Source organism: Triticum urartu, chromosome 5A (assembly GCF_056163025.1).
Source record: "Triticum urartu cultivar PI428250 chromosome 5A, HENAU_Tu73, whole genome shotgun sequence".
Lineage (NCBI taxonomy): Eukaryota > Viridiplantae > Streptophyta > Magnoliopsida > Poales > Poaceae > Triticum > Triticum urartu.
In genome coordinates, this window is record NC_141877.1 from 550,928,338 (window position 1) to 551,000,426 (window position 72,089).

Here is a 72,089-nt window from a genome sequence, read left to right on the forward strand (position 1 = left end):
CAGTTTTTTTCAAATCCGAAAACATATTTAAATTCATCATCATTTTTCAAAATTTGTGAATATTTTTTATTTTCGAAACATTTGAAATATCTTGACTACATTTTTTTTGTTTTTTCCTCTGCTTCTTTGGGTGGGTTGAGGCCTAATATGGGGACTGGTAGCCAGCTGAAGCGAACATCCTGGTCGTCCTTCGAAGCGTTGCATGTTGAATAGTACCTCCTGTGCGTGCGGGTTATTTAGCTGTCGGTGGAGGGACAAACTAGTTTTCTGCTTTGTGCGTTTGTGAGGGGGTGATGCCAGCTTGTTGGTTCTGCGACGAGCAAGCTTTCTCCGTCTTCCCCGTTGGGCTCTTCAAGCGGTGGATTCATGGTGAAAGACCGACATTGTGCTAACACTAGGGAGAGCTAGAACGGAAAAATCAAACATTGAAGAGCCAACACAACATGGGAGGCCTCATGGCACTAAACCTAACCTCATTACCTCAAGTTTGGGAGGCAACTAAGTTGCGAGATTAGAGTCCTTTTGGGGATGAAAACCTGTGTAACGGAAGTGATTCTGAGAGCAGAGGCACGAGTGAACTGGGATGCATGGGGCGTGCGACGTACATGGGTCTAGGCCTCTAGGGCTATGCCTGCACGTGCGCAAAGTAGGGAAGTTAGAGAAAAGAGAGGTCTATTTCTGTATAAATGGTTCGATAATCAATTTAATTTATGTAGATGAAAATTGGCAATATACCAAGACACAAACAACTAACATCGAAACATCAATCCGAACACCATAAGCCAAGTAAACCAGAATCACACTCAAATCAGCTCAGTTTGTTCTTCATTTTTTGGTGTCAAAGTGCTCATCTTTAACCATAATAGTCACAAAAAATTAACTCATGACCGAGAAACGGCGCGGCAAAGCGCGCGTCACCATCTAGTCATGTTTTACCTACCAAAAATTTGCAACGGGGAAGAGAAACGTAGACGGACACTTAGCACACGTCACACACTAAACCTTGGCATTGTCATGGCCGGGCTTGCCAAATGCCAACCCTGGCCTGGCCCAAGGCCCGAAATAATGGCTAATTGTTTTAGCGAAAAAAATTAAATAAATAATGGTTAATTATGTGGGTGTGCCCGGTGCTAAAAGCTTACACAGAAGGGGGGGGGGGTATGGAAAAAGGGATTTTCTAGACAACCTTACTCTTACTCTTACATAATACTCCATCCGTCCCATAATATAAGAGTGTTTTTTACACTAGTGCAGTGTCAAAAACACTCTTATATTATGAGACAGAGGGAGTAACTATGTAAGAGGCTGGTTCGAAATAAATGACTACTTTCATAGTTGAACAAAATAAATGAATCAACTTTGGAATTAAATCGGGTAATGATATACGCATTTTCATATAAAATCCCAAAAATATGCCCCCCGAGGGCTTTCATCTAAGCCATGGGCTTAAAAGTGAGGCCCGAGCCTTTGGCCTGAATACCGGGCTTTCTGGCTGAACATAGTGCTCTCTAGACACACACCTATGATTGGTTACCCCTCAAGAAAAAAAACCTATGATTAGTTGGGCCAAGGTCGAACACGGATCTCAACTCCAATCATACAATGGTCCATTCATGTTTGTGCTCGCAGATAAGCATCTTAGACAAGGAGATGTTGGCTTCAATTTTTGATTAGTTTCCATCCAAAAGACCTGAAATGATGTGCATGAGCACAATGATTATTTCGTCTATTCTTCTCAGTAAATGTGTTGACAACTAATTCAAGGAGGAGAGGGCACAAGAAAAAAATGAACCTAAGAGACAACATAATACGAGAGGAAAATTACAAGGTCTAACACGATAAATTAACAAGCACTTCACTCTTGCACATTGCACACTGGTTGAGTGAATGGTCGTCGCCGTTGTTTCTCTCTTACTTCACGTCGCGGCCTCGCAGGTGTCCAATACTCATCGTCGATATTAATATCATAGTATTATCAAATTGTTAGAAAATCATAGTATCCAACTACCTAGCTAGTAGTGCCTCGAGTTGTTGTCAAAGGAAAAAGTATGAGATCATCCATATAACCTTTTCTCTCTTTCTATTTGGGGCATGGAGTTGCGTGAGCGTTTGGTACGAATCATGAGATGGGCCAACATTCTGCGGCGGTTTCTTTTGACTCGAGAAGTTAAAGGCTACTTTAACGCAAGCGGCTTTACCATTATGAAACTAATGTGGTATGTGGTTGTCAAACGAAATCAAGGGATCCTACTGCATATGCCTTATAATTAAAGTCTTTTCATTTCTTATTGAGACCCTAGAGTTGTCTAAATAATTTGGGGCCAAATGAGATGACCCGGCGTTTGAGAACCCGATGCCATTTGATTTAGAGGCTTTTTAATTCACGAGATCCTGAAAATCAGGAACAAAGCTACAAAAAAAATACCGCCTTCCACTATGAGTAGTGGTAACCGAACATTTTGTTAATTGGGTTCAAGTCAAACTGACCCTGGTTTTTTTATGTGCGTGTATGTAAGGATCTGCGATCCAATTGACCGTAGTAGATTCTAATACCAGCTTTGTCCAAAGGGCTAGAATGCCAACGCGACAAATGCAAGTGTAAAAAAGACGTAGAATGACAACATGACAAATATAATAATTAGAAAAAGGCCTGTGTTGGAGTATTTTGGAATTATGATTAATGGTTTCCTATGTTGTCATCCTTTTCTTATCCTTGAATCTAGCCACATGTGGGTCTAGATACGTATAGACAATGCATTGCTATCCAGGAGAGATATTTATGACATTTATTTTCTTACCAAAAAGAAGAAGAAAAACGTGCCAGAAAAAAAGAAGAAGAAAAACGCATGTGCTTTTTCACCACGGTCGGAGCACCCTCCACGACGGACGGCGAGCCCCCACCAACCCCTCCTTCCCCATAAAAACGGCGCCTTTTTTCTCTCTCACACCAGCCAGCCGGTCAGCTTGGAGGCCAGCATCACCGCCTGCCCCACCCACGAGCGCCACCTACCACCCACCCTCCACCACCACCGGCCAGAGAAAGCAGATCGACGGCCGGAGGCGAGCTCGGTAGGTAGCGTAGGTAGCGGCCATGGAGGCCGCCGCGGCCATCCGGAGCACGGCCGCGCCGCGGATGCGCCTCGCGGGGAGGAGCAGCAGGGGATCCGGCGCCGCGGCGGCGCGCGCGACCCCGGCCAGCCACAGCGACTGGCAGACGGCCTGCGCCATCCTCTCCAGCACCAACGACACCCCCTCCCCGCCGGCGCCGAAGGTGAACGGCCAGAACAACAACAACAAGCTGGCCGCGCCGGCCATCCCCGGCTCCGAGGACGCCGTCTCCGGCCTGGATCTGGTGCCGGCCGCGGGCGCGGGGAACCTGCCGCGCCCGCTCAGCATCAGCGACCTGTCCCCGGCGCCGCTGCACGGCGCGCAGCTCCGGGTGGCGTACCAGGGCGTGCCGGGCGCCTACAGCGAGGCGGCGGCCGGGAAGGCGTACCCGGGGTGCGAGGCCATCCCGTGCGACCAGTTCGAGGTGGCGTTCCAGGCGGTGGAGCTGTGGATCGCCGACCGCGCGGTGCTCCCCGTGGAGAACTCCCTGGGCGGCAGCATCCACCGCAACTACGACCTGCTCCTCCGGCACCGGCTCCACATCGTGGGCGAGGTGCAGCTCCCCGTCCACCACTGCCTGCTGGCGCTCCCGGGGGTCCGGCGGGAGCTGTTGGCGCGGGTGATCTCGCACCCGCAGGCGCTGGCGCAGTGCGAGCACACGCTGACCCGCATGGGCCTCAACGTGGCCCGCGAGGCCTTCGACGACACGGCGGGCGCGGCGGAGCACATCGCGGCGCACGCGCTCCGCGACACGGCGGCCATCGCGTCGGCGCGCGCGGCGGAGCTGTACGGCCTCCAGGTGCTGGCGGACGGCGTGCAGGACGACGCCGGGAACGTGACCCGGTTCGTGATGCTGGCGCGGGAGCCCATCATCCCGCGGACGGACCGGCCGTTCAAGACGAGCATCGTGCTGGCCCACGACCGGGAGGGCACCTCGGTGCTGTTCAAGGTGCTGTCGGCGTTCGCGTTCCGGGACATCAGCCTGACCAAGATCGAGAGCCGGCCGCACCGGCACCGGCCCATCCGGCTGGTGGACGACGCCAACGTCGGCACCGCCAAGCACTTCGAGTACATGTTCTACATCGACTTCCAGGCGTCCATGGCCGACGTGCGCGCCCAGAACGCGCTCGCCGAGATCCAGGAGTTCACGTCCTTCCTCAGGGTGCTCGGCAGCTACCCCATGGACATGACGCCATGGGACGCCGCGCCGTCGCCGTCGTCCTCCTCCTCCGATCAACAGCAGCGCGGCTAGATGATGATAGCTAGCTCGGTGTTACTACATTACAGTCAATTGAATCAATGTGCAAGAGATTCGTTGTTAATTTATCCCCGTTTTGATGCTCTGGTTGCTGCTAGCTGCGATTTTCCTCTGTTAATTTTGCTCTCCCACCCATTGGGCCAAATTCTTTGTGAATAAAGTCGTTGAGAAAAATGAATGAATCAATCATTGGTAACATGCCAGAGTGAGGGTCTTGGAGTTGGGCAGCTCGAAATGGGTGGCATGCGTTTGGATTGTTCTTGCATCTGCAGCAATTCCTTGTTGGTGAAATGAATGAAACCAACCACAAACGAAGAACAGCATCTTGCTCCATGATGTCGGAGGTCAGAAGCATGATTGGGTTGGTGCGATGAGCACGTGGATGGGTGGATGATTTGTCCAGGAGAAGAGAAAGGGAGAAGCCCAAATCCAAGTGTCCATGCGATGCGATGCAAGTACTGTTCTTTCATTTCTGCTGCAACTTTGGCAGGTACTGAGAAGAAGTGCGTCCGTCCCTGTGAATGATGAAGGACACAGATTGCCACTCAAACGCTGTAGTGATAATCATGCAGTAAAGATTTCGACAAAAGCACAACGGAATGTTATCTGGCGGAAGTCAGCTGCGAAGGGGTGGTAAGCGAACGCATTTCCCTGGCAGCCTTGCGCTGCGAGATCAAACGGTGGCATTTTTAGAAAAAAAATGTTTTTTTTCTCTGAGAGAAACTGTCATGTTGTTCTGAAAAAACTGTCAACCCTCCTACACCTAAACCGCCATCTATACGTTTGCAAATGCCAACCCCTTCAGCGAGCGAACGTTCGCCAGTTAAGAGGGCCCAAAACGGAAACCGAGGATGGGGACCACCTGTCAGCTCACCATCTTATTCCCATCTCTTCTCCCTACTCCCCACCTTGTCCACGCGAGCAAATTATCCATATAGGCATGTCATGTCGTCTAGACAACTGGATCCCAGCGGTCAAAACGATGCTAAATCGAGCAAAACGCGAGATCAATGTTATGTGGCACATACCTGCTCCAATTGTGGTGGCTTTTTAGGCCTTCTTTGTTTTGTAAGAATTCTATGGGATAAGATTTTCAAAGAAAATTTTTCTTTAGAGCCTTTTGGTTTTTAGGGACGATTCATTCTCATTTCAAGGGGAAAAATATATTAGCTTAGACTCAATGAAAAATTCCTATCATATGCATCAAATGGCATCTCTTTCTCTACAGGGATTGAGATACATGTCATATCATTTTTTATGATTTTCCTATTCCTATGAAACAAAGATGGCCTTATGGTTTTAGCGATGGGTGATGGTTTTATAATAACCTTGCTCCTGTTGTGGTGGTTTTGTGTCAGTTACTCGACGTGGGACAACAGTTATGCATCATGTTTTGTAGTATGAGAAATCTGTGGACCGCGCATGTCCTCACAGTAGGCTTGTTTCATTATCGGTGTTTTATTTATTTTCTGTTATGGCATCTCTGTTCGTGGCTATAATCTTAGCCTAGTTTTTGCACTATGTTTTTTTCGCACTATGTTGTGAAGGAAAAGTTCCTCCTCACAAACTTCTGGTGACATGAATCATTCTTCTCTCACAAACTTCTGGGAGACACTGGACTAGCTTTTATTCCCTAGTTTTTTTAATGGCATTTCAAATATTTGTATGTGTTTTAGGAAATGCAAAACGACTCCCAAGAGGATATGGAACTGGTATAAATAATTTTGTGTAAATGTAAAAAAAAATGGGGAAATATATCTGACATGTGTTTTATCCGTTCCCTTTTGGATGTCCCAACATTCCTAGAATGTCTAGAAGGAGTCAAACCATGAGGCATCTTGAAGGGGGGAAACATACCAACCAATCTAGTACATGGCGTTCATGCGGTCCACACCGCCACGGAAGTCGTTTGGCATGTGTACCTGGAAGTGATGATATGTATATCACGAGGTTTATTCATGAGATTGGATGAGGTAACCAACCAATCAATCGATTCGTTATGTAGCTTACATGAAACTGACACCAGGGTTTATGTTAGTTAGGATGTGAGGCCTGAGGGCATGCTAGTGACCAATCAATGTGAAATGCTTGTTGATTTATCCCCTTCCCTCTCCCATTTATTAATGATGATTTGTTCAATTACGAGAAACATCCGGTTGGTTGGTTGCTTCGTGATCGATGATGTGCTTCTACCTCTTATCCATTTCTCCTTGGTGGTCCTCTTGAGTGTTTTGTGGACAAAACCATTGAGAAGGACGCTGAATAAGTGGTGTGTGTGGAGATAATTGATTCCTCCCTTGAGGGGCGGATCTAGGGAGTGTCGTGGGTGCCATGGCACCCCTTATAAAAACAAAAAAAATAGTTTATAGAAGTATATTAACCTTAATTTTGGACTATTCGTTAGATTTACTATGATGCTTAGGCACAACCATAATACTTTTGTGTAATTTCACTAAAACTTTTACCTACGTATCGATGTTTGGCACCTCCAATAATTTGATCCTAGGTCCGCCACTTCTCCCTTATGAGGAACTTGCCATGCATGTTAGATTTTAGACTGTACTTCCACGCTCATTTTTTTTTACGAAATTCATCCGAAAAGAAGACAACATCTAGGGCTAGATTAACGAGTCGATCAGCTCATTGAGGCAAGGCTCATTAAGCTCATTAATGATAATGAGATAAAACTCGTGATTGACTCGATCCGTTTAATAGTTGTTAAGCTCATGAGTGCTTGTGAGTACTCATTATAGTGGTAAACAGCATAAAAGTATTGTATTGTGTATTCATAATTTTAACATGTAGAACTGCAACAACCTCTGCATAATTTAAACTTTTAAAATAGTAGCACTAGCACATGGTCAGTGGGCTACTACCGAGCCTTGATAATTATTAACAGTAGTGGGTTCAGCAGCCACACCCCCCAAAATAATAACAAGCCAAACGCGCTGCTCATGAAATTGGTAGGCTCTCTCATTAAATCTTAATGAGCTAAAATTGTTGTTCGGCTCAGTTCATTTACTAATGAGCATGAGCCATAACGACCCGAGCTTTCGAGTGTTCGTTAAGCTCACGAGCAACGAGCTTTTCGGCCAGCCTAACACCTTCTTGCTTCATGATCGATAATTGGACTTTTTTGCTAAATCGTATCATTGGAATTGAGATTAGTATTCAAGCCTTGCCAAACCAACACACACACACACACAAGCGGTAGGTAGGTGGGTGACGTATCCAAGTGCTTTTCTTTCTTTCTTTCTTTCTTTTCTGCTGCGATATTTTGGTAGGTAGGTAGTTGGGGCAGTCGTCGTCACTACAATATCCGGTCAAGGATTTTGCCTTCCCGCTGGACTGCCGCGTACCATCGCCGTCAATGAGAGAAATCGGCAGAAATGGTCTAACAATTTCTCATATGCACCACATGGAAAAAGTCACTGTTTTTTTTTACATTTTCATGTACGTCGTCAGCTAGGCTTCGAGCATGTCAATTTGTGTAAAACTATTGATAGTGTATACATTTTTCTTCATTTCTCCATGGGGAATGAAATGGTCCGATTTGTTTGTCTATACACGGGCAAGCAGAGAATTCCGAATGTTTCAAATCAGCGAAAACCATGTAAAAAAAAACGGAGCAGTCAACCTATGTGGATCCGCCCTGCCCTTGTGGTGTGGTGAAAGGAGAAATTTGTAGATGTTGAACGCACGAGATGAGATAAAGAATACCACTCCCTTCGTCCGAAAATACTTGTCATTAAAATAAACAAAAGGGAATATATTTAGACATATTTTAATTCTAAATACATCCCTTTTTAGGCCTCTTTTGGTTTGGAGGAATTTTGTAGGAATTTCATAGGGTAGGATTAGGAAAAATTCCTATAGAGCTCTTTGGTTTGTACGAATGGAATTCTATTCCTATGAAGGAAATCTTCCTATCCTCCACATTTCATAGTAAAATAAACATTAGACTAGACTGAATGAAAAAAATCCTATGATGTGAAACAAAGGACATCTTCTTTCCTATTCCTACTCATAGGATTTGAGATGCATGTCATCTCATTTCCTATGACTTTTCTATTCCTACAATTTTCCTACCCTATGAACCAAAGGAAGCCTTATCCATTTTGATGACAAGTATTTTCGAATGAAAAGAGTACTAGCTTACACGACAAGATGGACGAGCGGTGCCTATCCTGGAATATCTGGAATATCTGGAAGAAGCGAAACCACGAGGTTCCATCGAAAAAGAGGGACAATTACATTTCAGCCAACCTACGTGGATCATTGCCTGCGGTCCAGCCACAGTGAGAAAGCGTTTGTACTTTGAAGTAGTGATCTACTATCATGACGTTAACACATGAGATGAGAGGGGGATAACCAGTCAACTCATGCAGGTTACAAGACACTGGCAACAGTGCTTATATTAATTGGGACGTGAGGTCCAGGATATGCTGGTGGTTACCATGCTCGCGGGATCAATACTTCCCACTAAAAATACACAAAAAGGTGGAGGGTACTAGCAAATATCATTAATTAACCAGAAAGAAAGTTCAAAAGAGAGACATGCGTGATGGAAAGGAACAAGTCCATGTCTGGTTAGTTGGCTATAGTTAGCAGCAGCACAACACGGCTGTGGAAGACAAAGTAGTCCATATCTGCAAAAGATATCTCATGCCTCACAATCATACATACACCATGCACCCGTTTACATCAATCTGCACTAACCAAATGTCTAAACACAACTGCCTCCATACAAGATGAGATAATGTAATGCCATAAGAAAAAAGTACTAACAAAGCTGTTTTCGGAGGAGAATAATGCCTTGCAAACAACACATTTTTTCAAATAAAGGACACTTTTTATTGATCATAATGTAGCATCAAGAGATACAATCATATGGACATAACTAGGATGCGCGCGCGCGCACACACACACACACAAAGGATCACACCGACAAAGAGTAAAGCCATACATGCCACCGGGCCAACCACGCAAAGCCAGAATCTAGATTTCACCTGAAGAATCAGTCTGAGCATATTCGAGCACTGCCTTCAACAAGGTAACGACGTGAAAACATCATCATTGTCAGGTATAACCAACACATGTCAGACCTAGCCTTTCACCCTTGAGCTTGAGAGCGGGTGTTTGAGTAGCACGCATTGAAGTCACTTATGTGTTGTTGCCACCACTTTACCGTCATCCCAGCAGCTACATGCGATGTGCGACCACCGTCGTTGCACAACCATCCCTCTGCATCAAGCCATCGTCATAGTTTGCATATCCCACCAAAGTCAACTACCAGATGTGGAAAAAGAAACCACCTTTAGGAAGACATCGGTGGCCACCTGAAGGAGCTTTCAGGATGATATGCACGTTCTCTATTCTCTGATGATATCCATAGTTTGTGCGGTCCAGGATCCCTACATAGGTCCAATTTTTCAATGTTCCAAACATATATATGAAACTCCGAACTCTTGTGAATCTTTTTCTCAATGTGCCTCTGTCCATATATTTATAATCTACTATATAAAAGAAGATTAACCCTCCCTCGGAGATTGCTTTAACATGTATTTTCACATTAGAGTTAAACATTCATTATGGGATAGTTTGCAAGTATGTTCAAAGTCTCTTCAATATTGGCTTCATGACAAGTTATTGGACCATCATTTGAGAACATGATACTAAACACATGTATTATGTCTTCTTTAGTTTACTATCAAGTTTGCAACCTGCTTTTTGTTAGTCTAGACGCGCATTGCGCGTGCAAGATTACTAATACTTTAAAACGCGCAATTGCAGACCTACCAACAGGAAGATTGGTCGCCCATTTTGCTAAACATGACCCTAAACTTGGATTGTTGCCTGCTTCGTAGTGTTGTGTATCTATGGGCTTAGTATAATCTTCTTTTTAGAAAATTTGAGCGGGCCATGACCTGGTTGGGCCCCAGTGTAGCTCTGCCGGTGATCAAACACCCCAACATAGGTGCGACTATGCCTTGCTTTATGTGAGACAGCAGCTCCGCTTGCCTAAGGGGAGCTGGTAGAGGGTCGACCCAGTAACCATGCGGGGGCTCGTCATACTGACATCACACACATATTTTTTATAAAAAAATCTAAATACATATATTTTAAAATTAATTTAGTTAATTTTTTATAAGTGTTCATCGCACACATAAAAAATGATCATGCAATGTAAAAAATGTTTGTACCTTGAAAAAAATGTATGTGACATTGAAAAAAATGTTAACATATTTGTAGAAAAATGTTCAGATATTTTTGGAAAATTTTATACAATGTAAAAAAGATATTTGTGTAATTTAAAACAATGTTTCATACCATTGAAAAAATGTACATTACATTTTAAAAATGTTATTTGGTTTGAAAATATGTTTGTGACATTTTATAAAAAAATGATTATACTATGTAAAATTGCTTGCATAGTTAAAATAATGTTTCTATCATTCAGAAAAACAGGTTTGAACATATTTTTGCAAACAAACTAGCAGGCATTAAAAAAATTAAAAAAATATATATTTAGATAAGTATCAATCATGCATTTAATTTATTTTAAATGTGTATAAAATATTTTTAATGTATATAAGACAAATACGCAATGTGTATGAGATGTATAATTATATCTAAACATAAATTTTAATTGTTTTAAAATATTAATCATACATTTGAGAAATGTTATATAGGTATAAGTATGTCTGACCAATAAGAAAAATATACAATGTTTATGAAAAATAAAGGAAACGAAAAAACCCAGCGAAAACTGAAGAAATAAACAAGGAGAACCAAAGAAAGAATAATTAATACTAGAATGATAAAAACCCAAAGATAACCAGTCAAGCAGTTAAACCTGGAAAAGAAAAAACAAACTCGGGCAGAGTCAGCTACAGTGCTGGACTGGCTCAGTAGCACCGAAATGAGACGGGGTTAAGTCACACGAATGGGCGAGAAATAGCTCCCACGCCACAGCACGTGCTCAGGATGACGTGTAAGCCCGAGGTCCAAAACCCGACGGCGACCCGTCACCCTGTACTCCACCAAGTCATCGCTCGCCTCGCCATCACAACTACTAGGGCGCACGGCCGCGACGGAAGAGCACAGAACCCCAGTGACCCCACCGCGTCAGAGACCCAGACCACTCGCTCCCCACGCACCCCACTCCCCACGCCACGCCTCCGCAAATCAACCCAACCCAAAGCAGAAAAAAAAGGAGGGTAGTGGAACCACTTCTCCTCCCCCGTCCAAGCAGAGCAAGCGGAAAAGCGCGGCCGCTGGCGAAAGCGAAAGCGAGAGCAAAGCCAAGCCCAAAGCCGAAGCGCATGATTATCACTACTACCACCTGACCAAAGCCACTCACGGCGGATTAGAGAGAGAGAGAGGGAGTCGGGCACGGCAGTCGGCAGGGCGATGGCGGCGAGGCAGGGAGGAACCGCCGTCGGCGTCGGCGAAATCACGGCGGCCGGCGGCGGCATTACCCCCGGGCACGGCGGCGCGGCGCACACGCCGGCGGCCAGCCCTTACCAGGTGACCGGCGCGCCCCTCCCCTCCTCTCTCTTCCCCTCCCCATCGGGCTGTCGCTCGCGCTCGGCGTGCCTGCGTTTGACCGCGACTGGGGGGATAGCTCCCTGCTGCTCTTGCTTGCCGCGATTTGGTTCGCGTGCCACAGAGGGAGAGGAGTGCTGGCAGATTAGGATCTCTGGCGAACCAGGCCCGCCCAATCGGGGGGCTGCTCTGATTGTGCCACATCTGCTTGGACCACTGAATCATATCCTACTGTAATTCGGATGAACCGTGTACGTGTGTTCGGAATCGCTTTGCCCGTGTCGATGTTGCTCCAATCAGTTTCGTGCGCGCAAGGCCGTGTTTTCGAACTGGATGTTTCCATGCCGCCCCGCCCATGTGTAGAATTGGTTGAACAAATCCTGTGACGGGTGGTTGTGGATTGGGGTTGGTATAAGACTACAACAATTGCTCGTGTTTTTAGATGTGCAGACCGAAATGAGGCAGTAGGGTGCTCAAGTGGTTGGGGTATGGCGGACTACTTGCGTGCCAGCATCACTTTGTTGGCCCTAGAGTTTTTGTGATTGCACAAATTTTGATTGATCCATAGTTTTATATTTTGGCATTCTCAATTCTCTGATGATATGCACATTCAGTATGGCTACTATGCAGCTATAATAGAAGAAAATACCAAGTGTTTCTGTGATCATATTTGAAATGTACTGTACAACTCTATCTGCATCTTGAACTGATTTCCTTTCAAGTTCTGGTACAATTATTGTGATTGCCAATGTCTGTTTATGTGCTTGTATAGAATGGGATATCTGAAAAAACAACGTAGTACTATATGCTAGTTTAGCAAAAAAAATGCGGGGATATGCTAGTTTAGCATTAAACTGTAGCCTACAGGATAGCTTAAAACACGTATTGCAGCTTAATGTTGGGGTTAAAGAAAAAAAAACTCGTTGCAAGTTTCTAGAAGAAAATTAACACCGAAATACCTACTAGAAGTCGGTTTCATTTTAGGAGGAACTAGTTGTTGCTTATATTTATCAAATACTCCTTCTGTTCCGAAGTAAGTGTCGTGGTTTTAGTTCAAATTTGAACTAAAACCATGATACTTATTTTCGAACGGAGGGAGTATATTCAGTTACATATAGGATTATCTTCACAAACTCCCCCCTCCATCTGACTTATAGACAGATAGTGAAAACATTCATCTTATTCTGACAAGATCACAATCTGACCACATTTTCGTATTCTAGCATCATAAGTGAATTTGCTATTATCAGACAAGATGGCAAGAACAATCCTGACTGCCCACTTGCATTAGTCCCTATATTTGCTATCTAAGCTAGATATGAAGTACTTATAACATTAGCTTTCTTCTTCATTATTTTAAAACATCTATTACAGATATGGGTTACTGGAATAACTTTTGGGGAATCATTTCCAAGGTATCACTATAAGGATGAGTTTATTTCTTCATAGCCTGTACGATTACTGCACCATGTTTGCTCCAACATAATTAATTACTAATGATCCATATACTAGTTTTCATAACATTTAAATGATACCAAACTTTTACCATCTCGAGCTTTGAACACAAACACATACAAAATACAAAATCTCGTTATGGACTTCGCTGTTTTGGTTTTAAGATTCCACTTCACTAATGTTCCAACCACTATTTCTTCAGGTGCCACTTGAAATAGAAGAGCAAGTTTACTCTCCAGTCTATGGGAACATTGCAGTCCGTGACAGTCGTGGTTGCTGCAGTGGTTTCACAGCCAGTTTCACAAAGATTCTGTTCATCATGCACCTCATTGCTTTCATCGCCCTCACAATCTTTCTTGGAGTCCAGGCTTCTTCCCACCCGAATCCTACCTACAAGCCCTTCGCCCACTTCATTCCGCTCGCCTCTTCTGTGATATTATCTATTATCGCTGCCTGCTTTTGGACTATCCTTGCTGTCACTAATCCTGCAAAAGCCATCAAAACATCTCTCTGGACAGCTCCTGTTTCCGCACTTGGCTGCGATGTAGTCATACTCCTTGTCGGTGACGGCGAAGCCCTTGGCATCGGAGTGCTCATAGTTGTGATCGCCATTGCAGCGGCGCTGTACAGTTGTTGGGCCACTGGTCCGCGCCTCCAGCATGCCGCCGCAGTACTTTCCACCTCTGTCAATGGAGCACATTTGCCCTTCAGTGCCTCTTGCCTGGTTCTTTTTGTTGTCCTTGCCGCGTTTGGCTACATGGCCTTCTGGACAGTTGCCATCAGCTGCATTTCAGCTGCAGAAGGGCACTTCATGGATTTCCATATTGTCTATGTGGCCGCGCTCCTGGTGAGCATATCATGGACAATGCAGGTGCTGCGTTACTTCGTCTATGTGGCCGTGGCAAGGCTGGCACATGCGGCGCTTGCCTACGGAGTCCGTATGCCAGGTGGTGCCGTCGAAGCATTCTGTGGCACGATGTCGGGGCCAGCTTTTGGTGACATATGCATGGGGGCTGTGCTTGTCCCGGTGATTGCAGCGGTGAGGAGCTTCGCTCGAGCGATCAACGCCCTGTCAGGGGGCAACGACGAGTTCCTTTTCTCATGCTGCCAGGGCTGCTGCCTGACTGTATCGGAGAAATTGATGGGACGGGTGAACCGGTGGGGCTTTGTCCATGTCGGAGCGCGGGGGAAGGCGTTCTGTGTGGCTTCGCGGGATGTGTGGTCCCTTTTCGTTCTCCGCGGGATGGCGAAGCTTGTCGATTCAGACCTCACCGGTTCCTTCTGCTTCCTTTCGGCTGTCACTGGAGGCGCCTTGGCCTCATTGGTTGCTGGTTCATGGGCACTGGCCATGGATAGGGATCGTAAGGAGCTTGCTCTGCCAATATCGTTCTACTCATTTCTCATCGGTTATTACATGGTATTCTTCTTAATTCCTCCCCGGCTGTTTTTCCCTGTGTTTATTTATCAGCATTAGTGACAACTTAAGTCTGCATTGGTCTTTTGCTAGCAAACAGCAAAAAAGAAAAAAAAAAAAAAAGCAGACTGTCTATTGGTGAACCTGGTTGAATTTGTTATAATCTTCTGTTGACAAGACGACGGTAGCACACTGTCTGCACTAGTAAAACTGATAGACTATGTATTGGTGTTTGTTTACAAAGAAGTAGTGTAAACCTGTTTAGTTCAACATTTTGCTTGCATACCTATGCCACTTGACATTTTAGGTAGTTGCGTCCATAAGCCTCAAAAGCTAGTTGGTACAGAGATATATAAAATATGGATTTGACTTTACATAGCCTTGGTGAAATTGCACCTTTCCACTTTTGTAGTTCTAGATGCTTCTTTTATCAGAATTATGTGAAAATGGCATCCATTTATATATTTATATCCAAAAGAAGAGAGATGCTTGTCCACTGAAAACTGAAAAGGGAGAGATACTGTTATATACCCACCGAAAAGGGTAGCGGTCCAGCATCAGTTATGAAGTGTAGATGTCCCTTACTGCTCTATGCTTCCGGTTTATGATTCCCTTTTCTTCCGTGTTGCAATGTTGCAGTGCCGGATGATGATTGCGTGGCCACAGGCTTGCGTTGCGGCATACCATGTTGCATATGCAGAGAACCCCCAGAATCCTCACCTGGGAACACTGATACCAGACCACCTGCGGGAGCTCCAAGCACTAGCGGCAGACTGACCTCTTGCTCGTCGTCCCAGTGCGATCCCCCGCGGAGCTATAGATTCTTCAGATCACATTCATGATTCATAGATTCTTCAATTGATTTAGTCAGCTTTGTGATACCTGATATACTTAGAAGCAAGACATGAGTCAGAGTCGAGGTGCTGTGCATATGATTCAGAGACTCTGCTGCTGCGTCGCCTGACATAGGAATGTTGCTCGTGTAGAGCGAGATGTCGCATAGTCACCTGTGCAGATATTGGGGTCAGTGAAGGAGATTAGATTATCTGAGACAGTAGCGTGCTGTGTGCATATATGTGCAGCTGTACCTGTAAAGGAATTCTTGTGCATGGAACACATTTACAGAATGGAAGATGTTCCCTTTCCTGGGTGAATTGCTGCCTCCTATGGACAGGTGCAGTCGATGCTTGTGCTGTCAAAATTCAGCCCTTTTCTTGTCTTTAAAAATGTAGACTGTACGCATATAGCTTAAAGAGGATTCCTGGAATTGAACGGTGAAGGTGACTGTTCATGGTCCAACTGAACTGCATCAGTTGCGACAAATTACGATTGCCACAATAATGAGGGGTCATGGGGTTCTGCTCTGGCGGCAGTGGGGAGGGAGGGGAACCCTGTGACCTTATTCCGGGTGCATCCAGCGGTCTACTCCCTCCGTTCGGAATTACTTGTCGTAGAAATGGATGTATCTAAACGTATTTTAATTCTAGATACATCCATTTCCGAGACAAGTAATTCCGATCGGAGGAAGTAGGTTTGTTCAATTAGGATTTTTGGCTATCGTGGCTTCGGCTCTGACGGTCGAATAAGGTTTCTCTAGATCATCCTTCGACGCGAAATAGTTTGATCGGGGGTCGACCAGGTCAGGCCTCTGCTCTTGGTGTTGGTTCTAGGAGGTAGTGTCTGCATCGTATGGACTCTTTCAAATCTAGGTGAGCGCGTCGTGCGTCATGGCGTCAAGGTCCATGTTGACGAAGGTGGTAGTCGTCTTCGTCATTCTTAGCCCTTCTCCTTGTCCTCCTTTCTAGGGCGACGATCCATTTTTTGGATAATGGCCACTAGCTTCTTCCGGCATATCTCGACGGCTTTCCGGCCGCGGACTCAAAGTCTTGCTAGCTTCGGCTCAGTCGTGACATCAGGCATGGATCACGGACATCAAGCATGAATCATGGAGTGCCACCGACGTGTGCGGACATCGAGCATGGATCATGGCGCACCACCAGCGTGTGCAGGAGGAAGATGGCGTTATTTTGTTCAAGGAACCGGTTGGAATTTCTAATTTTTTGAGGGTTGCCTTGTAAGGGTTTATTGTTTTTAAATCATGGCATTTTGCATTAAGAACAACAACTACTTACTTTGCTGTTTTGGGGTATTAATTTGAAAGAAATTCCAACTCATTTTTCGGGTGACAGTTACAAAATAACTTCCTTTTTTCGTACAGTTTGTTAAAAAAAGTGAGAGTTACAAAATAAATAATAAATGTACATGATTTACGTGGGCCGATCGCATGGACATTGTTGTTGCGGGCTGCAGATCGACAAGTAACCTTTTAATCCTCCTACTACGTACGCAACCTGAGTTGAGTCGGTTTCTCTAAAAAAAAAGGCTGAGTTGGAGTCGGCGGCGGCCCGAGTACACCGACCCAAAGTCCTCGATCGTCTCCCTGTCCTCGCATATAAATACGCAGCGGCCGCCGATCGCAGAACCGAAGTCAGAGAGATCGAAGATGACGACGAAGATGGTCCGCCTGCGCAGCTCCGACGGCCAGGAGCTCGAGGTGATGGAGGAGGCGATCGCCGCCGCGTCTAAGACGATCAAGGACACGCTGGAGAAGGGCGGCGCCGCCGACGGTGCCATCCCGGTCCCCGGCGTCACCGGCCGGGTCCTCTCCTGCGTCCTTGAGTACGTCAACAGGCACTTCTCCGACCTGGGCGCGGCGGCGGACCCCTTCGACCACATCCCCAACTTCGACGACCCGCTCAAGGTGTTCGACGCACTAGTGCAGAACCGGGCAATAGCATCGGTTCGTAAGGCCCTTTAGTGCCGGTTACGGCACTAAAGTGTGGGCACTAAAGGCCCCTCCCTTTAGTACCGGTTCAGCACGAACCGGTGCTAAAGGGCAACCACGTGGCACGAGCCAGCTCCGGGGGCTGGGAGCCCTTTAGTACCGCTTGGTAACACCGACCGGTACTAAAATGTTTGGGGGTTTTTTGGTTTTATGATTTTTTTAATTTAATTTTGTGTTTTCCATTTTAATTTTTTTTCGTTTGCTGGTATTTCACGATACTACACATTGTACACGTTAATTTCTAGTAGAACCAATCATATATATATATCATCAATGTCTCACAAACCATCATATTAATTCACACATACACACATGTATAGCTATATACAATTCTCCTACATATGCATGTTGCCTTCGGAGCCAGTGGCATTAGCCTAATTAGTGCCTTCGGAGCACGATGACAATTGGAAGTGGTTCATGACCTGGTCGATGGGGACGGTAGCGGGTAATAGTATTCTCCCTTCGGATTTATGACCTGGTCGAGCAAAAATCCCGCTATTTCCTCTTGAAGTGCTTCTACGCGCTCCGTTTCTAGGAGCTTGTCCCGCACCTCTGTGAACTGTTAAGAAGGAGATCAATATGCATGTGTATTAGTTGTGTGACTAGATATCGATAATGATGTAAAAATTGTGAATAGTGTTCTGACAAGCGTACCCATTCTTGTCTTTGAGATCTGCTCCTTTTGGACGCCATCATGCGAATGTTCTCGCAAACGCAGAATGCACACAGATCAGTCCCCTGCGCCTGCTTCAAGGCCTTTATTACGAGAATGGAATTTAATTTGATCAGATAATAATTAATCAAGCATGATAATTAAAGAGATGGCAGCTAGCTAGCTAGTTAGTACTACTTAATTATTTATCTTGGGTCAAAACCATTTCAGTTGTCGTTTCCATTCGCCTTCCGTGACGTTGATGAACCTTGCCCAAGCCCTGCCCGCCGACAAAGAAAATGAATAAAGGGGTTATTAAATAGTTCATATCATGAAATGACGAACTAAATAGGCCGAGATATATAGTTAATAATGATTGAAATTACCTGTTGACTATCCCAAACAAGATGTTATAGTCATTTGCTTTGAGTAGTGAGTCCAGTATTTCAACTGTTCCAGCGTCAACTTTAATGATACACAAGATCCAGTGAAATCTGCATGCACACACGTTTGCATGTCTTAATTAAGCGGGCATATGTAAGCAAAAACATGTAGCTAGCTAGTAGGCAAAAACAGAGAATTTGTAGTACAAGAAAGTGTGACTCACTGGAAGTTGTAAGGAAGTAGTATATCTTCATTGTATTTGAGGCGCTTCAAGAACTCTAGCATGCTGTCCTCTACCTGCTTTTCATGATGCTTGTTTATTTTCCATGTGTATTCATTAACGGTGTTTAGGTCAATGAACCCAATGCCATAGCGTCCACCTTTTCTCATTTCATACATCTTCATCCTGCATAATACCACAGAAAAGAATATAGTGAGGATAATTACAGGTAATGATTGATCAAAAGGATCATTACAGCTAGCTTGAGACTTAAATTATAGAAAGAAATCACTTACAGACAATAGCAACTGACGATAGATTTGTCGAGTGCGTCTTGATTGTATAACTGAAACAGTTCAGAATACTCAACGGTCACAGGTTTCTGATGGTAGTAATGATCCTTCTTGACTTGCACCATGAGGGACTCTCGATCGGATCTCTTGGTAATGTCCATGTACCATTGATGCAATTCATACATTCTCGTGGGGAGCTTCTTGACCTCTTCTGGCTTGACCAAAGGTTGGCCCCGGGCATATTTCCGTTTTATTTCCTCCTCTGTAAGCACAAGCATGTCCTCGATCTCGAGGAGTTGTCCAACAGTGATTTTGAGAGTTTCAGCCTGCATTATATGCTCCTGGGTTATTACCACATCACCCACCTCGGGAACGTAAACTGTTTGCCCACAATAATATTGGACGCGCGTACTGTCACGTGTTGTTGGCGGCACAACAAGCGGGGGGATCGATTGCGCCGCCTGTTCTCCCAGCTGGGCAACGGTTTTCCCGCATTTTTTGACAGCTGCTTGTTGTTTGCTCGAGCTCGAGCTCGCCTCCTTCTATAGACGTTGTCGATGTAACTTCCTGATGTGGCGCTCATAGTCTGTGTCAACAGACTTAGGAGCTGGTGGTTGAGCCATACAAATGAAGTGGTCAACTACTTCCACAGGCACTTTCTCCCTTGGCGGCGGTGGCGGTTTCGGTCCAAAATGGGCGTCGACTTCTGCCTGCACTATGGCATTGGTTTGCTCCTCGGTCCTGTCGTAAGCCCTCTCAGGAAGAGGAGTAGTGAGGTTTGGACCATATTTATATCGCTTGCCTCCGCCTGTACTTCCTGTACTATGACCTCGACTCGTACCGCTACGCACCATAGCTGTGGGGTGTCTCTTCTGCGATTGCTGAGGCGGCGGAGACGGCTGACGGGGCTGAGTTGGACGAGGAGGAGTGGCCTGAAGCTGTGCCGGACTTGGAGGAGGAGTGGCATGAGGTTGTGCCGGACTTGGAGGAGGAGTGGACGTCTGACGCTGTGTCGGACTTGGAGGAGGAGTGGCCTGACACTTTGCCGGACTTGGAGGAGGAGGAGTGGCCTCACGCGTTGGTGGACTTGAAGGAGCGGGAGTCTACTGACTCGGTGGCGGACTTCGACGAGGAGTCGGGTGACGCGGTGTCGGTGGCCTTCGAAAGATGATGCAATCCTTTCTCCATAGGATGATACGATGTTTGGCATCTCCGAGTGTGTGCTCCTCGTCACCTCCAGGAATGTCAAGCTCTAGCCCCGAATATTGGTCCACCACCTCATCAACCACGACACGAGCATAGCCTGCTAGAATCGGGTTGCAATGGAAGATTGCATCGGGGGAATTTGTATAAGAAACGCCGTCCGCCACCTTCAAGGATATGTTCTTAATTTTGAAGTGTAGCTCGCAGTTAGTGTTCTCCGCGATGTCATCCACGGGGTATCTATCCAGCATTGCGTCAAACGGGGCGGAACCCATGCTGCTTCTCGGCATGGATGGGGCGGTGGTATCCAATGCTGGATCATCCGCTAGCTGCTGCAGCTGCTGAGACCCCCTTTGCTGGCTAAGTGAGTCGATCTGCTCCTGTTGCCGCTGGAATTTGACTACCAAGTCCGCGTGCGCTGATTCTAGGCCTTGAAGGCGTTCATAGTCCAACTTCCTCTTCTCCTCCTCCATCTTCCTCTGCTTCTCCTCCGCAATCTTCCTTCTCGCACGGGTTCTGTAGTCGGCGTTCCAGTCCGAAAACCCCTCATACCACGGAATAGCGCCCTTGCCTCGTGTTCTTCCCGGGTGTTCAGGATTTCCCAGGGCACGCGTAAGCTCGTCGTTCTCTCTGTTGGGCTGGAACACCCCCGTTCGAGCCTCTTCTATTGCAACAAGTATATTATCGTCGGCTCCGTTCAGACATGCCTTCATTGAAACTTTGCCTGTCTTCGGGTCCAACTCCCCCCCATGCGCATAGAACCAAGTCCTGCACCTGGGGGACCAGCTCTTAGTAAACGGAGTGACACCTACATCCTCCATCTCTTTCTCAGACTTATCCCACTTAGGCATTGCCACCGCGTAGCCACCTGGCCCCAGCTTATGGAACTTATCCTCTTTTTCGGCATTCTTCTTGTTTATTCTCGACCATTCCTTAGCTAATTCTGAATCCTTGAATTTCATGAAATCGTCCCAATGAGCACTTTGATTCTCTAGTGTTCCCTCGAATACTGGAGTCTTCCTTCCTCCCTTGACGTACTTGTCCCATTCACGATTCTTGTGGTTCTTGAATGCAACCGCCATCTTCCTAAGAGCAGCGTCCTTGACTTTCTGCACATCTGCTTCTGTGAAATGATCTGGTAGGGTGAAATGTTCCATGAGAGTATCCCAAAGCAGACTTTTTTGTCTGTCATCGACAAAAGTAAGATCTGGACGTGGCTTTGCTGGCTCTCTCCATTCCTGAAGGGAGATCGGGAGTTGGTCCTTCACAAGAACTCCGCACTGACGAACGAACTTGTCCGCAATCTTCTTAGGCGCTAATGGTTCGCCATTAGGTTTGATTGCCTCGATATTATACTTTACGCCCTGCTTCAACTTTTTGTTCGGGCCTCGTTTCGTCCTGTTGCCTGAAGATTTGCTCGATCCGGATGGCTGAAAGAAGAAAGATCGATTCGTTAATATATCTTCAACTCATTTAAAACATGTGATGATCACCAGATGCCTGCTTATATAAATATATATACCTCGCCGGTCTTTGTTGTTTCAAGATCAACATGTTCTTCGTCATTGTCATAATCCTAGTTCACGACTTCATCAATTCGGTCGTCGCGATCGAATATCATATCACCCTCTCCGGTGTTGTTTAGAAATTCGGAGCCGTCATAATCTTCTTCATTTTGATCATCATCTGGCCCGCGTATTATATCGAACATGGTCTGTTCTCCCACTCTGTCGGTATTGTCCGCCATAGCTTTTATTTAACTATGCCAAAAGAAATATAAAACAATTTAGTATTCAAATTACATCGTCTCGAATAATAGATATAATCTCAAATACATCGTCTCGAATAATAGATATAATCTCGAATACATCGTCTCGAATAATAGATATAATCTCGAATACATCGTCTCGAATAATATATAATATTGAATAGTACATCACTGGCTAGGTAGCTAATTAAAGATCGAATACTACAGAAGAATCTAGGACACTCGCGGTTCCTGCGGCGCGGGCGGTGGACACCCAAAGAGAAGGAACCCTCACAGGATCATAGCTGAAGTGAGATCCCTGAAGAAACTGCCAGGTATTGGAGAACATGCCGCCCTCTAACGCAACCATGTAGCGATCGACGTGCTCGTCCTCCTCCCTGACACGGCGACGTACCACCTCCGGCGGGGCCGGCTCCCTCCGCACCAAAACTGGCCCACGCGAACGCCACCAAACGAGATCAAGGTCGACGACGGGACCCGAGGCTGGGTTCCTCATCAAGCGGCGCGCCCCTCCAGGCAACACCTCCCAGTGCCAGCCCGGTGGAGCCCAGTCCTGGACATGGGTCAGTCGGACGTCGTCGCGGACGGGTCGACGGCGAGGATGCGGGCCGGGCATCGTCGAGAACAAATACTAGCTATATGCTCGCAAAAAGTAACATTTTTTTAATGATTGGATTTTGATAACTAAAATTTCTAACATTTCTATATAACACTAATTATGCTATCATTGCATATGTCAAAATTCTATATGCTATTTCATACTAATTAAGCATCTAACACTAAAAACAGAAAACACAACTTTTATACATCCATTAAAAAACTGAAAAACAACATTATATAAAAAAATTCCATACTAACTAAACACTAATTATATCCATCTAACATGCATTCATACATATATACTAGTGAAAAAAATAATAATCTAAATAATCTAAACTAATTAATGTTGGGGAACGTAGTAATTTCAAAAAAATTCCTACGCACACGCAAGATCATGGTGATGCATAGCAACGAGAGGGGAGAGTGTGATCTACATACCCTTGTAGATCGACAACGGAAGCGTTTGGTTGATGTAGTCGTACGTCTCCACGGCCCGACCGATCAAGCACCGAAACTACGGCACCTCAGAATTCTAGCACACGTTCAGCTCGATGACGATCCCCGGACTCCGATCCAGCAAAGTGTCGGGGAAGAGTTCTGTTAGCACGACGGCGTGGTGACGATCTTGATGTACTACCGTCGCAGGGCTTCGCCTAAGCACCGCTACAATATTATCGAGGACTATGGTGGAAGGGGGCACCGCACACGGCTAAGAATATGATCACGTGGATCAACTTGTGTGTCTAGGGGCGCCCCCTGCCCTCGTATATAAAGGATCAAGGGGAGGAGGCCGGCCGGCCCTCTATGGCGCGCCAAGGAGGAGTCCTCCTCCTAGTAGGAGTAGGACTCCTACTAGGAGGGGGAAAGAAGTGGGGAGGGAGAGGGAAAGGGGGGCGCCGCCCCCCTCTCCTAGTCCAATTCGGACCAGGGGGGAGGAGGCGCGCGGCCCACCTTTAGCTGCCCCTCTCTCTCTCCACTAAGGCCCATATGGCCCATTACTTCTCCCGGGGGGTTCCGGTAACCCTCCGGCTCTCCGGTTTTCTCCGAAATCACCCGGAACACTTCCGATGTCCGAATATAGCCGTCCAATTTATCAATCTTTATGTCTCGACCATTTCGAGACTCCTCGTCATGTCCGTGATCACATCCGGGACTCCGAACTAACTTTGGTACATCAAAACTCATAAACTCATAATATAACTGTCATCGAAACCTTAAGCGTGCGGACCCTACGGGTTCGAGAATAATGTAGACATGACCGAGACACGTCTCCGGTCAATAACCAATAGCGGAACCTGGATGCTCATATTAGCTCCTACATATTCTACGAAGATCTTTATCGGTCAGACCGCATAACAACATACGTCGTTCCCTTTGTCATCGGTATGTTACTTGCCCGAGATTCGATCGTCGGTATCTCAATACCTAGTTCAATCTCGTTACCGGCAAGTCTCTTTACTCGTTCTGTAATACATCATCCCGCAACTAACTCATTAGTTGCAATGCTTGCAAGGCTTAAGTGATGTGCATTACCGAGAGGGCCCAGAGATACCTCTCCGACAATCGGAGTGACAAATCCTAATCTTGAAATACGCCAACCCAACATGTACCTTTGGAGACACCTGTAGAGCTCCTTTATAATCACCCAGTTACGTTGTGACGTTTGGTAGCACACAAAGTGTTCCTATGGAAAACGGGAGTTGCATAATCTCATAGTCATAGGAACATGTATAAGTCATGAAGAAAGCAATAGCAACATACTAAACGATCGGGTGCTAAGCTAATGGAATGGGTCATGTCAATCAGATCATTCAACTAATGATGTGATCCCGTTAATCAAATAACAACTCTTTGTCCATGGTTAGGAAACACAACCATCTTTGATTAACGAGCTAGTCAAGTAGAGGCATACTAGTGACACTCTGTTTGTCTATGTATTCACACATGTATTATGTTTCCGGTTAATACAATTCTAGCATGAATAATAAACTTTTATCATGATATAAGGAAATAAATAATAACTTTATTATTGCCACTAGGGCATATTTCCTTCAGTCTCCCACTTGCACTAGAGTCAATAATCTAGATTACACAGTAATGATTCTAACACCCATGGAGCCTTGGTGCTGATCATGTTTTGCTCGTGGAAGAGGCTTAGTCAACAGGTCTGCAACATTCAGATCCGTATGTATCTTGCAAATCTCTATGTCTCCCACCTGGACTAGATCCCGGATGGAATCGAAGCGTCTCTTGATGTGCTTGGTTCTCTTGTGAAATCTGGATTCCTTCGCCAAGGCAATTGCACCAGTATTGTCACAAAAGATTTTCATTGGACCCGATGCACTAGGTATGACACCTAGATCGGATATGAACTCATTCATCCAGACTCCTTCATTTGCTGCTTCCGAAACAGCTATGTATTCCGCTTCACACGTAGATCCCGCCACGACGCTTTGTTTAGAACTGTACCAACTGACAGCTCCACCGTTTAATGTAAACACGTATCCGGTTTGCGATTTAGAATCGTCCGGATCAGTGTCAAAGCTTGCATCAACGTAACCGTTTATGATGAGCTCTTTGTCACCTCCATATACGAGAAACATATCCTTAGTCCTTTTCAGGTACTTCAGGATGTTCTTGACCGCTGTCCAGTGATCCACTCCTGGATTACTTTGGTACCTCCCTGCTAGACTTATAGCAAGGCACACATCAGGTCTGGTACACAGCATTGCATACATGATAGAGCCTATGGCTGAAACATAGGGAACATCTTTCATTTTCTCTCTATCTTCTACAGTGGTCGGGCATTGAGTCTGACTCAACTTCACACCTTGTAACACAGGCAAGAACCCTTTCTTTGCTTGATCCATTTTGAACTTCTTCAAAATCTTGTCAAGGTATGTGCTTTGTGAAAGTTCAATTAAACGTCTTGATCTATCTCTATAGATCTTTATGCCTAATATGTAAGCAGCTTCACCGAGGTCTTTCATTGAAAAACTCTTATTCAAGTATCCCTTTATGCTATCCAGAAATTCTATATCATTTCCGATCAGTAATATGTCATCCACATATAATATCAGAAATGCTACAGAGCTCCCACTCACTTTCTTGTAAATACAGGCTTCTCCAAAAGTCTGTATAAAACCAAATGCTTTGATCACACTATCAAAGCGTTTATTCCAACTCCGAGAGGCTTGCGCCAGTCCATAAATGGATCGCTGGAGCTTGCACACTTTGTTAGCTCCCTTTGGATCGACAAAACCTTCCGGTTGCATCATATACAACTCTTCTTCCAGAAATCCATTCAGGAATGCAGTTTTGACATCCATCTGCCAAATTTCATAATCATAAAATGCGGCAATTGCTAACATGATTCGGACAGACTTAAGCATCGCTACGGGTGAGAAGGTCTCATCGTAGTCAACCCCTTGAACTTGCCGCAACCCTTTTGCGACAAGTCGAGCTTTGTAGACAGTAATATTACCATCGGCGTCAGTCTTCTTCTTGAAGATCCATTTATTCTCAATTGCTTGCTGATCATTGGGCAAGTCAACCAAAGTCCACACTTTGTTCTCATACATGGATCCCATCTCAGATTTCATGGCTTCAAGCCATTTTGCGGAATCTGGGCTCACCATCGCTTCTTCATAGTTCGTAGGTTCATCATGATCTAGTAGCATGACTTCCAGAACTGTATTACCGTACCACTTGTTGGGGAACGTAGCAGAAATTCAAAAAAATTTCCTACGTGTCACCAAGATCTATCTATGGAGAGACCAGCAACGAGGGGAAGGAGAGTGCATCTACATACCCTTGTAGATCGCTAAGCGGAAGCGTTCAAGTGAACGGGGTTGATGGAGTCGTACTCGTCGTGATTCAAATCACCGATGATCAAGTGCCGAACGCACGACACCTCCGCGTTCAACACACGTGCAGCCCGGTGACGTCTCCCACGCCTTGATCCAGCAAGGAGAGAGGGAGAGGTTGAGGAAGACTCCATCCAGCAGCAGCACAACGGCGTGGTGGTGATGGAGGAGCGTGGCAATCCTGCAGGGCTTCGCCAAGCACCACAGAAGAGGAGGGAGAGAGAGAGATGCAGGGCTGCACCAACGAGAGATGGAATCGCGTGTTGTGGGCTGCCCAATGCCTCAATATATATAGGGAAGGGGAGGGGCTGCGCCCCCTCTAGGGTTCCCACCCCTAGGGGGGCGGCAGCCCTAGATGGGGAACAAGGGTGGCGGCCAAGAGGGGATGGGAGAAGGAGGCGCACCAATATGGGCCCTAAGGCCCATATCCCATTAGGGTTTGCCCCTTTCCCACCTCTTAGGCGCCATGGGCTCTTGTGGGAGGCGCACCAGCCCACTAAGGGGCTGGTCCCTCACCACTCTTGGCCCACGCAACCTTCTGGGGTTGGTGGCCCCACTTGGTGGACCCCCGGGACCCTCCCGGTGGTCCCGGTACGTTACCGATAAACCCCAAAACTCTTCCGGTGACCAAAACAGGACTTCCCATATATAAATCTTTACCTCCGGACCATTCCGGAACTCCTCGTGACGTCCGGGATCTCATCCGGGACTCCGAACAACATTCGGTAACCACATACAAACTTCCTTTACAACCCTAGCGTCATCGAACCTTAAGTGTGTAGACCCTACGGGTTCGGGAGACATGCAGACATGACCGAGACGTTCTCCGGTCAATAACCAACAGCGGGATCTGGATACCCATGTTGGCTCCCACATGTTCCACGATGATCTCATCGGATGAACCACGATGTCAAGGACTTAATCAATCCCGTATTCAATTCCCTTTGTCTATCGGTACGATACTTGCCCGAGATTCGATCGTCGGTATCCCGATACCTTGTTCAATCTCGTTACCGGCAAGTCTCTTTACTCGTTCCGTAACACATCATCCCGTGATCAACTCCTTGATCACATTGTGCACATTATGATGATGTCCTACCGAGTGGGCCCAGAGATACCTCTCCGCTTACACGGAGTGACAAATCCCAGTCTCGATTCGTGCCAACCCAATAGACACTTTCGGAGATACCCGTAGTGCACCTTTATAGTCACCCAGTTACGTTGTGACGTTTGGTACACCCAAAGCACTCCTACGGTATCCGGGAGTTGCACAATCTCATGGTCTAAGGAAATGATACTTGACATTAGAAAAGCTTTAGCATACAAACTACATGATCTTGTGCTAGGCTTAGGATTGGGTCTTGTCCATCACATCATTCTCCTAATGATGTGATCCCGCTATCAACGACATCCAATGTCCATGGTCAGGAAACCGTAACCATCTATTGATCAACGAGCTAGTCAACTAGAGGCTTACTAGGGACATGGTGTTGTCTATGTATCGACACATGTATCTGAGTTTCCTATCAATACAATTCTAGCATGGATAATAAACGATTATCATGAACAAGGAAATATAATAATAACCAATTTATTATTGCCTCTAGGGCATATTTCCAACAGTCTCCCACTTGCACTAGAGTCAATAATCTAGTTCACATCGCCATGTGATTAACGCTCACAGGTCACATCGCCATGTAACCAACATCCAAAGAGTTTACTAGAGTCAATAATCTAGTTCACATCACTATGTGATTAGCACTCATTGAGTTCTGGGTTTGATCATGTTGCTTGTGAGAGAGGTTTTAGTCAACGGGTCTGAACCTTTCAGATCCGTGTGTGCTTTACAAATCTCTATGTCATCTCCTAGATGCAGCTACCACGTTCTATTTGGAGCTTATTCCAAATAACTGTTCTACTATACGAATCTAGTTTACTACTCAGAATAATCTGGATTAGTGTCAAAGTTTGCATCGGCATAACCCTTTACGACGAACTCTTTTACCACCTCCATAATCGAGAAGATTCCTTAGTCCACTAGTTACTAAGGATAACTTTGACCGCTGTCCTGTGATCCATTCTTAGATCACTCTTGTTCCCCTTGACTGACTCATGGCAAGGCACATTTCAGGTGCGGTACACAGCATAGCATACTGTAGAGCCTATGTCTTAAGCATAGGGGACGACCTTCGTCCTTTCTCTTTATTCTGCCGTGGTCGAGCTTTAAGTCTTTAACTTCATACCTTACAACTCAGGCAAGAACTCCTTCTTTGACTGATCCATCTTGAACACCTTCAAGATCATGTCAAGGTATGTGCTCATTTGAAAGTACCATTAAGCGTTTTGATCTATCCTTATAGATCTTAATGCTCAATGTTCAAGTAGCTTAATCCAGGCTTTCCATTGAAAAACACTTTCCAAATAACCCTATATGCTTTCTAGAAATTCTACATCATTTCTGATCCATAACATATACTTATCAGAAATTCTATAGTGCTCCCACTCACTTCTTTGGAAATACAAGTTTCTCATAAACTTTGTATAAACCCAAAGTCTTTGATCATCTCATCAAAGCGTACATTCCAACTCCGAGATGCTTACTCCAGTCCTTAGAAGGATTGCTGGAGCTTCGCATACTTATTAGCATCTTTCAGGATTGACAAAACCTTCCAGTTGTATCACATACAACCCTTCCTCAAGAAAATTGTCGAGGAAACAATGTTTTGACATCCTATCTGCAAGATTTCATAAATAATGCAGTAATCGCTAATATAATTCCAACAGACTCTTAGCATCGCTACGAGTGAGAAAGTCTCATCGTAGTCAACTCCTTGAACTTGTCAGTAAACATCTTAACGACAAGTCGAGCTTTCTTAATGGTGACATTTACCATCATTGTCCGTCTTCCTTTTAAAATCCATCTGTACTCAACAGCCTTACGACCATCAAGTAGTTCTTCCAAAGTCTACACTTTGTTTTCATACATGGATCCTCTCTCGGATTATATGGCCTCAAGCCATTTATCGGAATCCAGGCCCACCATCGCTTCTCCATAGCTCGTAGGTTCATTGTTGTCTAGCAACATGACTTCCAAGACAGGATTACGTACCACTCTGAAGTAGTACACATCCTTGTCATCCCACGAGGTTTGGTAGTGATTTGATCTGAAGTTTCATGATCACTATCATAAGCTTCCACTTCAATTGGTGTAGGTGCCACAGGAACAACTCTTTGTGCCCTGCTATACACTAGTTGAAGTGACGGTTCAATAACCTCATCAAGTCTCCACCATCCTCCCACTCAATTCTTTCGAGAGAAACTTTTCCTCGAGAAAGGACCCGATTCTAGAAACAATCCCATATTGCTTTTTAATCTGAGACAGGAGGTATACCCAACTGTTTTGGGTGTCCTATGAAGATGCATTTATCCGCTTTGGGTTCGAGCTTATCAGCCTGAAACTTTTTCACATAAGCGTCGCAGCCCCAAACTTTTAAAGAAATGACAGCTTAGGTTTCTCTAAACCATAGTTTATACGGTGTCATCTCATCGGAATTACGTGGTGCCCTATTTAAAGTGAATGTGGTTGTCTTTAATGCCTAACCCATAAACTATCGTGGTAATTCAATAAGAGACATCATGGTATGCATCATATCCAATAGGGTGCAGTTATGATGTTCGGACACACCATCACACTATGGTGTTCCAGGCTGTATTAGTTTTGAAACAATTTCCACAATGTCTTAATTCTGTGCCAAACTCGTAATTCAGATATTCATCTCTATGATCATATCATAGATATTTTTATCCTCTTATCACGACGATCTTCCAACTTCACACTGAAATTACTTGAACCTTTCAATAATTCAGACTCATGATTCATCAAGTAAATATACTCAACATCTACTCAAATCATCTGTGAAGTAAAAACATAACGATATCCACTACATGCCTCAGCACTCATTGGATTGCACACATCAAAATGTATTACTTCCAACAGGTTGCTTTCTAGTTCCATTTTACTGAAACCGAGGCTTTCAGTCATCTTGCCCATGTGGTATGATTTGCATGTCTCAAGTGATTCAAAATCAAGTGAGTCCAAACGGTCCATCTGTATAGAGTTTCTTCATGCATATCTACCAACAAACATGGTTCGCATGTCTCAATCCTTTCAAAAATGAGTGAGTCCAAAGATCCATCAACATGGAGCTTCTTCATGCGTTTTATACCGATATGACTTACGTGGCAGTGCCACAAGTAGGTGGTACTATCATTACTATCTTTTTGCATGAACATGTGTATCACTATGATCGAGATTCAATGAACCATTCATTTTAGGTGCAAGACCATTGAAGGTTTTATTCAAATAAACAGAGTAACCATTATTCTCCTTAAATGAATAACCGTATTCCGATAGACGTAATCCAATCATGTCTATGCTCAACGCAAACACCAAGCTCGATGGTAGAGGGAGCGTGCGATGCTTGATCATATCAACATTGGAATCACTTCCAACACATATCGTCAGCTCACCTTTAGCTAGTCTCTGTTTGTTCCGTAGCTTTTATTTCGAGTTACTAACACTTAGCAACTGAACCGGTATCTAATACCCTGGTGCTACTAGGAGTACTAGTAAAGTACACATCAACACAATGTATATCCAATATACTTCTATCGACCTTGCCAGCCTTCTTATCTACCAAGTATCTAGGGTAATTCTGCTCCAGTGGCTGTTCCCTTTATTACAGAAGCACTTAGTCTCGGGTTTGGGTTCAACCTTGGGTTTCTTCACTAGAGCTGCAGCTGAATTGCCGTTTCATGAAGTATCCCTTTGTTCCCTTTCCCTTCTTGAAACTAGTGGTTTCACCAACCATCAACAATTGATGCTCCTTCTTGATTTCTACTTTCGCGGTGTCAAACATCGCGAATATCTCAAGGATCATCATATATATCCCTGATATATTATAGTTCAACACGAAGCTCTAGCAGCTTGGTGGTAATGACTTCGGAGAAACATCACTATCTCATCTGGAAGATCAACTCCCACTCGATTCAAATGATTGTTGTACTCAGACAATCTGAGCACAAGCTCAACAATTGAGCTTTTCTCCCTTAGTTTGCAGGCTAAGAAAATCGTCGGAGGTCTTATACCTCTTGACGTGGGCACGAGCCTGAAATCCCAATTTCAGCCCTCGAAACATCTCATATGTTTTGCGACGTTTCAAAACCGTCTTCAGTGCCTCAACTCTAAACCGTTTAACTGAACTATCACGTAGTCATCAAAACGTGTATGTCAGATGTTCGCAACATCCACAGACAACGTTCGAGGTTCAGCACACTGAGCGGTGCATTAAGGACATAAGCCTTCTAAGAAGCAATGAGGACAATCCTCAGTTAACGGACCTAGTCCGCATAATTGCTACTATCAACTTTCAACTAAATTTTCTCTAGGAACATATCTAAACAGTAGAACTGAAGCGCGAGCTACGACATAATTTGCAAAGATCTTTTGACTATGTTCAGGATAAATAAGTTCATCTTATGAACTCCCACTTAGATAGACATCCCTCTAGTCATCTAAGTGATTACATGATCCGAGTTAACTAGGCCGTGTCCGATCATCACGTGAGACGGACTAGCCAACGTCGGTGAACATCTTCATGTTGATCGTATCTTCTATACGACTCATGCTCGACCTTTCGGTCTTCTGTGTTCCGAGGCCATGTCTGTACATGCTAGGCTCGTCAAGTTAACCCTAAGTGTTTTGCATGTGTTCCGAGGCCATGTCTGTACATGCTAGGCTCGTCAACACCCGTTGTATGTGAACGTAAGGATCCATCACACCCGATCATCACGGCGTGCTTAGAAACGACGAACTGTAGCAACGGTGCACAGTTAGGGGAGAACACTTCTTGAAATTTTAATGAGGGATAATCTTATTTACTACCGTCGTTCTAAGCAAATAAGATGTATTAACATGATAAACATCACATGCAATCAAATAGTAGTGACATGATATGGCCAATATCATATAGCTCCTTTGATCTCCATCTTGGGGCTCCATGATCATCTTGTCACCGGCATGACACCATGATCTCCATCATCATGTCTCCATGAAGTTGTCACGTCATCTATTACTTCTACTACTACAGCTAACGTTTAGCAATAAAGTAAAGTAATTACATGACATTTATGTTGACACGCAGGTCATGAATAAATTAAGACAACTCCTATGGCTCCTGCCGGTTGTCATACTCATCGACATGCAAGTCGTGATTCCTATTACAAGAACATGATCAATCTCATACATCACATATATCATTCATCACATCCTTTTGGCCATATCACATCACATAGCATACCCTGCAAAAACAAGTTAGACGTCCTCTAATTGTTGTTTGCATGTTTTACGTGGCTGCTATGGGTTTCTAGCAAGAACGTTTCTTACCTACGCAAAGACCACAACGTGATATGCCAATTGCTATTTACCCTTCATAAGGACCCTTTTCATCGAATCCGATCCGACTAAAGTAGGAGAGACAGACACCCGCTAGCCACCTTATGCAACTAGTGCATGTCAGTCGGTGGAACCTGTCTCACGTAAGAGTACGTGTAAGGTCGGTCCGGGCCGCTTCATCCCACGATGCCGCCGAATCAAGATAAGACTAGTAACGGCAAGCATATTGCACAAAATCAACGCCCACAACTACTTTGTGTTCTACTCGTGCATAGAATCTACGCAATAGACCTAGCTCATGATGCCACTGTTGGGGAACGTAGCAGAAATTCAAAAAAATTTCCTACGTGTCACCAAGATCTATCTATGGAGAGACCAGCAACGAGGGGAAGGAGAGTGCATCTACATACCCTTGTAGATCGCTAAGCGGAAGCGTTCAAGTGAACGGGGTTGATGGAGTCGTACTCGTCGTGATTCAAATCACCGATGATCAAGTGCCGAACGCACGGCACCTCCGCGTTCAACACACGTGCAGCCCGGTGACGTCTCCCACGCCTTGATCCAGCAAGGAGAGAGGGAGAGGTTGAGGAAGACTCCATCCAGCAGCAGCACAACGGCGTGGTGGTGATGGAGGAGCGTGGCAATCCTGCAGGGCTTCGCCAAGCACCACAGAAGAGGAGGGAGAGAGAGATGCAGGGCTGCACCAACGAGAGATGGAATCGCGTGTTGTGGGCTGCCCAATGCCTCAATATATATAGGGAAGGGGAGGGTCTGCGCCCCCTCTAGGGTTCCCACCCCTAGGGGGGGGCAGCCCTAGATGGGGAACAAGGGTGGCGGCCAAGAGGGGATGGGAGAAGGAGGCGCACCAATATGGGCCCTAAGGCCCATATCCCATTAGGGTTTGCCCCTTTCCCACCTCTTAGGCGCCATGGGCTCTTGTGGGAGGCGCACCAGCTCACTAAGGGGCTAGTCCCTCACCACTCTTGGCCCACGCAACCTTCTGGGGTTGGTGGCCCCACTTGGTGGACCCCCGGGACCCTCCCGGTGGTCCCGGTACGTTACCGATAAACCCCGAAACTCTTCCGGTGACCAAAACAGGACTTCCCATATATAAATCTTTACCTCCGGACCATTCCGAAACTCCTCGTGACGTCCGGGATCTCATCCGGGACTCCGAACAACATTCGGTAACCACATATAAACTTCCTTTACAACCCTAGCGTCATCGAACCTTAAGTGTGTAGACCCTACGGGTTCGGGAGACATGCAGACATGACCGAGACGTTCTCCGGTCAATAACCAACAGCGGGATCTGGATACCCATGTTGGCTCCCACATGTTCCACGATGATCTCATCGGATGAACCACGATGTCAAGGACTTAATCAATCCCATATTCAATTCCCTTTGTCTATCGGTACGATACTTGCCCGAGATTCGATCGTCGGTATCCCGATACCTTGTTCAATCTCGTTACCGGCAAGTCTCTTTACTCGTTCCGTAACACATCATCCCGTGATCAACTCCTTGATCACATTGTGCACATTATGATGATGTCCTACCAAGTGGGCCCAGAGATACCTCTCCGCTTACACGGAGTGACAAATCCCAGTCTCGATTCGTGCCAACCCAACAGACACTTTCGGAGATACCCGTAGTGCACCTTTATAGTCACCCAGTTACGTTGTGACGTTTGGTACACCCAAAGCACTCCTACGGTATCCGGGAGTTGCACAATCTCATGGTCTAAGGAAATGATACTTGACATTAGAAAAGCTTTAGCATACGAACTACATGATCTTGTGCTAGGCTTAGGATTGGGTCTTGTCCATCACATCATTCTCCTAATGATGTGATCCCGCTATCAACGACATCCAATGTCCATGGTCAGGAAACCGTAACCATCTATTGATCAATGAGCTAGTCAACTAGAGGCTTACTAGGGACATGGTGTTGTCTATGTATCGACACATGTATCTGAGTTTCCTATCAATACAATTCTAGCATGGATAATAAACGATTATCATGAACAAGGAAATATAATAATAACCAATTTATTATTGCCTCTAGGGCATATTTCCAACACCACTCTGGCGCGGATCTCGCTCTGGTTGATCTACGAGGTTCAGTAGTATCTTGTTCTGAAGTTTCATGATCATTATCATTAGCTTCCTCACTAATTGGTGTAGGTGTCACATAAACAGTTTTCTGTGATGCACTACTTTCCAATAAGGGAGCAGGTACAGTTACCTCGTCAAGTTCTACTTTCCTCCCACTCACTTCTTTCGAGAGAAACTCCTTCTCTAGAAAGTTTCCGAACTTAGCAACAAAAGTCTTGCCTTCGGATCTGTGATAGAATGTGTATCCAATAGTCTCCTTTGGATATCCTATGAAGACACGTTTCTCCGATTTGGGTTCGAGCTTATCAGGTTGCAGCTTTTTCACATAAGTATCGCAGCCCCAAACTTTCAGAAACGACAACTTTGGTTTCTTGCCAAACCATAGTTCATAAGGTGTCGTCTCAACGGATTTTGATGGTGCCCTATTTAACGTGAATGCGGCCGTCTCCAAAGCATAACCCCAAAACGGTAGCGGTAAATCAGTAAGAGACATCATAGATCGCACCATATCTAGTAAAGTACGATTACGACGTTCAGACACACCATTACGCTGTGGTGTTCCGGGTGGCGTGAGTTGCGAAACTATTCCGCATTGTTTCAAATGTACACCAAACTCGTAACTCAAATATTCTCCTCCACGATCAGATCGTAGAAACTTTATTTTCTTGTTACGATGATTTTCAACTTCACTCTGAAATTCTTTGAACTTTTCAAACGTTTCAGACTTATGTTTCATTAAGTAGATATACCCATATCTGCTTAAGTCATCTGTGAAGGTGAGAAAATAACGATATCCGCCACGAGCCTCAATATTCATTGGACCACATACATCTGTATGTATGATTTCCAACAAATCTGTTGCTCTCTCCATAGTACCGGAGAACGGCGTTTTAGTCATCTTGCCCATGAGGCACGGTTCGCAAGTACCAAGTGATTCATAATCAAGTGGTTCCAAAAGTCCATCAGTATGGAGTTTCTTCATGCGCTTTACACTGATACGACCTAAACGCAGTGCCACAAATAAGTTGCACTATCATTATCAACTCTGCATCTTTTGGCTTCAACATTATGAATATGTGTGTTACTACTATCGAGATTCAATAAGAATAGACCACCCTTCAAGGTTGCATGACCACAAAAGATATTACTCATATAAATAGAACAACCATTATTCTCTGATTTAAATGAATAACCGTCTCGCATCAAACAAAGTCCAGATATAATGTTCATGCTTAACGCTGGCACCAAATAACAATTATTTAGGTCTAATATTAATCCCGAAGGTAGATGTAGAGGTAGCGTGCCGACCGCGATCACATCGACTTTGGAACCGTTTCCCATGCGCATCGTCTCCTCGTCCTTAGCCAATCTTCGCTTAATTCGTAGTCCCTGTTTCGAGTTGCAAATATTAGCAACAGAACCAGTATAAAATACCCAGGTGCTACTGCGAGCATTAGTAAGGTACACATCAATAACATGTATATCACATATACCTTTGTTCACCTTGCCATCCTTCTTATCCTCCAAATACTTGGGGCAGTTCCGCTTCCAGTGACCAGTCTGCTTGCAGTAGAAGCACTCAGTTTCAGGCTTAGGTCCAGACTTGGGTTTCTTCTCTTGAGCAGCAACTTGCTTGCTGTTCTTCTTGAAGTTCCCCTTCTTCTTCCCTTTGCCCTTTTTCTTGAAACTAGTGGTCTTGTTGACCATCAACACTTGATGCTCCTTTTTGATTTCTACCTCCGCAGCTTTCAGCATTGCGAAGAGCTCGGGAATAGTCTTATTCATCCCTTGCATATTATAGTTCATCACGAAGCTCTTGTAGCTTGGTGGCAGTGATTGGAGAATTCTGTCAATGACGCAATCATCTGGAAGATTAACTCCCATTTGAATCAAGTGATTATTATACCCAGACATTTTGAGTATATGCTCACTGACAGAACTGTTCTCCTCCATCTTGCAGCTATAGAACTTATTGGAGACTTCATATCTCTCAATCCGGGCATTTGCTTGAAATATTAACTTCAACTCCTGGAACATCTCATATGCTCCATGACGTTCAAAACGTCGTTGAAGTCCCGGTTCTAAGCCGTAAAGCATGGCACACTGAACTATCGAGTAGTCATCAGCTTTGCTCTGCCAGACATTCACAACATCTGCTGTTGCTCCAGCAGCAGGCCTGGCACCCAGCAGTGCTTCCAGGACGTAATTCTTCTGTGCAGCAATGAGGATAATCCTCAAGTTACGGACCCAGTCCGTGTAATTGCTACCATCATCTTTCAACTTTGCTTTCTCAAGGAACGCATTTAAAATTCAACGGAACAACAACATGGGCCATTTATCTACAATCATACATAAACAAGCAAGATACTATCAGGTACTAAGTTCATGATAAATTTAGGTTCAATTAATCATATTACTTAAAGAACTCCCACTTAGATAGACATCCCTCTAATCCTCTAAGTGATTACGTGATCCAAATCGACTAAACCATGTCCGATCATCACGTGAGATGGAGTAGTTTCATTGGTGAACATCACTATGTTGATCATATCTACTATATGATTCACGCTCGACCTTTCGGTCTCCGTGTTCCGAGGCCATATCTGTATATGCTTGGCTCGTCAAGTATAACCTGAGTATTCCACGTGTGCAACTGTTTTGCACCCGTTGTATTTGAACGTAGAGCCTATCACACCCGATCATCACGTGGTGTCTCAGCACGAAGAACTTTCGCAACGGTGCATACTCAGGGAGAACACTTCTTGATAATTTAGTGAGAGATCATCTTATAATGCTACCGTCAATCAAAGCAAGATAAGATGCATAAAAGATAAACATCACATGCAATCAATATAAGTGATATGATATGGCCATCATCATCTTGTGCTTGTGATCTCCATCTCCAAAGCACCGTCGTGATCACCATCGTCACCAGCGCGACACCTTGATCTCCATCGTAGCATCGTTGTCGTCTCGCCAATCTTATGCTTCCACGACTATCGCTACCGCTTAGTGATAAAGTAAAGCATTACAGCGCGATTGCATTGCATACAATAAAGCGACAACCATATGGCTCCTGCCAGTTGCCGATAACTCGGTTACAAAACATGATCATCTCATACAATAAAATTTAGCATCATGTCTTGACCATATCACATCACAACATGCCCTGCAAAAACAAGTTAGACGTCCTCTACTTTGTTGTTGCAAGTTTTACGTGGCTGCTACGGGCTTTAAGCAAGAACCAATCTTACCTACGCATCAAAACCACAACGATAGTTTGTCAAGTTGGTGCTGTTTTAACCTTCGCAAGGACCGGGCGTAGCCACACTTGGTTCAACTAAAGTTGGAGAAACTGTCACCCGCAAGCCACCTATGTGCAAAGCACGTCGGGAGAACCGGTCTCGCGTAAGCGTACGCGTAATGTCGGTCCGGGCCGCTTCGTCCAACAATACCGCCGAACCAAAGTATGACATGCTGGTAAGCAGTATGACTTATATCGCCCACAACTCACTTGTGTTCTACTCATGCATATAACATCAACATATAAAACCTAGGCTCGGATGCCACTGTTGGGGAACATAGTAATTTCAAAAAATTTCCTACGCACACGCAAGATCATGGTGATGCATAGCAACGAGAGGGGAGGTGATTTTGTGTTTGCAGACTTAGTAAGGTGGACCAGTGGCAAGGAGTAGTCTAATTTGTATTAGGTGGAGTGGAGTTGTACATATGGGTGTGAGAAATCACCGCACTTGTAAATGACCGGTGAAGGCTTTCTATGCCTTTCATTCTTTAATATATGATATGCACACTCGTGCATATTCGAGAAAAAAACACCTTACACCGAATCAGACGACTTACATATAGCTAAAGTGTTGGGGAACATAGTAATTTCAAAAATTTCCTACGCACACGCAAGATCATGGTGATGCATAGCAACGAGAGGGGAGAGTGTGATCTACGTACCCTTGTAGACCGACAACGGAAGCGTTTGGTTGATGTAGTCGTACGTCTCCACGGCCCGACCGATCAAGCACCGAAACTACGGCACCTCCGAGTTCTAGCACACGTTCAGCTCGATGACGACCCCCGAACTCCGATCCAGCAAAGTGTCGGGGAAGAGTTCCGTCAGCACGACAGCGTGGTGACGATCTTGATGTACTACCGTCGCAGGGCTTCGCCTAAGCACCGCTACAATATTATCGAGGACTATGGTGGAAGGGGGCACCGCACACGGCTAAGAATATGATCACGTGGATCAACTTGTGTGTCTAGGGGTGCCCCCTGCCCCCGTATATAAAGGATCAAGGGGAGGAGGCCGGCCGGCCCTCTATGGCGCGCCAAGGAGGAGTCCTCCTCCTAGTAGGAGTAGGACTCCTACTAGGAGGGGGAAAGAAGTGGGGAGGGAGAGGGAAAGGGGGGCGCCGCCCCCCCTCTCCTAGTCCAATTCGGACCAGGGGGGAGGAGGCACGTGGCCCACCTTTGGCTGCCCCTCTCTCTCTCCACTAAGGCCCATATGGCCCATTACTTCTCCCGGGGGGGTTCCGGTAACCCTCCGGCTCTCTGATTTTCTCCGAAATCACCCGGAACACTTCCGGTGTCCGAATATAGCCGTCCAATTTATCAATCTTTATGTCTCAAACATTTCGAGACTCCTCGTCATGTCCGTGATCACATCCGGGACTCCGAACTAACTTCGGTACATCAAAACTCATAAACTCATAATATAACTGTCATCGAAACCTTAAGCGTGCGGACCCTACGGGTTCGAGAACAATGTAGACATGACCGAGACACGTCTCCGGTCAATAACCAATAGCGGAACCTGGATGCTCATATTGGCTCCTACATATTCTACGAAGATCTTTATCGGTCAGACCGCATAACAACATACGTCGTTCCCTTTGTCATCGGTATGTTACTTGCCCAAGATTCTATCGTCGGTATCTCAATACCTAGTTCAATCTCGGTACCAGCAAGTCTCTTTACTCGTTCTGTAATACATCATCCCGCAACTAACTCATTAGTTGCAATGCTTGCAAGGCTTAAGTGATGTGCATTACCGAGAGGGCCCAGAGATACCTCTCCGACAATCGGAGTGACAAATCCTAATCTCGAAATACGCCAACCCAACATGTACCTTTGGAGACACCTGTAGAGCTCCTTTATAATCACCCAGTTACGTTGTGACGTTTGGTAGCACATAAAGTGTTCCTCTGGCAAACGGGAGTTGCATAATCTCATAGTCATAGGAACATGTATAAGTCATGAAGAATGCAATAGCAACATACTAAACGATCGGGTGCTAAGCTAATGGAATGGGTCATGTCAATCAGATCATTCAAGCAATGATGTGATCCCGTTAATCAAATAACAACTCTTTGTCCATGGTTAGGAAACATAACCATATTTGATTAACGAGCTAGTCAAGTAGAGGCATACTAGTGACACTCTGTTTGTCTATGTATTCACACATGTATTATGTTTCTGGTTAATACAATTCTAGCATGAATAATAAACTTTTATCATGATATAAGGAAATAAATAATAACTTTATTATTGCCTCTAGGGCATATTTCCTTCAATTAAACATACAAAATACGTATATACTAATATATACATGCATTAATTCATACATATGTACATGTGTGTGTGTGTGTGTTCATCATGCTTGTGTGTGTGTGTATGGGCTCAGGGAGGGGCGGCGCCCATGGTGGCCGCTGGGGGCGAGGGAGAGGGGTTAGAGGGGGAGAGCTCACAGTGGGGCGACGGCGACGGCGAGGCGACGGCCGGGGGCGGCGACGGGCCGGGGCGTGACTCGGGGGCGGCGACGCGGGGACGGCGCGACGGGGACGGGCCCGGGGTGGCGACGGAGACGAGGGCGGCGACGGGGACGCGGGCGGCGACGGGGACGGGGGCGGTGACGGCGACGGCATCGAGCGATCGGGGCGCGCAGGCGGTGCTTCAATGGGGAAATAGAGGAAGAAACAAAGGGAGAATGAAATTTTCGTAAGTGTTGTATATATAGAAGGCACCTTTAGTACCGGTTGGAGCCACCAACCGGTACTAAAGGCCTGTTTTAGCCAGGCCAAGCGGCGGGAACCGCACCCCCTTTAGTACCGGTTGGTGGCTCCAACCGGTACTAAAGGCCCCCCTTTAGTACTGGTTGGTGCCACGAACCGGTACTAAAGGGGGTGCGCTGGCGCAGGTGCGGTGCGCAAGTTTAGTCCCACCTCGCTAGCCGAGGGGCGACCGCACTGGTTTATAAACCCCCGTGTGGTAGCTCTCTCGAGCTCCTCTCCAAAGCAGGCCTACTGGGTCTACATGTTCTGTGCTGCCCTGTTGGCCTACTGGGCCTTTGCGGGCCTGCATCCTGGCCCAACAACAGGTTGGGTTTCTAGTCGTATGCAGGCCGCTCTGGCCTAGTAGGTGGACTTTTTTTTATTTTTTTTCTTTATTTTTTTTTGAGTTTTTTTTTGTGTATTTAGAGTTTCTTTGTGAATATTTTTGCTTTAGGTACAAAAAATTACAAACTTTCTGTTAGTGCCCGTAGTTTTCAAATTTGAATAGTTTAAATTTTGAATTATTTGAAATTAGTGTGAATCACTAGTTTGTGAATAACTTAACTTTAAAAATCAGTAAAGGCATGAAAGAATTTGTTTGCACATAAAATTTCTTCGCGTTTCAAATGCCAAAACACATAATTAACTACCCTAACTATTACAGAGATTCCCTCCTGGGTGTGAAACACAGAAGAAAGTGATGATAGTGAAGCCAATCACATCCCAGATCTTTGGGTGTGAAACTTTTTCTTCGCGTGTGTCCCTTTGCGCCGTAACCATGGAAAATCTTCATCATTTAACGGGATGCTCGGGTTAATATTCACTGTGAATGGAGCAATTTCATCAAACTTTTCATAATCTTCTGACTTGTCTGTCTTGTCATCCACTCCCACGATGTTTCTCTTCCCAGAAAGAACTATGTGCCGCTTTGGCTCATCGTACGATGCATTCACTTCCTTATCTTTTCTTTTTCTTGGCTTGGTAGACATGTCCTTCACATAGAAAACCTGTGCCACATCATTGGCTAGGACGAATGGTTCGTCTGCATACGCAAGATTGTTGAGATCCACTGTTGTCATTCCGTACTGCGGGTCTTCCATTACCCCGCCTCGTGTCATATTGACCCATTTGCACCGAAACAAAGGGACCTTCAAACCACGTCGATAGTCAAGTTCCCATATGTCCTGTATATAACCATAATATGTTTCCTTTCCCGTCTTGGTTTCTGCATCAAAGCGGACACCACTATTTTGGTTGGTGCTCTTCTTATCTTGGGTGATCGTGTAAAATATATTACCATTTATCTCGTACCCTTTGAAAGTCATTATATTCGAAGATGGTAACTGGGACAGCAAGTACAGGTCATCTTCAATAGAGGTGTCATGCATGGTACATTTCTGCAACCAGCTGGCGAAACTCCTGGTTTGTTCACGTGTAATCCAGTCATCAGACCGCTCCGGGTGTTTGGAGCGTAGCAAATTCTTGTGTTCATCCATATACGGAGCCACCAAGGCGGAATTCTGTAGAACTGTGTAGTGTGCTTCAGTGAGAGAATGTCCGTCCATACATATTATTTGTTCCCCTCCTAGCGTGCCTTTTCCATCCAGTCTGCCCTTATGCCGCGATTCAGGAACACCAATCGGCTTAAGGTCAGGAATAAAGTCAATACAAAACTCAATGACCTCCTCATTTTGACGGCCCTTGGAGATGCTTCCTTCTGGCCTAGCACGGTTATGAACATATTTCTTTAAGACTCCCATGAACCTCTCAAAGGGGAACATATTGTGTAGAAATACAGGACCCAAAACGTTAATCTCTTCGCATAGGTGAACTAGGACGTGCGTCATGATGTTGAAGAAGGATGGTGGGAACACCAACTCGAAACTGACAAGACATTGCACCAAATCATTCTCTAACCTTGGTATGATTTCTGGATCGATTACCTTCTGAGAGATTGCATTGAGAAATGCACATAGCTTCACAATGGCTAATCGAACGTTTTCTAGTAGAAGCCCCCTCAATGCAACCGGAAGCAGTTGCGTCATAATCACGTGGCAGTCATGAGACTTTAGGTTCTGGAACTTTTTCTCTGCCATGTTTATTATTCCCTTTATATTCGACAAGAAGCCAGACGGTACCTTAATACTGAGCAGGCATTCAAAGAAGATTTCCTTCTCTTCTTTGGTAAGAGCGTAGCTTGCATGACCCTGATGTATGCCGTCTTTTCCGTGCATACGTTGCTGGTCCTCTCATGCCTCAGGTGTATCTTTTGTCTTCCCATACACGCCCAAGAAGCCAAGCAGGGTCACACAAAGATTCTTCGTCACGTGCATCACGTCGATTGCGGAGCGGAACTCTAGGTCTTTCCAATAGGGCAGGTCCCAAAATATAGATTTCTTCTTCCACATGGGTGCGCGTCCGTCAGCGTCATTCGGAACAGGTTGTCCACCAGGACCCTTTCCAAAGACCACCTTCAAATCCTTGACCATATCATGTACATCAGCACCAGTACGGTGGCGAGGCTTCGTCCGGTGATCCACCTCACCTTTGAAATGCTTGTCTTTCTTTCTTACAGGATGCCTGCTCGGAAGAAATCGACGATGTCCCAGGTACACATTCTTCTTACAATTAGCCAAATATATACTGTCGGTATCGTCCAAATAGTGCGTGCATGCGCGGTATCCCTTGTTTGTCTGTCCTGAAAGGTTACTGAGAGCAGGCCAATCATTGATGGTCACGAACAGCAACGCCTTTAGGTCAAATTCTTCCCCCATGTGCTCATCCCACGCACGTACACCTGTTCCATTCCAAAGTTGTAAGAGTTCTTCAACTAATGGCCTTAGGTACACATCAATGTCGTTGCCGGGTTGCTTAGGGCCTTGGATGAGCACTGGCATCATAATAAACTTCCGCTTCATGCACAACCAAGGAGGAAGGTTATACAAACATAGAGTCACAGGCCAGGTGCTATGGTTGCTGCTCTGCTCCCCAAAAGGATTAATGCCATCTGCGCTTAGACCAAACCATACGCTCCTTGCGTCATCTGCAAACTCCTTCCCGTACTTTCTTTCGATTTTTCTCCACTGCGACCCGTCAGCGGGTACTCTCAACTTTCCGTTTTTCTTACGGTCTTCTCTGTGCCATCGCATCGCCTTGGCATGCTCTTTGTTTTGGAACAAACGTTTCAACCGTGGTATTATAGGAGCATACCACATCACCTTGGCAGGAATCTTCTTCCTGGGGCGCTCGCCCTCGACATCACCAGGGCCACCGCGGCTGATCTTATAGCGCAATGCACCACATACCGGGCAAGCGTTCAAATCCTCGTACTCACCGCGGTAGAGGATGCAATCATTAGGGCATGCATGTATCTTCTGCACCTCTAACCCTAGAGGGCAGACAACCTTCTTTGCTTCGTACGTACTCTTGGGCAATTCGTTGTCCTTTGGAAGCATATCCTTTATCATTACCAGCAACTTTCCAAATCCCTTGTCCGATACACCATTCTCTGCCTTCCATTGCAGCAATTCCAGTGTGGTGCCCAGCTTTTTCTTGTCACCTACGCAATTCGGGTACAACAATTTTTTGTGATCCTCTAACATGCGCTGCAACTTCTTCTTCTCCAAATCACTTGCGCAGTTTCTCTTTGCATCGGCAATGGCCCGACCCAGATCATCAACGGGCTCATCTGATGCCTCTTCTTCAGCTTCTTCCCGCATTGCCGGCTCAGCTTCTTCCCGCATTACCGGCTCAGCTTCTTCCCCCATTGTTGTATCATCGTATTCAGGGAACCCATGGCCAGGATAGCTATCGTCGTCGTCTTCTTCTTCATTGTCTTCCATCATAACCCCTCTTTCTCCGTGCTTGGTCCAAACATTATAGTGGGGCATGAAACCGGACTTAAACAGGTGGACGTGAATGGTTCTTGACGTAGAGTAATTGTGACCATTCTTACAGCCAGCACATGGACAAGGCATAAAACTATCCGCCCGCTTGTTTGCCTCAGCCGCAAGCAGAAAAGTATGCACGCCCTCAACGAACTGGGGAGATCATCGGTCATCGTACATCCATTGCCGGCTCATCTTCATTACACAACACCGAATAGACCAAATTAATACAAGTTCATACATAAAGTTCATACAACACTTAAATGCAACAAACAAATAACTCTCTAGCTAAAGCATTTAAATGCAACAACAAATGCGATCAAGATCGCAACTAAGGTAACAATGGATCCAACAACATAATGATACCAAGCCTCATTATCGATGGCATATTTTCTAATCTTTCTAATCTTCAAGCGCATTTTCTCCATCTTGATCTTGTGATCATCGACGACATCGGCAACATGCAACTCCAATTCCATCTTCTCCCCCTCAATTCTTTTCAATTTTTCTTTCAAGTACTCGTTTTCTCTTTCAACTAAATTTAACCTCTCGACAATAGGGTCGGTTGGAATTTCCGGTTCACATACCTCCTAGAAAAAATTTCTATGTCAACTTGATGGGCATAATTTGTCATAAACACGAAATGCAACTAGTTTTAAAAGAGAATATATATACCACATCCGAATCATAACAAGGACGAGGGCCGACGGGGACGGATATCAAAACCATGGCACTATATGTATAACAAACAACGTACGGGTAAGATAATTATACGAGTAACTATATATCCAAATCACACAAACATCAATTTTTATATAAAATTTCATGAACAAGAGGCTCACCACAAGGTGGTGCCGGCGACGGGACGGTGCGGGCGATCGACGGTGGTTACGACGGAGATTTAGAAGGCACTAAGTAAACCACACCTACATATGCAAACTAAGTGTTATTTTTGACCTCAAATTGCATATAAATCAAATACTAGCACATATATATATATATATATCCTCCCAAATTACTAAACTCACAAATTAATCACTATATAAAGCATTGCAAGAGCTAATCTAGCAATGAGAGATGAAAGGACAAAGTTGCTAACCTTTGTGATCATTTGAATGGATGGGGGCCTTCAAATCTTGACAAATTTTGGGCAAAATGTGTGATGAGCTCGAGAGGAAGAGGGGAAGAACAGAGAGAGGAGAGGGGAAAGGGGAAGAACAGAGCGAGCTCGGGTGGACGAAGGGTTTATGTAGGACGACCTTTAGTACCGGTTCGTGGCAAGAACCGGTACTAAAGGGGCTGGAGGGGCCCCAGTCTGACAACATCCTGCCACCACTCTCATTAGTACCAGTTCGTGGCACGAACCGGTGCTAAAGGTTCGCCACGAACTGGTACTAATGAAAGCGGCCCGGCTAGCCGTTGGAACCGGCACTAATGTATACATTAGTGCCGGCTCAAATACAAACCGGCACTAATGTGCTTCACGTTTGACCTTTTTTCTACTAGTGAGGACGCCTTCGTCCAAGTCGGCCAGGACACGCTCTTCGACCTCATCCACGTGGCCGAGTGCCTCGACATTGAGGGGCTGATGGACCTGACGTGCGAGACGGTGGCGGACCAGATGAGGGGCAAGACCATCGAGGAGATCCGCAAAAAGTTCCACGTCGTCAACGACTACACCGCACGGGAGGAAGAGGACGTCCGCAAGGAGAACGCCTGGGCGTTCGAGTAGTGATCCGTCTTGCGTACTATAGACTAGTTCAAAGCTGTTCATTAGATGACTACTGTGTTTTCCCCTTGTGTTCTCCAATGTTAGTGTAATCGGATTTACTACTAATCTCAATACTAAGAGTCGTCTTTTGCCGCTAAATATGCACACTCTTATACCCACAATGACACTTAATTTTGTAGTAAGTTTTACTCGGCGACAAACCCCATTGTGGCAAAAAGAAATTACAGACTATTGTTGGCTAATTCAAGGTCACCCTTGATATACTCTTCTTATGTTTAGACCAGTTCAGTCTATCTTTTTATTTGGAAAGAGCTGATTGGCATGTTCCGCCATACATAAGTATGTACTTCCTTTTTGGCCTCACCAATCCTCGATCGAAGGGATGAACGGGTCCTTGAGGTCTTTTTCATTGAGGTCAATATCACATGAAACCTTTAGCACTTCCATTCATGACCGCCGAAGATTTGTGCTTCCTTGGTAAAGGTTAGGATAGAGGACTTACCACGATGCCTTTCTGCCTCATACAACTTAACCGATACCGAGGAAATTGAGGATAATTCTCTATTAGTTGAATTCCTCATAGAGGTTGTACTCCCTAATATATTTTCATACTAGAGGTTGCAAAGTAGCTAATATATCAGGACAACACAGAGACTCCGCTACGTCACCTGACGTAGGAATGTTGTTTGTGTCACTTGCACATTGGGAACTAAAGGCGACCAGATGATTCTGGAAGCCAGATGGCAATGGAATAAACAGTGTTGTTAAATCTTTATTGTGGTATTAGGAGAGTGGTTTAACAGAATGCAAGCGCATATGACAATGAAGTAAAAAATGTCTTTTATTGTGAGAAAGACAAAATAATACATCGTCAATTTTTGTCTTATTTTTTTGCCACTTGTATGACTACGATTCATGTTGCTTTTAATCCACAGCCATCCACGAACATTATGAATATGTTCTACAAGTGGTTAGGTGGGATCCAACCTAGACTTAAGGCTCAAATTCGAGTGGGATATGAGCATTATGTTGGGCAATATGAAATTGTTGTAATTATTTTATTTTTATCAGGATTGGAGTTTCCTTTTCTTTTGGAGATTATCTTTTTTTTTGCGGAAATATTTTGGAGATTATCTACAAGGCTATCCACTGAATCTGTATGTGGCCACTTCAACGTGAGGATGCTTCGAAGTCTTTGGCTTGTAACCATTTGGAGATGGTATCATAGGCTTTGTTCAATCAATATAGATGGGTGGTCTAGCAATAGCATTACTGATGCTTGAGTGCGTCATGTAAGCTTTGCTGCCTTTGTTTTTGCCTTGTGCCCGGATTGTATAACTTTATGTAGGATTTATTTCTTCAAAATAAATGATGAATGTTTTCTTCAATCGATGTAGAGTTCAGATGATTACCCTTTTAAAAAAGAAAAGGCATAACCATGATGTGGGCACATCTAAGTTGTACCCTAAATTTATCAGCTCATTGGTCTTGGTTAACATGTTATTTGAATTTGTATTCATTAAGTTGATCTTTAACATGGGGAAGCAATGATTTGCTTCAAGAATTTCATTAACTAACATTCACGCTAATCACCAATCTATCAAGAGTGTCAATCAGGAAGGCAGGATAAGCCCGACGACGGATATCTCGGTGCCATGGCCGAGGATGGGGAAATCTCGGCCTTGGGTCAACGACGCTGTCCTCGATCCATTTGCGGGTGAATCATGCATCCTCCATGGACCGCATTCCCGACACAAGGCGGTTGAGTGTCGCCTCATCCACAGAGATGCGAGGAGCGACACCACCATCGTGCTGGTCAAGGGAGGAGCGACACCACCATTGTTCTGTAAGGGGCTATTTTTTGATCCAACTGTTTAATGATATGGTTAGATTTATCTTAATTACTTCTTTTGTAGTTGCAGATGCTTGCATGGAGAGTATAACCATAAGTAGGTATTTGTTCAAGTTATGAAAGTATCTTAGCTCCAGCCCATCCACACAATACTTACCAAAAGCAATTAATGGTAACTTAATGAATTGTGGTGAAAGTAACTTGAGGAGATTCCCTGTGTGTCCTCGAGAGCATTTTAGTCATTCTAAGAAACACCTCTGGATTGTCCTTAGCATACATAGGGATGGGGCCACTTGTTGCACCTATTTACTTTTGTTACTTGCTACGTTGTTATGAATTACATTGCTATCAAAACTATCTTTACAACACCCGCAGTGAAACCTTGCTGAAAACCATTTGTCAATTCTTCTGCTCCTCATTGGGTTTGACACACTTATTGAAAGGAATACAATTGATCCTCCATACTTGTGGGTCATCATCTTGCTTGTAGGTGGAGGCAGCGTACTCGGGGCTGCTTGTCTGCATGCTCCATGCCAGCTCCGCGCTCAACCCCTAGACTTAGGATGACAACCCAATTGTCACCTCCCTGAGTCAAAACACTACCGACCTCACGACCGCGACATGTGTGGTCGAGGCCCCAGAAGTATTGAAGGGCCACAACAAGCTCCGCATGTAGCCCAAGGAAACTGCATCTCAGCATGTGGTTATCTCCGGAATAGGGTCTATTCAAAGCGCGAAAAGCCCTAAGCTCGGGTCCGTGAAAGGTGCGGCCAAAGCCTAAGCATGAATTACCCCCAGACATGTCTGAGATCACCCGCGTGCGCCCTACCTGGAGCTGTGAAGTCGGAGGCGATCACCTTGCCACATTAATCAACCAGCAATCTGGATCTACTTGAGCTATTGGGTGTTGCGATCACTGTACTGGGTAACATGATAATCACCGAACTGGAGGACACTCGGTAAGAACAGACCTCTACGACCGACAACTAACGTTGCCCACCAACTTGAAAAGGAGCTCCTCACCCGCTTGACATGCCCCTTCAGAAGGGGCACAACTCGCTCGTCCACGGTCGCCATTGCCAGCTCCCTTAGCAGAAGATCATCCATGTTTGGGAGAACCTCGAGACCATGCGCCCTGAATCTTTATCATTAGGACCTTGACCCAGTCTCGGTAACAAAGTTGGGGGTTGCACTAAGTACAACTACACAAAAGGGAGACGAGCAGTCAAGACCAACCTCTACAAGACCCCCCACTCGGTTCAGTCAACCAAGCGAGGGCTCGAGGGATACTCTCGTGGACATGGGAAAGGAGGTAGGCAAAACAAAGAGGGCACATGCAAAAACTAGGCCTTTTAGCTCCCAAGTGCAGACAATAATAGGTTCTGACCTAAGCTGCTTGGGCACATCTGAGCAAAAGGTGATCATTGTACCCCTTGCGGGGTCGAGGGTTGAACCCCTAACAATAGGAACCTTAGGCACAATGACTCAGGACAAGATGTGAGGGTGTTCCTAAGGGACACTATCTAAAGGCGACTTAGTCGGCTTGGCAGACACCACTTAGGATTCCGAAGAAATCCATGGTATGCCCCACTCGGGCCACTAGCCATATCCCGCGTAGGGAATAACTAGATATCATTGAATCTGTATAGATCTATGTAACGCCCTCGATGCGGCTATATCTCCCACGTGTCGAAGCACGACTTAGAGGCATAACCGCATTGAAAGCAATGTCGCAAGTGAGGTAATCTTCACACAACCCATGTAATACATAAAGGGAAAGAGATACATAGTTGGCTTACAATCGCCACTTCACACAATTACATGAATAAAGCATTACACCAACCAGATACAATCAAGGTCCGACTATGGAACCAAAATAAAAGAAGACTACCCCAAATGCTACACAGATCCCCGATCGACCCCCAACTGGGTTCCACTACTGATCAACTAGAACGAAACAACACAAAGGACAAGATCTTCAACGAGCTCCTCCTTGAACTTGGTTGCGCCACCTGCACGGTTTCATCGGCACCTGCAAACTGGTTTTGGAAGTATCTGTGAGTAACTGGGACTCAACAATCTCACACCCTCGCGATCAAGACTATTTAAGCTTAATAGGTAAGGCAAGGTATGATGTGGAGCTGCAGCAAGCGACTAGCATATATGGTGGCTAACCTATTCGCAAAAGATAGCGAGAAGAGAAAGCAAGGCACGGACGAAGAACTATGATCAAGAAGTGATCCTAGAACAACCTACGTCAAGCATTACTCCAACACCGTGTTCACTTCCCGGACTCCGCCGAGAAGAGACCATCACGGTTACACACGCGGTTGATTCATTTTAATTAAGTTAAGTTTCATGTTATCTACAACCGGACATTAACAAATTCCCATCTGCCCATAACCGCGGGCACGGCTTTCGAAAGTTCAAATCCCTGCAGGGGAGTCCCAACTTAGCCCATCACAAGCTCTCACGATCAACGAAGGATATTCCTTCTCCCGAGACATTCCGATCAGACTCGGCATCCCGGTTACAAGACATCCTCGACAATGGTAAAACAAGTCCAGCAACACCGCCCGAATGTGCCGAAAAATCCCGATAGGAGCTGCACATATCTCGTTCTCAGGGCACACTCAGATGAGACATCCTACGAGTAAAACCAACCCTCAAGTTGCCCCGAGGTGGCCCCGCGGTCTACTCGGTCGGACCAACACTCAGAGGAGCACTGGCCCAGGGGGGGTTTAAATAAAGATGACCCTTGGGCTCCGGAAACCCAAGGGAAAAAGAGGCTAGGTGGCAAATGGTAAAACCAAGGTTGGGCATTGCTGGAGGAGTTTTATTCAAGGCGAACTGTCAAGGGGTTCCCATTATAACCCAACCGCGTAAGGAACGCAAAATCCGGGAACATAACACCGATATGATGGAAACTAGGGCGGCAAGAGTGGAACAAAACACCAGGCATAAGGCCGAGCCTTCCACCCTTTACCAAGTATATAGATGCATTAATTAAATAAGAGATATTGTAATATCCCAACAAGTAAGCATGTTCCAACAAGGAACAACATCTCCATGTTCCAACAAGGAACAAACTTCATCTTCACCTGCAACTAACAACGCTATAAGAGGGGCTGAGCAAAGCGGTAACATAGCCAAACAACGGTTTGCTAGGACAAAGTGGGTTAGAGGCTTGGTTTAATGATATGAGAGGCATGATAAGCAAGTGGTAGGTATCGTAGTATAGGCATAGCAAAAGAGCGAGCATCTAGCAAGCAAAGATAGAAGTGATTTCGAGGGTATGGTCATCTTGCCTGAAATCCTGCAAGGAAGAAGAACGAGTCCATGAAGAAGACAAACGGACGTAGTCGAACGGGTCCTCACAATCACGATGTTACCGGAACCAACCCGAAGAAGCAACACCGGAAAGAAGCACACAACATAGTAAACAACCAACACATGAACATGGTATGATATGCGGGATGCGGGATGCAGTGCATATGCATGATTTGGAAAGGAATGATTGAACCTGGCGTCAACTTGGAAATCCAAGAGTGCCACTGGAAAGATGAGGTGATTTCGGTTGAAATCGATATAAAGATCACCGGAATCGGATGCACGGTTTGGAAATGGCAAGCAAAACAAATATGGCACCGGTCTGCGATAATCAGCAAGTAACCAACTAAATGCATCAAGATAAATATGCTACAGCACTCAAACATAACAACAAAATACATGGCAGCGATCCACTCATGATCCTTGACAAAAGATGAACACTGAGCTACGGCTAATTCATCCATTAACAGGTTCAAACAAGCATGGCAAAAGTGCAAATGATAACAGGTTTCAGACTTGGTGAAATTAACACAAGTCTGGAATTTATCATCAGGAAGCACACTTTAGAGCATGAAAACTACAAGCTACAGGAACTTAACATGGCAAAGAAAGGCATGGCATGGAGCTACTCAAAGCACTTAACGGAAGTCCCTTAGTGACCTTGAGACAAAAGGGATCAGAAAATACAATTGCAAGCATGTGAACATGGCAAAAAAACATAAATAGATTTCAGACTTAGTGAAAAACTGGAGCATGCAAATCAGTTAGCGAGTAGGCATGTTTACGAGCTCGATACACTCACTACAGAGCATGGCATGACAAACTAAGCATACACCCATGAAGAAGACATGGCATAGAAGCTACACATGGCAATAACAACAACATAGCATGCATGGATCAATAGCAACATCCTCGGCAATATCGCTAAACATGTCAACAATCTGCCAGGATTCACGATATAGCAAAAGTAGAGCTCGATTGACTCAAGCTAGGGTCCTCCATAAATACAAAAAAAGACATGGATGGATAGAGCACCACAATATTAACAAAACATCCTTACTGATCATCCTCAAAAGAGGCACGGATCACTAGGAAACAACATGAACATATGGCATAAAGACAAAAACAGGACAAGGACTTAGTGAAATTCTAAGTCCCTGAAATCAGCATTAGCGATTACGCTACTTTGCAAGCTTGTATTAGTCACCACAAATATCACAAAAATACATGGCAAGCACCTATATAAAGATGGCATGGCATATAACAAAACACATGTAGAGCTCAGGGTCATAGCATGCACACATTAAACATGCAAAAAAATGACAAAATGTTATTTGCTGAAACAGATATGCAAAATTCCTCACATAGCCCTCTTCCAATAGCATTTCAGGCACCAAGATGAGCTCAAATGAAAATGATGCAATGAGATGAAATGATGTACTCCTCGAGATGAACATTTTGATATGCTACACGCACGAATCGGAGCTACGATGAGGGAGTTATGATGCGATGAATATGCTTAAAAATATTACAGGAAAAAGGACTTAGACGAAAAATTACCCTCTCAGAATCAGATCTAGGGTTGACTTGCACGTGGTTCGAGGTTCGCCGGACTATGTCACCGGAAATACGCAACGGCGGCCGGAGTTCACCGGGGTTTGACGCCGGAGTAGGGGAGGATGACGGAGGAGGCCGGAGAGGAGGTAGGAGACACCGGGGAGGCCGGTTCCGGCTGGATCCGGCGCCGGCAGAGGCAAGGCGCGGCGGGGCGGCGGAAGGCGACCGGTGGAGGTCGGCTCCGGCGAAGGCGCGGATCGGGGCAGAGCTCGCCGGCAGGGGCGGCGCGCTGGATCGGGAGGAGCTCCTCTCCTCCCGGATCGGGGCGAAGGCGGCGCCGGCAGGGAGGAGTGGAGGCGCGGATCGGCGGTTGGCGGCGGAGATCTCGCCGGCGGGAGGCGGCAGCGCATGCGAGGCGAGGCGGCGGGGCGGCGGGCGTCGTCCGGTGGTAGGCGGCGGTGGCCGGCGCGTCTCCGGCGGCCGGAAGCGGAGAAGATGGCGGCGGCGCGCGCGGGGTCCTCCGCGGGTGGCGGCGGCGGCGGTTGGGCCGGCTGCGGGCCGGCTGCGGCAGAGGGCACGGAGAGGACGCGTGGCAGATCCGGATTGGCTGGACGTGTTCGGCCACCGGGCGGACATGTCCGGCGGCGCGGGGAGGAAGAATTTTAGGGTTTCGTCCGCGAATTTTCGGGGGAGGCCACATATTTATTGGTAGAGGGAGCTAGGAGAGTCCAAATGAGGTGCGGTTTTCGGCCACGCGATCATGATCGAACGACCGAGAGTATGGAGGAGGTTTAGGTGGGTTTTGGGCCAGTTTGGAAGGGTGTTGGGCTGCAACACACACGAGGCCTTTTCGGTCCCTCGGTTAACCGTTGGAGTATCAAACGAAGTCCAAATGGTACGAAACTTGACAGGCAGTCTACCGGTAGTAAACCAAGGCCGCATGACAAGTCTCGGTCCAATCCAAAAATATTTAACACCCGCACACGAAAAGAGGTAGAAAGGGACACCGGGTGACATAGGAGCGCCGGATTGCAAAATGGACAACGGGGACAGTGCTCGGAAGCATGAGACGAACTTGTATGCAAATGAAATGCACATGATGACATGATATGGAATGCATGACACGCAAGCAATGACAAGGCAACAACATCGAATAACTGGAAGACACCTGGCACATCGGTCTCGGGGCGTTACAACACTCCACCACTACGAGAGGATCTCGTCCCGAGATCTAGAATGGCACCGGAGGGAAAAACGGAAGAGAAAGAGAAGAGGTAAAACTAAGTTGCTTCTTTGACAAACGAGTGAAACCAAAGAACCTTGAAAGGTTAAACCATTTCGAGAAAAGAATACAACGGAGATAAATGAAGTTGAAAGCACTCCGTTAGCAAAGAGGAACAAGGAAGAACAACTTTGGGCAGCACTCCAGTTGAGAAGGGATGCAAGGCTTGATAAGATGAAAAGAACTTGAGCTGAGGGCACAACTCTCCGGTTAAATGGATAGGCATGAAAAGAATATGATCTTTGACAAAACGAGATGATGGGTGAAAAGAACAACGTCGCAATGCCTCCGGAAGAGAGAAATAGAATATAGATCATTGAAATAGAAGAATGGAGAAGAAAAGCCAACTTTTGCCACAAAAGAGTTTGAAAAGGTACCCTTAGGAGAAGGTTCGAACGGTGTTGTTGGAAAACCAACAACGAAAAGGATAAGCTTGATATGGTCTTATGGAATACATCTCAAATTATGAGGTGACAACCTGCCACTCACGGGAAAAGAATTTGATTGATAAGAACAAGGAGACGAGAAACTTATTTCACCGGGAGGATAAATGAAGAACTTGGGTCATTATAAGCACCATAGATAGCAACAATCCTTCGGGAAAGCTTTAGGAGAAATGTAACCCCAAGATAACTCCAATGAAGAGATTGATGGATTTAAGATACCTCATTCTTGACAACATGTGAATCATGAAACATGAACTCAAGTTATGAAGAATGACATATCACCACCTCAAATGATACGGTAGAAGGAATTGCACTCCGGATTGCAAGAAGAAGAATGCTTGAGCTCCTCTGAAAAGAATCTTGATGAACACTTCGAGAAGGAATTAAATCCTTGATGAACCATCATGTAGAACCTCCATGAAGAACTCCGGTAAACAAAGGAATGAAAAGAAAGAGAAATTGAAAACACAAGGTGAATCCTTGCAATGATTTAGATGGATCTCCGTGATAATTAGAGCTTGGAACTCTGGGAAAGAAATACGAGCACTTGAAACCAAGAATTTGGTGAGCCTCCAGAATAAGGAATTAATCACTTGGATGAACAAGAATAAGAATTATGTTATGCTTATCCTTCACCAATTAAATTGATGACAATGAACGGATTTGGCATATTGCTTATTCTCGTAGAAAGGATTAAGATAGATATAGCGCAAACTTAAGAAGGTCTTCGACGAACCACCGGTAGAATTAGGAAACAATGAATGAATTGATATGATAAGAAAGAAGAAGAAAATCTTGAACGAACCACCATAAGCATTGAGAAAGAACGAAGTAAAGGGATAAATCACCGGAAAGGATTAGAGAACGAATGAAAACACTTGAGGGAAATTAGATCCACGAGAACAAAAGATCACGAGCTGATTAGAGAATATACTTGAACGATGCACCGGTAAAATTGGAGAACGAGAGCTGAAAGCTGAGAAATGAATAATATTTGAAAAGATGGCCTTCGGAGAAAAGAAATGGAAAAACAACTCATGAAATGCTCCAGATGGGTGAAAAGAATTCCCACAATCGAAAACAATTTTGAGAGGATGGCATTAAGCTAGAATCATGAATCTTGAAGAGAATGGAGCAAGATTTGAGAGAAACTCTTCTTCGGTCTTCAATATCTGAGAATGACGATGAGAAACACCACCATGAATTATTTAGACACTCCGGAATGAAGAATGGAAAAGGTTGAGCCAACGATGAAAAGAATTTGAAAGATCTTGGAGAAAAACATAAGACCGATGATAATTCATTCTTACGTCATACTTGAAATGAATTTGAGAATAACTCCGGGAGAATAAGAGGAGTCAGGTAAGATCCTGGAAAAAGACATGTGGGTTAGGGCCCACTCAAAGAAACACCGCTGAAAAGGTCGCTTGGAAGATAGATTGCACCGGTTGAATTAAGACTTGAATGAGAGAACATCCTCGAAAGATCTTGAACGAATGCAGAGTGGAAACACTAATCTTCGAGATATCTTGAGCACTCCGGAACAATTGAATAGTGAGAAGTGGATGATTAAGAGGTGCACCGGCATAAGAAGACATTTGAAACGAGGAAAAAGATATGATCAACACGAAAACTTGAGTTCAGTCCACCGGAGAAGAAAAAGAATGAATAATGATGAACTAGAAGCTCCGTTAGAATCTTCATGAGAATCACCGGATAAGAACATTGACGAAAAAATAATGGAGAGGCTTCACATGAATAAGATGGATACTTGATGAAGAAATCTGAATCCTTGAAGAAAAAGGGTGGGTGGGCGGGAAAAAACAAAGGCAACTTGGAGACGGATGAAACAAACACCGTTGAGAAGAAACTGATACTTGATCTTGCGGATGTTGAAATGATCGGATCCACTTGAAGAGAAGCACACCGGTTAAAAAGGATTGACATGACAAACTCGATGATTGAGAAGGATTAGTGTTCACATCGGGGTATGAGAACACCGCTTAGGAAAAGGTATGGAATCAACATTTGACTTCAAAGCAACTCGAATACCACAACTCAAAACAAAAAACAAAGGATTGGTTTGCAGAATAAGCCGGAACAAACATATGATAGAGATTTTGTCCAAAGTTTTTGTGGTGGGGCCTACACGGGTTCGATCGTACAGCACCATCATGTACAAGGCAGTGCACATGACATACGAAGCGTCCCCGAGTCGGCATAGCCAAGGACTCTTTAAGACACAACGAGACCAGTGTAAAACCAACCGTGGATAGGCGGACCACTAGACGTCGAACCCCAATTTCATATCATACATCCGTCGGAAATATATCCTAAGAGCTACTTGAATTCCCACTTATAAACTCCCGAAATTTTCCGGTTATGCAATCAGGTGTTGGGGATACAGGGGAAGCATAATATCTCACCCAAAACTAGCAAATCCTACATCCAGCTGTATCCATCCTTCAACACATAACCGAGAAACCTTCGGAAATCATTTACCTCAACCTTCGAAAAGCATCCGTTATACGAGTTATGGCAATACTCCCGAACTCCCGCCCCAGTACTGGGTGGCGTCGAGGTTATCTCACCAACAACTGCATAAAAGAGATTTTCGATGTTGGCGAAACTAAACTCAGGTATTCCAGAACTGCAACGATAAAATTGTGACGACAACACCTCGGAGCTCAACTCCCCGGGACACTGCCACAACCCCTAAATGTCAGGAGGCACCAAGAACAATGTTCTCGTCACAAAACCATCGGAACGATTCCAAGATACCCGCGTGATCCTAAATTTTTTTTAGTGAAATTTGAGAAGAGAAGAGTCAAAACTCTATGTCAGGATGCCTCACCAGAGCGATGAAGGGACTGGGGAGTAAAAAGAAGCCCTAACTCTCCGATATATATAGTTCCTAAATGACTCAAAACATTTCTAGACTCAATAACGCCAACGATTCGATCAAGCAGGGGGCTCCTAAGGTCGGGGAAGGCTTTGATACCAACTTGTAACGCCCTCGATGCGGCTATATCTCCCACATGTCGAAGCACGACTTAGAGGCATAACCGCCTTGAAACCAATGTCATAAGTGAGGTAATCTTCACACAACCCATGTAACACATAAAGGGAAAGAGATACATAGTTGGCTTACAATCGCCACTTCACACAATTACATGAATAAAGCATTACATCAACCAGATACAATCAAGGTCCGACTACGGAACCAAAATAAAAGAAGACTACCCCAAATGCTACACAGATCCCCGATCGACCCCAACTGGGCTCCACTACTGATCAACTAGAACGAAACAACACAAAGGACAAGATCTTCAACGAGCTCCTCCTTGAGCTTGGTTGCGCCACCTGCATGGTTTCATCGGCACCTGCAAACTGGTTTTTGGAAGTATTTGTGAGTCACGGGGACTCAGCAATATCACACCCTCGCGATCAAGACTATTTAAGCTTAATAGGTAAGGCAAGGTATGATGTGGAGCTGTAGCAAGCGACTAGCATATATGGTGGCTAACCTATTCGCAAAAGAGAGCGAGAAGAGAAAGCAAGGCAAGGACGAAGAACTATGATCAAGAAGTGATCCTAGAACAACCTACGTCAAGCATTACTCCAACACCATGTTCACTTCCCGGACTCCGCCGAGAAGAGACCATCACGGTTACACACGCGGTTGATTCATTTTAATTAAGTTAAGTTTCATGTTATCTACAACCGGACATTAACAAATTCCCATCTGCCCCTAACCGCGGGCACGGCTTTCGAAAGTTCAAATCCCTTCAGGGGAGTCCCAACTTAGCCCATCACAAGCTCTCACGGTCAACGAAGGATATTCCTTCTCCCGAGACATTCCGATCAGACTCGGCATCCCGGTTACAAGACATCCTCGACAATGGTAAAACAAGTCCAGCAACACCGCCCGAATGTGCCAACAAATCCCGATAGGAGCTGCACATATCTCGTTCTCAGGGCACACTCAGATGAGACATCCTACGAGTAAAACCAACCCTCAAGTTGCCCCGAGGTGGCCCCGCAGTCTAGTCGGTTGGACCAACACTCAGAGGAGCACTGGCCCAGGGGGGTTTAAATAAAGATGACCCTTGGGCTCTGGAAACCCAAGGGAAAAAGAGGCTAGGTGGCAAATGGTAAAACCAAGGTTGGGCATTGCTGGAGGAGTTTTATTCAAGGCGAACTGTCAAGGGGTTCCCATTATAACCCAACCGCGTAAGGAAGGCAAAATCCGGGAACATAACACCGATATGATGGAAACTAGGGCGGCAAGAGTGGAACAAAACACCAGGCATAAGGCCGAGCCTTCCACCCTTTACCAAGTATATAGATGCATTAATTAAATAAGAGATATTGTGATATCCCAACAAGTAAGCATGTTCCAACAAGGAACAACATCTCCATGTTCCAACAAGGAACAAACTTCATCTTCACCTGCAACTAACAACGCTATAAGAGGGGCTGAGCAAAGCGGTAACATAGCCAAACAACGGTTTGCTAGGAAAAAGTGGGTTAGAGGCTTGGTTTAACGATATGAGAGGCATGATAAGCAAGTGGTAGGTATCGTAGTATAGGCATAGCAAAAGAGCGAGCATCTAGCAAGCAAAGATAGAAGTGATTTCGATGGTATGGTCATCTTGCCTGAAATCCCGCAAGGAAGAAGAACGAGTCCATGAAGAAGACAAATGGACGTAGTCGAACGGGTCCTCACAATCATGATGTTACCGGAACCAACCCGAAGAAGCAACACCGGAAAGAAGCACACAACATAGTAAACAACCAACACATGAACATGGTATGATATGCGGGATGCGGTATGCGGTGCATATGCATGATTTGGAAAGGAATGATTGAACCTGGCCTCAACTTGGAAATCCAAGAGTGCCACTGGAAAGGTGAGGTGATTTCGGTTGAAATCGATATAAAGATCACCGGAATCGGATGCACGGTTTGGAAATGGCAAGCAAAACAAATATGGCACCGGTCTGCGATAATCAGCAAGTAACCAACTAAATGCATCAAGATAAATATGCTACAGCACTCAAACATAACAACAAAATACATGGCAGGGATCCACTCATGATCCTTGACAAAAGATGAACACTGAGCTATGGCTAATTCATCCATTAACAGGTTCAAACAAGCATGACAAAAGTGCAAATGATAACAGGTTTCAGACTTAGTGAAATTAACACAAGTCTGGAATTTATCATCAGGAAGCACACTTTAGAGCATGAAAACTACAAGCTACAGGAACTTAACATGGCAAAGAAAGGCATGGCATGGAGCTACTCAAAGCACTTAACGGAAGTCCCTTAGTGACCTTGAGCCAAAAGGGATCAGAAAATACAATTGCAAGCATGTGAACATGGCAAAAAAACATAAATAGATTTCAGACTTAGTGAAAAACTGGAGCATGCAAATCAGTTAGCGAGTAGTGAAAGTGCGTTATATCGACTAGAGGGGGGGTGAATAGGCGATTTTTATGAAAGTCTTCAAAACGTGAGAGTTATGAAGACAAACAGTGAAGATTATGCCTATTACTATGCAGCGGAAGTTAGATTACACTGGTCCAGCCATGGTCATGTATTCAATAGAGTGAAATCGCAGTGACGAACAGCTTCAGTGTAATAAGGATCAGGTAGGAAGAAGTTATGAAGCCAAACAGATCATACATTCATGTTGTGAAGACAAACGGTAAAGCAGGCATGTAATGGCTTCACAATGAATAACTGTAAGTAAAAGGAAGTGAAGATGAAACCAGTGATACGTTGAAGACAATGATTTGTTGGACCAGTTCCAGTTGCTGTGACAACTGTACGTCTGGTTGGAGCGGCTAGGTATTTAAACCAAAGGACACACAGTCCCGGACACCCAGTCAAGGACACTTAGTCCAAGACACCCAGTCCTCACCGTTTTCTCCTTGAGCTAAGGTCACACAAACCTCGCCCAATCACTCAGGTAAGTCTTCAAGGTAGACTCCCAAACCTTCACAGACTTCGTTCACTGGCAATCCACAATTTCTCTTGGATGCTCAGAACGCGACGCCTAACCGTCTGGAGGATGCACAGTCCTCAAGTGTAATAAGTCTTCAGATCACACAGACACGAAGACTTAAGTGATGCCCAATTTACTCTGGCTCTGGGTGGTTAGGGATTTTCTCCTCACTGGGAATTTTTCTTTCAAAGGCTTCGAGGTGGGTTGCTCTCAAACGACAAAAGCCGTGCACTGAAATCTGAGCAGCCAACCATTTAAGGTTGTGGGGGGGGGGTGGACTATTTATAGCCACTTGGCAACCCGACCTGATCTGTCCGAAATGACCCTGGGTCACTAAGGAACTGACACGTGTACCAACGGTCGGATTTCGAACTCACATGGAAACTTTACTTGGGCTACAAGTAAAGCTGACTTGTCTGACTCTGGACAAGATTTTCTCTCATAGGCTTCGCTCGAAGACATAGGATTTGAATTAGGCATCACTTCAGTCATTCTGACTGGTTCTCTTCGACCCCACTTAACAGTACGGTGATTCCTATGACACAACATGAATGAAATAAAACTACGAAGGATCTAGGTCTTCGAGTTTCAAAAGCTTCATAGGGAGTCTTCTCATGTCATTGTCTTCAATATGAATATCTTCATAAACCACCATTGTCTTCAATGTCTTCGTACATTTTTAGGGGTCATCTCTGGTAGTAAAACCGAATCAATGAGGGACTTCTACCTGTGTTTTCCTGCAATTCTCACAAACACATTAGTCCCTCAACTAGGTTTGCCGTCAATACTCCAAAACCAACTAGGGGTGGCACTAGATGCACTTACAATCTCCCCCTTTTTGGTGATTGATGACAAACTAGTTGAAGTTTTCAAACGGGGAACATAATTTGTGAAATAGTAAAGGAATTTGTCTTCATAAGTTGCAAGGGCTCCCCCTGAAGATGTGCATATAAGTAATTTGCCTTTTGAATGCAAATGCACATGGCAGGTTGTACTTGTGGAGATCCACTTCAACTTATGATGACAATCCACTATGCATGTGAAAGTATATGAAGATAATGTCATGCATAATGGAAAATGGACGTCTGCAGTAAGAGATGAGTGCGGAATTTATCGTCGCACATGCGGAATTTATCTTCGCATAACGGAGTGACAAGCAAGTAGCAGACGGCCATCAAGGCTAAGTGTTACAACTCAAGAAGCAAATGTAGCAAGAACGGGAGTTGTAAGCACGAAGCAAAATGTAGCAAAATATAGTGGCACCCGCCCAAAGTGACCCGCTTGAAGACTATCACCATCATATGGTCTCCCCCTTTTGTCAGTGATGACCAAAAAGGTTTGAAGACATAGAGGTTTCTACGCGTTCCCAGGCGCAGCAGGGTCGGTGGAGTTGTTTGGCGGTGGTGCAGACGAGCTTGGTGCAGATTCGACGCGGGTTGAAGCAGGTGGAGATGATGTCGCGTCGTCTTCTTCTTCAATAATCCGGGCAGACACGGTGGCAGCAGAAGAAGAGAACTCTGACTCTTCAAGTGACGGTGTGCTGCGCATCACCGCTCTTCTTGGAGGCGTTGAGTCAAATTTGAAGTGCTCTGTGAAGCCATCCTCATGCAGTTCAGCTTCAGGGCACATCATGGTGAGGCCCTTCCAAGTGCGGCGACAGGTCTCGTGTGTGACAAATGCATTCTTGGTTGCCATATTTCTGAGGCGATTGACGTCTTGCATGATGCTTCTCATCTGCCTCTTGAGCCAGTCGTGATGCCTATCTTGCTTTTGGTGAAGAGCCACAAGAAGCTCTCTGTCATTGAGTGTACGAGTGCGCTTCTTGGGTCTCTTTGCAGCTGTGCTGTTGGTGGCTTCAGTTGATGCAGGGGCACGTGTGGTGCCAGCCATTGGATACACTCGGGAGAGAGCTTCAACACCTTCAATATTTTGAGTGAAGCTCTGGTGTTCTGCATTCTGAAGACTTAGTGGTTGCTTGGCCGGCTCTGGATATATTGCTTCAGCAGATGTGTCCACATCTGGCAAAAATATCCTATGATTGCGGGCTGAGGGTTGATAGGAAATTGCAGAGTGAAGCTTGATCAGCCTCATAACCCATGGAGCATAAAACTTTAATCCAAACAGTTCTGAAGCAGACGCTGCAAATTGACGGATGAAGAGATCCTGTGTATTGAAGCATTTGCCGTGAAGAATGCAGAAGATGAGAGTCTTCATTGCACCATCAATCGTTGCATATCGAGAGTGTCCCTTGACTGGCCAAAGAGTCCGCCTTATGATGTGATATATTGTTCTGGGCAGGTACTCTAAGTCTTCAACGAAGAACCTAGTTGGATAGGGTGCATTTGGAGGAAATGGCTTCATCATTGAGAGCATCTGACTCATATCTGGCTCAGGACGCTGAAATATGCTCTCAATTGCTTCAGCATGGAGTTGGCACCCTTCTTCAAAGAATTCGCCAGGAGTGGGAAGGCCAGTAAGCTCAATTAGGTCGAAAGCATTGGCTTCATGATGGATATTGCCTGTCATCCACTCCAGGATCCATGTCTTCGGATCTCTGTTATAGCCTTTGATATGCAAAGTGGCATAGAACTGGAGCAGAAGCTCTTCGTTCCAGTGCTCTTCGTCAGTGATAAATGGCAGCAAACCCACTTGCTTGAAGCAATCCAGTGCTTCTTCCAGACCAGGCAGACCTGCAACAGCTTCAACCTCAAGGCGCTTGTGAGGAAAGATGCGGCCTTGGTTGTAGAGGATGCATGAATAATAGCTGCGCTGTTGATGGCTCCAGAACCTATCAGATACAATCCGTTCCCTTGAATAAGGGTTCTTGGAGCGGTCGAAGAACGAGTTATCTGCCCTGAAGCCGTTGATGTTGAAGGAACCAGGAGCTGATGCAGGACCTGGGAACCTTGGTAGTCGTGGGATCGGCTTCTGGACCTGGGGCCTGTGCGCAATATGATAGTTGAATTGTGGTCCGGCAGCAGACTCAGGCACAGAATGTTCAGGAGCAGTAGCTTCGGTGTCTTCTGAAGCTGTTGTTGGGGAGGGCTCCACATTTGCTTCAGCGTTGTTTGTGGCAGCCTCAACATTTTCAGCTTCAGGCGCGTTCTCCTTGAGAACTGCTTCTTGTTGGTGCGGGGGAGTTGGAGCTTGTGGTATTTCTGCTTGCTCTTCGGCTGATGCAGCCGGAATGTCTTCAGCAGCCTGAGCCCTTGGCCCTCTGCGAAGCCTATGGAGTGTAGGCGCGGGTGGAGTTGCAGTGGGTTGAGGCTCATCTTCTTCCTGTGGGCGATCTGCCCACGACGCATCTTGTGTGATTGGCGTCAATGGTCGACCAATACTGATCTGTTCGCTTGTCTCAAGCTGAGGAAGGGCTGCATCACCTTGCACATTGTCTTGGGGACCAATGTCTTCAGCAGCATTGGGGTTGGCTGCTGGAATGTCTTCAGCGTGCGGAGCCTCTATGTAAGCAGGCTCATGCACTGTCATCTGACGATCTGTGTCAGGATAGCGGACGCAGAGTGGTTCAACTATCAGGGGCTCTGTGGGAGCAGCCCGAGATTTCTTGGTCTTGCGCTTCTTGATAATGGGTTCAGAAGGAGAGGCTTCAGAATGTTTTCTCTTCTTAGCTTTAGCCTCTGCAGTCCGTGTCTTCTTGTGCTGTGAGACGGTTGATTGACTCTTTGGCTTCGAGCCAGTCGTTGCAGCGGGGAAGACAATCAGAGCATCATGTTCTGACCTTGGCGCTTCAGGTTCGGGCACAGCCGCCTTCTTTTTCTTCTTCGCGGCCATCCTGGGGTCAATGCCGGGACGCCCAAGTGCCTTGCGCTTCTCTGCCTCATTGTAGGCCTGCACGCAGTGATCAGCCAACGTCTTCATACGTTCTCGCGAGCCTTGAGCTTCAGCACGCGTCTTCAGGAAGCTCTCTTTCAGCTCATGCAACATGGTTTTGAAGTTTTTCACTTCTTGCACACTGAGCTTGGCCACGTGCTTCTTGAACTGAGCCTTTTCATAATCAATTTTCTGCTTCAGTTCTACAATTCGCTGGGCTATTGCAAGTTCTGAAGCAATTGCACCTTGAAAGGCAACGCTGAGGCCTATGGGTAGCTGCAGATCATTGAAGCTTATGTCTGGTGTGTCAAACCATTCATCGATGAAGTTGTGGATGATGGCGACATCAAACAGAGGCAGATTGTTTAAGATTTCAGCCTCCTCCTTGCTCTTGATGAGCTGCTCAAGAGCATCATCTCCAAGATCTTCATCGCTTGAGAGATCAATGGCTTCGCAGCGCAGAATGTCAACAGCTGTGAGCTCTTTGCCTGTGTGTGGCTGAGGCTTCTTGGCTTTTTGGGGCTTGGACACTCGTGATAAGCCTTCTGACTGCACACTGGCTTCAGGAGGTGCAGTTTCTAAAGGCTTCACTCTTGCGATCTTGGGAGAAGCGGCTGGCTTTGAAGCTTTTGGAGCTTTTGGCTTCTTCTGCTTTGGCTTCAGAGCTGCAGGGGCGTCATCTGACTCAGTATCTGCTGGAGGGTCATTCACAGCAGTCCCTTGGACTAGGATGCGAGTGATGAGGCCTGCAAGATTGGCATACGGCCCGATTATATTGGGATCGGCGTTGCGTGTGCCATCTGCCCTTGGTGAGGAGGGACCAGGGTTGAAGTCAAGCCCAAATTTCTTCTTGTTTATCTTCGCTGACTGTTGTGCAAACTGAAAGTTGCGCTTGAAGAGATTATCATCGCGGCACCAGAGAAGTGATGACGGATGTGCCTCAGCTGGCTGTGGTCCTCTCACCATGCATGGACAGAAGCCTTGAGCAATGGCTTCGTCTCTGGACCTGGGTACGAGATTTTTGTATAATACATCTCCCCACGGTCTCTTGATGGCGCACTTTTCCGCATATTCCTGAGTGACGAAGCGGTAGTGGAACCATTGCTCTGCCCAATATCTTCGAATCCATTGGATTCGTGTCTTGCGCTGACCATAGCTTTCTTCAGGATCAGTTTTGTACATCTCTGCCAATTCATCAGGTAGATCTTTGGACGTTTCACCACGTTGTTGTCTGCCTCCCTTCCTTGTTGCTGTTTCTGAAGCCATGAATAACTTGGAAGGCTTCAAGATGTTCAAAGGCTTCAAAGGCTTCCTTCTGCAAGAACTGGCTTCAGGCGAGTTGATGTGATGCTGCAAGTACTCTGCAAATGAATGCAGACTATGAGAACCGAAGGATTCTCCCACGGACATGTACCTGTGACAGCATTAAGGTGCGAGGGAAGGGGAAGAGGTCATATGCATTCTCAGAAGATTTTGAAGATAAATCGGTTTAGAAGACATTGACCTCATTATGCGAAGACATTCACTTATAGATAAGAAGTTGGTTCCAGATTTGTACGAACCCATAGATCAGTACAAGTGAGGAATCTAACTACTTTATGAAGCACAAGTGAATATACTAGGCATGTTATGAGATGCAGCGAGAGATTTAACTGGTGTGGAGAGAAACTTCTTATGGCAGAAAGTGACTGAACTGTAGGATCAAGAGAAGCTGTAAAAAGAGGTTTTATTTACCACACTTGGAACTGCTAGACGAAGTGAGAGTTGAGGCCGAGCAGTTCGATCCTCCGTGCCCTAACTTGGCGACGGAAGACACCTACGGCGACGGCGGAGAGAGCGATGTCCGCTGTCGGCGTGAAAACGGCGTCGGAGAGGTTGCGGCAATGAAGCGCTTCGTCGCCGGCGTCGTCGAGTGCTAGCGGTGGCGCTAGGGTTCGTGCGAGGGTGGAAGAAGGAGATAATGACCGCAGTGAATCGTGTATTTATAGGGATAGAGGCGGCACTGCGCTATTACGCAGGTACCCCTGGCGGTTCGCATTTGAGGCACGCGTGGCCAGTTAGAGGAAGATTGGGATTTGTTCCATGTCCCACGCACCCCTAAATTGTCGGGCGGTCGTTCCTTCTTCTCCGGATCTTATGTGGAGGAATGAGCATTAAAAACGGACTTTTATGGTTGTCTCAATGTCTTCGGCTGACAAGGACACAGTGAAGACATTCGACAGTTTCAACAGAATGCATATGACTTGGAGAGATAGAGTTTGAGATAGAAAGCATAGAGAGGTTAGGGTCCGATCACATTCACTTAGTTCAAAAAAATTCAACCAAGAAGACATAGCTATAAGTGAATGCTGTAGAGGACAGAACATTAGTATATATATATATCCATATAATCAACGCAGTGAAGATAATCATGAAGACATATTGATAATGAAACCAAACCAATTGTGAAGACATTGAGAGGTAACGCCATGAGAGAAACACTTCAAAATGGAACGTTTGGTGGTGGCGTTACCCACCGTATAGGAAGTATTAGACCCAGACACGGCGCACAATTATCGTGGCGCTCCGAAGTCAAATTCCACATTAATGTATTCACACTTAGAATGTATGTCTTCATTGTTTGAAGATACACGCTACTTCGTGTGTTGCACATCTAAGTCATCAATATGCTTAAGTGTTAGGATGTGTGCCTGATCACAGGACATTTGAGGATTCCAAGATATTTAGCTTACAACCCATGTAACACATAAAGGGAAAGAGATACATAGTTGGCTTACAATCGCCACTTCACACAATTACATGAATAAAGCATTACATCAACCAGATACAATCAAGGTCCGACTACGGAACCAAAATAAAAGAAGACTACCCCAAATGCTACACAGATCCCCGATCGACCCCAACTGGGCTCCACTACTGATCAACTAGAACGAAACAACACAAAGGACAAGATCTTCAACGAGCTCCTCCTTGAGCTTGGTTGCGCCACCTGCATGGTTTCATCGGCACCTGCAAACTGGTTTTGGAAGTATTTGTGAGTCACGGGGACTCAGCAATATCACACCCTCGCGATCAAGACTATTTAAGCTTAATAGGTAAGGCAAGGTATGATGTGGAGCTGCAGCAAGCGACTAGCATATATGGTGGCTAACCTATTCGCAAAAGAGAGCGAGAAGAGAAAGCAAGGCACGGACGAAGAACTATGATCAAGAAGTGATCCTAGAACAACCTACGTCAAGCATTACTCCAACACCATGTTCACTTCCCGGACTCCGCCGAGAAGAGACCATCACGGTTACACACGCGGTTGATTCATTTTAATTAAGTTAAGTTTCATGTTATCTACAACCGGACATTAACAAATTCCCATCTGCCCCTAACCACGGGCACGGCTTTCGAAAGTTCAAATCCCTGCAGGGGAGTCCCAACTTAGCCCATCACAAGCTCTCACGGTCAACGAAGGATATTCCTTCTCCCGAGACATTCCGATCAGACTCGGCATCCCGGTTACAAGACATCCTCGACAATGGTAAAACAAGTCCAGCAACACCGCCCGAATGTGCCGACAAATCCCGATAGGAGCTGCACATATCTCGTTCTCAGGGCACACTCAGATGAGACATCCTACGAGTAAAACCAACCCTCAAGTTGCCCCGAGGTGGCCCCGCAGTCTAGTCGGTCGGACCAACACTCAGAGGAGCACTGGCCCAGGGGGGTTTAAATAAAGATGACCCTTGGGCTCCGGAAACCCAAGGGAAAAAGAGGCTAGGTGGCAAATGGTAAAACCAAGGTTGGGCATTGCTGGAGGAGTTTTATTCAAGGCGAACTGTCAAGGGGTTCCCATTATAACCCAACCGCGTAAGGAAGGCAAAATCCGGGAACATAACACCGATATGATGGAAACTAGGGCGGCAAGAGTGGAACAAAACACCAGGCATAAGGCCGAGCCTTCCACCCTTTACCAAGTATATAGATGCATTAATTAAATAAGAGATATTGTGATATCCCAACAAGTAAGCATGTTCCAACAAGGAACAACATCTCCATGTTCCAACAAGGAACAAACTTCATCTTCACCTGCAACTAACAACGCTATAAGAGGGGCTGAGCAAAGCGGTAACATAGCCAAACAACGGTTTGCTAGGACAAAGTGGGTTAGAGGCTTGGTTTAACAATATGAGAGGCATGATAAGCAAGTGGTAGGTATCGTAGTATAGGCATAGCAAAAGAGCGAGCATCTAGCAAGCAAAGATAGAAGTGATTTCGATGGTATGGTCATCTTGCCTGAAATCCCGCAAGGAAGAAGAACGAGTCCATGAAGAAGACAAACGGACGTAGTCGAACGGGTCCTCACAATCATGATGTTACCGGAACCAACCCGAAGAAGCAACACCGGAAAGAAGCACACAACATAGTAAACAACCAACACATGAACATGGTATGATATGCGGGATGCGGTATGCGGTGCATATGCATGATTTGGAAAGGAATGATTGAACCTGGCCTCAACATGGAAATCCAAGAGTGCCACTGGAAAGGTGAGGTGATTTCGGTTGAAATCGATATAAAGATCACCGGAATCGGATGCACGGTTTGGAAATGGCAAGCAAAACAAATATGGCACCGGTCTGCGATAATCAGCAAGTAACCAACTAAATGCATCAAGATAAATATGCTACAGCACTCAAACATAACAACAAAATACATGGCAGGGATCCACTCATGATCCTTGACAAAAGATGAACACTGAGCTATGGCTAATTCATCCATTAACAGGTTCAAACAAGCATGACAAAAGTGCAAATGATAATAGGTTTCAGACTTAGTGAAATTAACACAAGTCTGGAATTTATCATCAGGAAGCACACTTTAGAGCATGAAAACTACAAGCTACAGGAACTTAACATGGCAAAGAAAGGCATGTCATGGAGCTACTCAAAGCACTTAACGGAAGTCCCTTAGTGACCTTGAGCCAAAAGGGATCAGAAAATACAATTGCAAGCATGTGAACATGGCAAAAAAACATAAATAGATTTCAGACTTAGTGAAAAACTGGAGCATGCAAATCAGTTAGCGAGTAGGCATGTTTACGAGCTCAATACACTCACTACAGAGCATGGCATGACAAACTAAGCATACACCCATGAAGAAGACATGGCATAGAAGCTACACATGGCAATAACAACAACATAGCATGCACGGATCAATAGCAACATCCTCGGCAATATCGCTAAACATGTCAACAATCTGCCAGGATTCACGATATAGCAAAAGTAGAGCTCGATTGACTCAAGCTAGGGTCCTCCATAAATACAAACAAAGACATGGATGGATAGAGAACCACAATATTAACAAAACATACTTACTGATCATCCTCAAAAGAGGCACGGATCACTAGGAAACAACATGAACATATGGCATAAAGACAAAAACATGACAAGGACTTAGTGAAATTCTAAGTCCCTGAAATCAGCATTAGCGATTACGCTACTTTGCAAGCTTGTATTAGTCACCACAAATATCACAAAAATACATGGCAAGCACCTATATAAAGATGGCATGGCATATAACAAAACACATGTAGAGCTCAGGGTCATAGCATGCACACATTAAACATGCAAAAAAATGACAAAATGTTATTTGCTGAAACAGATATGCAAAATTCCTCACATAGCCCTCTTCCAATAGCATTTCAGGCACCAAGATGAGCTCAAATGAAAATGATGCAATGAGATGAAATGATGTACTCCTCGAGATGAACATTTTGATATGCTACACGCACGAATCGGAGCTACGATGAGGGAGTTATGATGCGATGAATATGCTTAAAAATATTACAGGAAAAAGGACTTAGACGAAAAATTACCCTCTCAGAATCAGATCTAGGGTTGACTTGCACGTGGTTCGAGGTTCGCCGGACTATGTCACCGGAAATACGCAACGGCGGCCGGAGTTCACCGGGGTTTGACGCCGGAGTAGGGGAGGATGACGGAGGAGGCCGGAGAGGAGGTAGGAGACACCGGGGAGGCCGGTTCCGGCTGGATCCGGCGCCGGCAGAGGCAAGGCGCGGCGGGGCGGCGGAAGGCGACCGGTGGAGGTCGGCTCCGGCGAAGGCGCGGATCGGGGCAGAGCTCGCCGGCAGGGGCGGCGCGCTGGATCGGGAGGAGCTCCTCTCCTCCCGGATCGGGGCGAAGGCGGCGCCGGCAGGGAGGAGTGGAGGCGCGGATCGGCGGTTGGCGCGCGTGTGTTGGGGAACGTTGCAGAAAACAAAAAATTTCCTACGGTTTCACCAAGATCCATCTATGAGTTCATCTAGCAACGAGTGATCGGATGCATCTACATACCTTTGTAGATCGCGAGCGGAAGCGTTCAAAGAACGGGGATGAGGAAGGCGTACTCGACGTGATCCAAATCACCGGAGATCCTAGCACCGAACGGACGGCACCTCCGCGTTCAACACACATACGGTCAGCGTAACGTCTCCTTCTTCTTGATCTAGCAAGGGGAGAGGAGAGGTTGAGTAAGATGGCTCCAGCAGCAGCACGACGGCGTGGTGGTGATGGAGCTGCAGTACTCCGTTAGGGCTTCGCCAAGCACTATGGAGGAGGAGGAGGTGTTGGAGAGGGAGAAGGAGGCAACCAAAGGCGTGTGTGAAAAGCCCTCCTTCCCCCACTATATATAGGAGGGCCAAGGGGGGGGCGCCAGCCCTAGGAGATCCAATCTCCTAGGGGGGCGGCGGCCAAGGGAGGTTTCCCTCCCCCCAAGGCACCTAGGAGGTGCCTTCCACTAGTGGGACTCTTCCCTTTTGTGAACCCTAGGCGCATGGGCCTCTTGGGGCTGGTGCCCTTGGCCCATGTAGGCCAAGGCGCACCCCCTACAGCCAATGTGGCCCCCCGGGGCAGGTGGAC

At 45.7% G+C, this 72,089-nt stretch overlaps 3 protein-coding genes across 3 annotated transcripts; all 3 read left to right on the forward strand.

Moving 5' to 3' along the window:
• The first annotated feature begins 2,932 nt into the window (after positions 1–2,932).
• LOC125510478 (arogenate dehydratase/prephenate dehydratase 6, chloroplastic) lies at positions 2,933–4,434 on the forward strand. Its single transcript, XM_048675671.2, has one exon. The coding sequence runs from the start codon at positions 3,092–3,094 to the stop codon at positions 4,358–4,360; it is 1,269 nt and encodes a 422-aa protein (XP_048531628.1). The 5' UTR covers positions 2,933–3,091; the 3' UTR covers positions 4,361–4,434.
• A 7,133-nt stretch (positions 4,435–11,567) lies between these two features.
• LOC125510479 (uncharacterized) lies at positions 11,568–15,937 on the forward strand. Its single transcript, XM_048675673.2, has 3 exons — positions 11,568–11,896; positions 13,572–14,786; positions 15,423–15,937. The coding sequence occupies exons 1-3, from the start codon at positions 11,780–11,782 to the stop codon at positions 15,558–15,560; spliced, it is 1,470 nt and encodes a 489-aa protein (XP_048531630.1). The 5' UTR covers positions 11,568–11,779; the 3' UTR covers positions 15,561–15,937.
• A 1,323-nt stretch (positions 15,938–17,260) lies between these two features.
• LOC125507325 (SKP1-like protein 1A) lies at positions 17,261–46,871 on the forward strand. Its single transcript, XM_048671940.2, has 2 exons — positions 17,261–17,553; positions 46,650–46,871. Exons 1-2 carry the CDS (start codon positions 17,287–17,289, stop codon positions 46,869–46,871), a joined length of 489 nt encoding a protein of 162 aa, XP_048527897.2. The 5' UTR covers positions 17,261–17,286.
• The last annotated feature ends 25,218 nt before the right edge of the window (positions 46,872–72,089 follow it).

Excerpts from the sequence above, each read along its gene's own strand:
- LOC125507325 (XM_048671940.2), top strand. The coding sequence starts at position 17,287 with ATGACGACGAAGATGGTCCGCCTGCGCAGCTCCGACGGCCAGGAGCTC. Across the intron at positions 17,554-46,649 it reads ACCCGCTCAAGGTGTTCGAC|GACGCCTTCGTCCAAGTCGG; the intron begins GCACTAGTGCAG and ends TCTACTAGTGAG.
- LOC125510479 (XM_048675673.2), top strand. The coding sequence starts at position 11,780 with ATGGCGGCGAGGCAGGGAGGAACCGCCGTCGGCGTCGGCGAAATCACG. Across the intron at positions 11,897-13,571 it reads CGGCGGCCAGCCCTTACCAG|GTGCCACTTGAAATAGAAGA; the intron begins GTGACCGGCGCG and ends CTATTTCTTCAG. Across the intron at positions 14,787-15,422 it reads TTCTCATCGGTTATTACATG|TGCCGGATGATGATTGCGTG; the intron begins GTATTCTTCTTA and ends GCAATGTTGCAG.
- LOC125510478 (XM_048675671.2), top strand. The coding sequence starts at position 3,092 with ATGGAGGCCGCCGCGGCCATCCGGAGCACGGCCGCGCCGCGGATGCGC.